The sequence below is a fragment of the Thalia democratica genome, chromosome 4 (genome assembly GCF_965202585.1).
Source record: "Thalia democratica chromosome 4, ktThaDemo2.hap1.1, whole genome shotgun sequence".
Classification (NCBI taxonomy): Eukaryota; Metazoa; Chordata; class Thaliacea; order Salpida; family Salpidae; genus Thalia; species Thalia democratica.
In genome coordinates, this window is record NC_139168.1 from 71,116,002 (window position 1) to 71,188,090 (window position 72,089).

The 72,089-nt window shown below is 24.5% G+C and overlaps 1 protein-coding gene and 2 pseudogenes across 2 annotated transcripts; 2 read left to right on the forward strand and 1 right to left on the reverse strand.

Annotated features, from left to right (window-relative positions):
* Positions 1-220: 220 nt before the first annotated feature.
* On the reverse strand, positions 221-823 carry LOC145833626 (ubiquitin-conjugating enzyme E2 N pseudogene; annotated as a pseudogene).
* An 8,377-nt stretch (positions 824-9,200) lies between these two features.
* LOC145833627 (ubiquitin-conjugating enzyme E2 N pseudogene) lies at positions 9,201-9,826 on the forward strand (annotated as a pseudogene).
* Positions 9,827-28,596: 18,770 nt separating this feature from the next.
* Positions 28,597-51,767, forward strand: LOC145834371 (sodium/hydrogen exchanger 6-like). 2 transcript variants are annotated; one of them, XM_082941785.1, is made up of 14 exons: positions 28,597-28,757; positions 30,023-30,225; positions 33,828-33,905; positions 34,240-34,316; positions 34,887-35,096; positions 35,442-35,548; positions 35,794-35,963; positions 36,295-36,462; positions 39,171-39,282; positions 40,236-40,389; positions 44,103-44,154; positions 46,100-46,144; positions 50,132-50,326; positions 50,624-51,767. In XM_082941785.1, the coding sequence occupies exons 1-14, from the start codon at positions 28,610-28,612 to the stop codon at positions 50,789-50,791; spliced, it is 1,887 nt and encodes a 628-aa protein (XP_082797911.1). In that variant the 5' UTR covers positions 28,597-28,609; the 3' UTR covers positions 50,792-51,767. The 2 variants fall into 2 exon arrangements, with proteins under 2 accessions (XP_082797911.1, XP_082797912.1); XM_082941786.1 differs by lacking the exon at positions 46,100-46,144.
* The last annotated feature ends 20,322 nt before the right edge of the window (positions 51,768-72,089 follow it).

The following is a 72,089-nucleotide window of genomic DNA, read 5'->3' on the forward strand; positions in this document are numbered from 1 at the left end:
CTTTCTTTTTACACAATAAGATTTTGCAGTCGATGGTTCTAAAGTTATCATATTATCTAAATACAAATTATTACTAAATTTTATTGACATTCTAAATAAAACGATAATAACTAAACTAAAACATTATTATAACTAAAATAGAGCACAAGTAAACAGCAGAAACACAAAGTACAGCTTAGCAGAAGTAAAATTATTTTAGAAACATTTTTGTTAACATATTTTACAAAAAAGCATTATCATCGGCCATCATCCTATCCAAACGTTCTACGTCATCGGCTGAGTTGACGTCACGATTCGGGTTGGACAGGAGCGTCTGCACATGTCTGAGAACTGTCCTCATTGTCGCCACCGGAAGCCATTTCTCCTCCAAGACGCCCAGGCTAAATCCACCCTCATCATCAATGTTCGGGTGGTCGATCTCCGTGAGAAACCTTAAAGTTTTGTAATTTAATTTATAAAACCAATGCATTTCGCTTTCTTTCACTGAAACAATAAAATAAAGCTTGTTATTTTAAAACGTTGTTTACATTTTCTAAACAGAGTTGTAAAGTGTCGAAGCAGGTTTCAATCTGTTAACATTAATTTAAAACAATATACATCACCTGACTTTCGGAGGGAAGATCGGGTATTGATCAGGTAGGATCATTTCAAGATCAAAGTTGCCACCTTCGTACTGGGAGCCTTTGGGGCCGGCCATGGTCACGTGGAAGTGACGCGTGTTTGACTCGTCCGCTTTACACTTGACTCCCGGCATCGGGTCGGAAACTAAACTGGCCGTTTCTTTGGCGATTCGATTGTTGTATTGTGAGTCTGGTTGGGACATTTTAAATTAATACGTAACAAACTGAAAACGTTAATTATTCAAAGTTGCGAATGATTCGAGCACTTTTTTAGTTCGTCTTAAATTTTTCTTAACGATTTCAATTAAAATAAAATACTACTAAAATATTTACATTTAGAGGAAAGTTTTGAAAACTCACGCAATTTTTTAAAAACAATTACAGTAACCTCTCGGATCTTTACGCACTCTCGTTTAGTTACGCATTTCAGAATTCTATAAAAATCAGAAAATTATTTTTTTAATTTTTTTTATATTACACAAATTAGGTTTAATGTATATTTTTAAATCAAAATATGCTTTGAATGCTAACACATCTCTCTACATCTTTAGACTTTGTAAACTTATGTTCCTTGACTAATTGATAAACATTTAGTTATACCTCAGTATATCAGAAATTTTGTTAACAATAAGAGATTAAATCAAAATTCTGAAATAAACATGACTGAGTTTATTAATGACAGTATAATGAAATAATGAGAGTTTAAAACACAAAGAAGTAATACAGAGTCTTGCCCTATATATTAATAAACACCATTTTATAATTGTAAAGAAATGCTTAATTATATTTTGAATTTGCTCAGTAGAATAGAATATAAATGTCACATATAAATAAAGATAATTTCTACTTATTATTAAAATAGTAAAATTATTTCGACTCGTATTATTATTATTTTATAAGAATTCAATTCCTTTTTTTTATATATGTATAGTTTTATCTGTTGTTTTCATATTTATAAATGAAGTAAACAAATAGTTAAAAGTGGGAAAGTGCCCAGTCTGCTTTAAACTAGAAGAAATATTAAAAAAACAGCCATTATAGTCAGTATATTTGGTACCTCTCGTTTCTTTACGATCTCTCATATCTTTACGCACTTTTTCTGTGGACACAATGTGCGTAAATAAGCGAGAGGTTACTGTTTTCTTCTTTTTAATTTTGTTTATGAAGTTAAATTTGATTTATTTTATTAAGTTTTAGCTTATAGAGCTGATAATTCACATAAATACCAAAAAATTTCAAAATTTAAAACACATAAGTCAAGCGTAAAGTAAAAAAGTACGTTTATAAGTCCATCTATACACTCTCTTTTATTACTAAAAAAACGAATAATCTTAAAAAAAATCTCGTAATTATTTTGATTTCATATAACAAATTCAAAAAAGCCCACGATTTTCAAGAAAACCCAATATAACTGAAATCAACATTAGCTACCCGGATACTTGAAACTTTTGATTAGCTTAGAACATTCAAGTAAATTGAGACCTCAAACAGCTTCTGTCAAGACTGCTGTTGAGCTAATAACAAAAATACATCCGTCTCAAAAAAAATTGTCAACCATTTTAAAACTGATCCTGTATTTTTATTAATAACAGCTGCTGCATCTGTTAATATTTAGTTAGCTGTTTCGAGACTTGTTGCTCAAGTCAGTGATAGCTAAACACTTTTGAACAGAAATTAATATTTAATTATAAAAACTATTTAGCAGGTACATATATTAGAGTACTGTGGACATAAAATAAACTTTTAAGTACTTTTGAAAACGTACTTTTTATTATTACGGAGTTGCTACCCTTTGAAGCATGAATGCCAAGCTGTGTGATTAAATATGTCTGAGTCAACGTTTTAATTGTTAGTTTATTATGAAATCAAATAAAAGGAGTAATAAATAGAACTAAACATTTTAGTAACAAGCAAACCTAATTAATTAAAAGACTGATAATACAAACATAAGTATTTGATTTCATGGAAAAGTATCTGAATAAAAAAAAAATAATTTAAGTCTTAAAAACTAGCTACTAATAGCAAAAAAAGTATATATATAACCCAGACGTTTTTGATATCCTCAGTAAGTTTAAAAATAAGGTAATTTAGCATGAATTTAACAACCATATAATTTTTATAAATAATTTGTAAAGTATAGTTTTTATTAATATCTATTAAGATACACGGTTTTTCATACTCGGATGCAAATTTAGATTGCAAAGAGTTAAAAAAGCAATTAAAATCTATTAGTTTTAATAACTTTTAATACATTCAAAATTACAAATCTAACAAAAACAGAAGAAGTTAAACTAAAAAAAATGATTACACTTGAATATTTAATATACTGGGATAAAAATTTAGAGAGAATCATATAATTATTTTTTCAAAACAATTTTACATCCCAAGCTGGTATTCTAAGGTTTCATAGCTACAAATACAAATAATAATAAATAATTTTCTTTGACAAAATACAGTTTTATTTCTAAAATAGTACTTATTAAAGTATCAAAATACTACTTACATTTAAGCAGTTTAAAACAATTAATGATTTTTGAAAACTACTAGAATCTTAATAACTTTAAATGGTTTTGTTTATCATAGAATGATTTCAGTAGAATACCCAATTTATTTCTATAATTTAGTTAGAAATACAAATTAATAGATATTGTTTATCAAAATTAAAGCTGGAAACTCAGAAAACTCATGCACAAAATATAAGATTTAACAACTTATACAGTAACTAAGTAATCAAGTAATCATAGAGTAATCAAGATATTAAAAAAAAGACAAAATCAATTAGTAACAGTTTACTTACGTTATAATTGATCTACAGTAAAACTAAACATAAATAAAATGAAAACAACACTTTTGAAGCATTACGAAAATAAAGAAACAGTATAGTCAAAATCTTTTTGATTACATAAAACAGGTTTTCTTAATAAAGAACAAAAAGCTTCTAATTTTATCGAATCAAAACCTTTACTACAAATTTAAATAGTTTTTAATTTATTCAATATGATATATATCTGCTTGTACATGTTGAGTTAGTAACAAAATGTCTGCAATAGATAAACTTTTAGTTGCATTTAAAACCTTGACCGGTATGTCACCTTTCTTACTGAAAATATCTTTCAAAAAACACAAGCATAGACTATTTTAAAAAAAGTAAAAATTATGAGCAATATAGTTGCTTTACTCTTACTTAAGGAGTTTCCAGCAATAGTTACTGGCCTGAAAATATTTTTTTACTATATCATAAACGAATTTCTTAAAGCGTTTTTTTAGATAAATCTATAAGATTTGACTTTTTTTCAATTCATATAAATAAAAAGTTAAATTTAGACAGAAAGCTTAATTAGTATTAACTTCTATTTTATATGAATTAGTTTTAAGAAGTACAAATAAAGCATCTATTTTGATAGCTTAAAACTTAATTTTTTCATTGTAATAATGAACAAAAAATATTATAAGACTAGCTAAAATTCAAATAAAAATTCTTTTACGTACTATCTTGTTGTTAATAGAAATTTACGGTGCATAGGGTTAATTTACAAGTAAAATTTTTTCTATTCAACCATTTATAACTTTTTACATAGACTTTGACATGTTTTAAAAATGATAACTATTATACAGTTTTTTTTTTACAGAGATATTTTAAATCTTAAAGGTAATGTAAAATAATTTAGGTATTGATTAAATTCTGAAAATTGAAAGCAATATATTTTACAGATGTTAAATAAGGTAAGTTTTTAATAAAGAAACAAAAGTGTTTATGGAATTATTTGTTTTTTTTAAATCATAAGTATTGATTACTACTATTCTAAAATTGAATTTGAAAATATCGCTAAAACTGCAAACTAGCGAATGGTTTTTGTTGATTAGATCATTTAATTTTAGTGTAATTGTTACATTGTATCATAATTTTTTTTATATAAATTCCGTTTAAGTATGTTAAGTAGAAATTATTGAATTAAAAGTAACTACATTTAAAAAAAGTTTTCAACTTTAATTTTCTTAGCAAAAATTTGATAAAAGAACTCTTTACAGCAGTGCGAACTCATAACTTGCACATCTAACCGACTGTACGAGCACACAAAATTCTGCATTTAGAAATCATAATTACTTTTATAAACAAAAAATATTAATTTATGAAAGTAGATTTTTAATCACCTAAAAGACAGTATAAGAATTTGTTCTGCTCTGGTGCAAAAGCTATAGTTTAAGTATTTAGTCATAAAAAGTTTACCTTCATAAACTGGAAATTTGTGAGAAAAGCACTATACTATAACTTTTTAACAGTAAGCTAAGCATTCATTGATATTCAAAGAAAATCAATCTTAGCTCTTGAGCGATACCAAACGGTTAAAATATTTTGTATGTTAAATTTTCCTTAAAAATGATATAAGCGCAAAAATCGCTAAAAAATTCTGGCAACTGTGGTACTATTCATATATTTAGAAGTTAAAAATGTTTTTTGTAAAATTAAACTATGTTGATCAAACTAATTTATCTAAGTGAAATTTATAATCAAACTAATAACTCTAAAATATACATTACTTATAGTTTACAAATTTGCTAACAACAGTTATTTTAGAACAAATAAATTTAAAAATTTAACAATATTCATAACTTACTTTACTTTGTTTACTATTTTTTGAATAATTTCTTTTAGAAAAAGTTTTTTTTTTTTTATGTTTTTACGTATTTTCAAAACCAGTTTTAAAAAATATTTAACTTTAACACCTGAAAGTGTTTTCAGTTTTTTTAGAGAAAAAGTTTAGAATACTAAATAACAGTTTGTTTAAACTCAAAATATAATGTTCGAATAGTTTTCAGTTATTTTGTTTAATCACGGTTACTTTGGTTAGTCATGTTCTTCACTAGCTTGAAGAGGTCTAAAAAGTCATATGTAAAAGCTAATTAATAATGTATAATTAAATGTAAGACTGAATGAATTGATATGAAGGATTTTTAAACATTTTAAAAAGTAAAGAAAATATATAATATATATTTATAATTAGTTTTAGGTAAGTGATTTGAGTAAATAAGCTTATTGAAAAATAAAGCTAAGTTTAGTTTGTATTTTTAATTTGACATATTATAAGTAAAAATAATAAATTAAGATAATTAAAATAAAATGATCTTTTTTTAAACTGTAAATTTTTTTTTGCCCTGATAAGACACTTTATTACGACTGTTCTGAACAGTGAATCACAAATTATTTAGTCCTGTTGAATGGGGAACGTTCATTACAGTAATTTTAGTCTACTTTAAGACCTTCTTCTTACATTTGGATTGTGATGGAAAATTACTAACTACTTGAAATATAAATTAACTCACAGTAAAAGTCCTGAGTATTCTTGTTTGTTAAAATCAATATAACATACTGTTGTGTAGATTACAACTACAAATTATTTCCCGTTAATTTTTAAACTATATGTTTACAGTTTGTTAAGAAGAGTAATATTTTTTCAAGTGTTATCAATCCTGTTAAATTTTATATTTAACAAAATTGCTAACAAGCAACTAGTTTAATTCAGATCAAAAGAGATAGTTTGAAAATTTTAAAGATGCATGTTTTATGGTCCATCTATTAAGTTTTCAAAAATTAATAGTTATTAAGTGAATTGTGTTAAAAATTCTAATAATTTTTTTTAAATTGTAAAAAAAACAATACTAAACTACAGTTTTGTGCAGTATAAAAGTATTAAATTATTCAGTTAAATTATAATTATTGTACTGGAATCTTGCTAAACTGGAAAAGTCTGGATAAAGTTTTTTACAGGTAAACACTAAAAAAGTACAATCAAAAAAAAAGGGCAAATGATTTTTTTTCTAGGTCACTTAAAATATTCAAGCTTGTTTTAATTTTTTGGCAAGTTTTAGGTAATTTTGGAAGTTTCATGAATCTAAGGCTAGTTTTATTGTTTTTTTTTTAAATTAATACTTTTATTCCAGTTATTAATAAATACTGTATTTTAGCAAACTAAATTAAATATTATTATTTGTAGTTGTAGCTAAGAGACATAAGAATGACAGCTTAGAATAAATTTTTTCTGAAAAAAATAACAATCCTCCCTAAATTTTTAGTCAAAATATTAAATACTCAAGTTTATTATTTTACTTTTAGTTTTACTCCTTAAATTTTTTTAAACATTTTTTTGTATTGAAATTTATTAAAGATAATAGTTTTTAACTCTTTTCTTAAATTTTCTCACTAAAAACTTTGCATCTAAGGTATGAAAAGTAGTGTGCTTTATAATGATATAAAAATAAAAATTATATTTGACAAATTAGTTTTAAAAAGTAGTTTATGTTTTTTTTTGGATAGTTAGACACAATTGTTTTTGTTTATTTTACAACTATCATTTAAACTTATTTATAAAACTATGTACTAACTAGATAAAGTTTTATTGTAACTAAGTTAGAATTAATAATTAACTACAAGTCAGGCGAGGCCGGTAAAAGTACTTATGTTTCACAACTTACAGGGTTGACTCAATCCTTGATTGGACAACTTAGGCTATAAAAACATTAAAAAACCTAGAAGTGTGCAATTTAAAAATAAAAAACCTGGAAAACCCTGGAATATTGAACGAAAACCACCAAAAAAAAGGAATTTTGAACAATTTTCACGTGTTAGTGGTAAATTATGATCTGACACGAAAAGTCTTTTATAAAGTCAAATTTGTTTTATCATCATCAAAAAAGTTTATATAAAAAAACTAGTGTAAAGTAGCTTCACACAGGGTTTCCAAAAAATTTTGAAACGTGGAAAAACCTAGAATTTGATGAAAAAAAAAAAAACCTTGATATGCCTGGAATTTTGAACAATAAATCATTAAAAAACTTGAAAAATCCTAGAATTTTAAATAATTTTTACATGTTGAGTTGAAAAAATTTGATTTAACACAAAAAAGCTACCATTTTTTGTCATTAACAAAATTTTGTTGAATAAAAAAAACATTTAGAAGGTGTACAGTAACATTTAAATAGGTGTACTTTTTAAGATTTTCAAATATTTAATCTACCTTAACTTTTTTACCTTAACCTAACTTAAAACTAAAAGTAGTACCAAAAATGTGTACTTTTAAAAACCTGGAGGAAATTTTGAAAACCTTGAGAATATTTGCAAAAAACATTTGGCAACCCTGTTTATAATATTACTACCTAACACAGTTTTCAACTTTAAATTTAATTTTCAATTCAAAATAGACCCAAAAACGTGTACTTCCATAGACATGAAAAAATCTAGAACAACTTGAAGAAATTTCTGAGAAACCAAATGGCAACCCTAAACTTAGTAAAAGCTTTGATACAAAAGCTCAACAAGCAAAGTGGCCACACACTAAATAACTAAAAAATTCTAAAATTCATGCTTAATAAGACTAATTTAGAACTTTTTTAGAACATTAAGATGTTTTGTTTTATGTAATATTTTTTTTGTTATTAGTAGCTAGTTTTATTTTAGTTTACAGGCTAGTTTCTTAGATGTTAAAATTACCATTATTTCTTTATATTCAGATTTTTTCATTATATCAAGTACTTTTGTTTGTATTATGAGTTTTTTAATTAGTTAAAGTTGATTACCGCTGATATTTTTAAGTTTTAATTTTTACTCTTTCATTTTAATTATATAATCAATTAATAATTAAAACTTCAACTTAGACTAGTTTTTAACCACACAGATAGGGTTTCTTGGTCCAAAAAGGTAGGAACTCAGTAATATATCAAGTTAAATGGTTATGTTTACAAAAGTGTTTCAAAGTTTATTGAGTTTCTCTATTTTCTTTATTAATATAAGTTATTATTGAAAAAAAATTAATTTTGAAATCACTGACTTTAGAATCAAGTCAAGAAACAGCTAACTAAAGATTAACAAATGTAGCAGCTGTTATTAAAAAAGTATTCCAGTTTATTGTAAAAATGGTTAACAACTTTTTTTTAGATACATATATTTTTTTTGTTATAAGCTCAATAGCAGTCTTGAAAAACTATTTATCAATCACTTAAGCTCTAGGTCCACTTTGGATAATTTAAGCTACTTCAAAAATGTTAAGTATCCAGATAACTAGAGTTGGTTTCAATTATATAGATTTTTTTTGAATATCGTAGGCTATCCCTAAAATTGTTTTCTGAGAAAATCAAACTAGTTCAGAGATTTTTAGTTTTAAGAACAGTCTTTTACTGCATAATTTTATTATAACATTATAAAATATACAAAGTTATGCTTCATAAACAAAAATATTAAAACACTAATTACATTGAAAAAAAATTGTTATTTTTCAGCACGTTTCCTCTAGCTATAAGTATTTTATATCAAGTACTTTTGTTTGTGTTATGAGTTTTTTAAATAATTTTCTTAATTACCTCTGAAATTTTTCAGTTTTGATTTTAACTCCTATTAATAAATTATATCATCAACTTATAACTTTAACTCTAACTTTGACTAAGTTTTAATTATACAGATTAGATTTTATTGTAGTATTTTATTTTTTATTTAAACCGTTTTGAAAAATTTCAGACAAATTAAAAAGTGCTGGATCATTCGCAACCTTGATCACTTAACGTTTACAGGTTGTTACGTATTAGTTAAAAATGGCTCAACCAGACCCACACTACAACAATCGAATCGCCAAAGAAACTGCCGATTTGGTTACCGACCCAATGCCAGGAATTGAGTGCAAGGCGGATGAATCAAACTCGCGCAAATTCCACGTGACCATGACAGGTCCCAAAGACTCCCCGTACGAAGGTACTGAGTTCGATCTCGAGCTGATCCTGCCCGATAGATACCCAATATTCCCTCCGGAAGTCAGGTGATGTATTTTTTTTTAAATATTGTAAACAGATTGAAACCTGCTCGATACTTTATAGTTCTGTTTAGAAAATGTTTTTACAATATTTTTAATATAAACAACGATCTTTAAATTATTGCTCTTTCACTAAATCCCTGAAAAAGGAAGTTAAATACATTTGTTTTACAAAAAAAATTCAAAACTTTTAGGTTTCTCACGGAGATCGACCACCCGAACATTAATGAAGAGGGTAGATTTAGCCTGGGCGTCTTGGAGTGGAAATGGCTTCCGGTGGCGACAATGAGGACAGTTCTCAGACATGTGCAGACGCTCCTGTCCAACCCGAATTGTGACGTTAGTTCAGCCGATGACGTAGAATGTTTGGATGGGTTGATGGCCGATGATAATGCACGGTTTACTAATTGATTATCGTTACTCTGAGAACGTCAATAAAATTTACTCATTTTTGTATTAAGATAATATGATTACTTTAAAACCATCGACTGCAAAAATTTATTATTTAGAAATAGTCACTAAAACTGTTCTTACTTAGTTTAACTATACATCATAAATTGAATAGAAATATTGCTTCTAAAATAATTTTACTTCCATTTTAATATTCCTAAACTAGGTATTTATTTATAATAATAATTAAGGACTCATCAGGCCTATCATTATATCAAAAACTGATCAAAAAACTAAATAGTTTGATTTTTTTAGTCGATCATTAATCAAAGTTTTTTTTTAGCAGTAATTCAGAACATTTAATTTATCAGCTTTAAGAAGTTAAATAATTTGTTTAATCAAGGTACTTTTAAGCTTAAGTAAAATTTAAATATACCGCAAGAGTTGATCTAAAAACAAGTTTATAGGTCATCAAACTAAGAAACATTAAAATTGTTAGATAAAACAATTGAAAAAAAAACAATAACTAAAGTTTTCTTAGAACTATTTTTAGCAGTAGTGTAAAAAAAAAGAGAACTGAATATGAATAAGTGTTGGATTTTTCACCTAAATTTCTTGCACTTGCATTTTATAGCTAAAATATGCCACTGTTCTTACTTGTGAAGAGAGACTTATATCAATTAAAATATGAAGTGTACAAAAAGTGATCAAAAAATTTAGTCTAAGGACATAGTATACGAGAAAATATTTTTGTTATTGAATATACACCATAGCTGATTTTTTATAACTTGTGTTTTTGTTATTTTGTTTTAAGTGTATGAATTATGTGGCTTCTTATATTTCAATTATTGTTATTTAGTATTGACATTAATTGCAGAAAAATTAAAAAAAATAGCTCAACTAGATTTTTAGAAGCTTATTTAATCACGACTCTGCTTTTAAAATAAAGTTTTGCTTTACAAATACAGTAAAATTTCTTGTCCAGAACAAACAAAAAAAATAATTATTTAGTTGTATTATAATAAGTCTATTGACCACAACGTATAAAAACGAAAATGCTCAAAAAATTTTGGTTTAAAGATACATAGTGTTTTTTTGTCATTATCAAAATATTTTTATTAAAAAACACTTTTAAAGGGGTTTTAAGATATCTTTTTAATGTCGTTATACTGTTTAACACATTTTTTATAGATTAAATTTATTTTAAACAAAAAACATACAACTCTATAGTGTATATATAGTTCATTTAACGCTAAAATAAAATGCTCAAAATATTTGGTCCAAGGACGGACTTGGTGCTTGAAAAACTATTTCGGTTATCGCATCCTTGGACACGTCTTGTCTAGGACAAGTTTTTATAACAAACGACATCTCTAGTCATGCACCACATGCTTAAATAAAAAATTTAACAAACTAAAATATACTTTTAAAGTAAACACATAAGCTCTAAAGATAAACTTACTAAAAGTATTAAAAAAAAAGTAAAAATGACAAAACTAATTGCTATATTTATTAAGTAATAAATGCACATGATTAAAACAGTTCTAATAAAAAGTTAGTGGAAAAATAAAAACTAAGTGATATCAGCTTTTAGTAATTTCTGTAAAAAAAGCTAGAACAGCATTTGATAAATATGCACTTAAGAAAAATAAATATTCAAAAATTAATAAGGAAGGTTATTAACAATTTTTTTTTAAACTGTTAAAAAAACAACTTATGGTTCATTAAAGTAAAAAAATAGTTTAACACATTTTGTCCTATAAACTGGTGCACGAAGAACTTATCTTTTGTCGAATACGGATACCATTTAACAAATATTCAGGACAAATGAACATTGATACCATTACCATTAAATTAAGTTATACAAGTTATTAACTTAAAGGATTTTGTTTGATTTAGTTTTGACTAATTTAGCTCAATATTTGTTACAGGACAATATTTGCTACAGCACTTCATTCTAGTTTAAATTTTTTGTTGTTAAGTATATAAAACTGCGAAAATCAATGAAATTGGCTAAAACTAAAACCATGATTTGATATTTTAACATCCATTCTAAACTATTAATAAGTTGAAAAAAAAACACATTTTGTTAAAAAAAATTTAAATTCTACATCCCAATGCTAACTTAGGTGTGCTGTTGGAGCTATAACATTGCTTATGAAGTAGTTATGAGTATCAGATACCATAAATACAATATTAGTTTTGGTTTGTTTAACAAATCTTTTATTTGAGCTTGAATTTTTTAGAAATATAATACACCTTGTTTTGGTTGCAGATTCATTTTGGTTTCTGATTTATTTTGCTTATTCTTTATAAAATAAAGATAGTTAGAATTTTATTACTAACTCACATTTATCACTTTGTTTATAATAATATATATATGTATATTACCTTCAAGCTTTTATCTTTATTATTAGAATTAGTAATTAGTTCTTTTAATTAGTTCAAAGATAGAGTCAAACACTTGCTTTTAAGAAAACTTGCATTAGATGACCAAATTGTATATTGCACATCAATCTACACAAAAATTATGTGGAAACTTTTACTCTTTAATTGTAATGAGTTATTTGTAAATAACTTTATCTTAACTCTTTCAAGATTTTCATAAAACCTGAAGTCCTACAAAACCTTCAATATAACAGTTTAGGCTAATATAATCTGGAATAACCTGGAATTTAAGAAATTAAAAAAAAAACATTGATTTTTTTTACAAAAATCACTAAATAAACCGAGAAAACAAAGAAATTTAAACAATTTTTACATGTTAAGCTGTAAAATTTTGATTTGAAATAAGAAATATATTGTAAAGATAAGTGTTTTTTTGTCATCATCAAAATATTTTTATTAAAAAACACTTTTAAAGGGGTTTTAAGATATCTTTTTAATGTTGTTATACTGTTTAACACATTTGTTCTAGATTAAATTTATTTTAAACAAAAAATATAAAATAAAGCGTATAATTTTAAAAACTTTGAAGAAACTTTGGAAACCTAAAGAAAGTTTGCCAAAAATACTTGGCAGCCTTGTTCTTTGTGTTCTGTTGTATATAAAAAACTTTTAATTTGTTCAAATATTGTTTTAGTTTACAAAAATTCTAAACAAAACCTTTAATAAAAGATAAATATACTAATGTGAGGCATATCATTGCTAATTACTTTTTACTCAGATCAATAGCAAGAAATTTTCAGGCTAATTGAAATGATTTCAATTTTATTATAAGTTTAATTAAAATAACATTAGCAGGTTTTCCAAAACGTAGTTTATTTTATTTGTATTAAGAGTCAGCATTCTGTTTAATTTTTATTTAAAGGATGCCAGTTTTAGAAAGGTTGTATTTTTAACTCATGGTTATAATGTAGTTTAAATTCTAGCATTAGTTTTCATTATTTTCAAGTCATTTTAGTAGTTTATATACTCTCTATCACCAAACTGTTTTGGCTAATCAGAATCTGCATTTAAGCAACTAGTTCAAAGCAGCTGAAACAATTTTTGCAAATATTCAAATCTGCAGTTCAAATTGATATAATTTTCTTACCAACTATTTTTGTATTGATGAGAGATCATTGTACAAAAAGAGAAGAAGTATAGATTACAGATCATTTCTTTAAGGGTTGCCAAAAACATGATATTCTGGAAAAATCTGGAGTTTAAATATTTAAGCCAAAAAAACTGAAATTTTCAAAACTTTAAAAGAAACTTGAGTTTTGAACAAAAATCACTAAAAAGATGGAAAAACCAGTATAAATAATTTTTACATACTAAGTAGTGAAATTTTTATTTGACACCAAATATGTATCATGTAGATAAAGTTTTTTTGTCATCATTAAATTAAAAAAAAAAGGTATACAGTATTTTTTTAATGTTTTCAGACTCCTTAACACAGTTTATGACCTTAAATATAAATTTATACTAAAAATAGACCCTAAAACTTGTACTGTCAAAAACCTTGGAGAATTTCAGAAAGCCTGAAAGAAGTTTCAATAAAAAACTTGGCAACCCAGTATTAGAGAAATACTTTCAAAGGTTAATATATTTATTGAACATGAAGTCCAAAGTAACTAAGTTGATTACATCTAATTGATAAAAGTTCTTATACTTATATAAAACTGTGATAACCTTTGATGTCTTGAATTTTAATAAACTTCAAATCTTTATCAATTTAAAACAAAATATATCTCTTGGTTATCTTAGAGTATGTTTATCTTTATTATCATTACAGAACTATTTGGTGTGTAATGATTTTATACTTTAATATATTAAACTGAAAACATGTATAAACTTTAACATGTTTTTGTGTATACAAGTTTTATTATCCCCTTTCAGATTAGTTTTAAAACTTTTGAGAAAAAAATGTTCTTATTAGTTTTAAATAACTTAAAAACTGGTATTGCATTTTCTTTATGCATTTGAAAAAATAATTTACTTTTAAAGACAATTTTACTCTACTCCATTAATTAGTTCATAAATTTATAGGTCAAAATTTTACCCTTTTTGTCAATCAAAAGCTTCAATTGCAATACACAAAAAGTATAGTTTTACTATAAAACTTAAAACTTTAGTTGTTGTACAAAGTCATCGATAATTTATTTATTTTGATTCTATAACAAAAAACAAGATTAAAACTTGAAATAAAGTTTATTTTTTATATTTAAGTATTGAAATCAAAAAAATTATATTTTTCAGATAAAGTAAATTTAAATAGATAAATTAGAAGTTTTCTTTATTTGATTTATTTTTTTATATAAGTTTATAAAAATTGAAGGAAACTAAAAGTGTATAACATAAAAACTTATTTTTAGCTTAAAAGAAATAAGATAATTAACTGTAGCTTAAATCAATTATTATTTCGGAAGGAAAAACTTTTGCAAAATATATTTCTAAGATTAAATACAATTTTTATAAAACATCTTTTCTAATTAGGATTTATTTGTAACTACACTACTTAAATCCTGTTTAAATAGATTTTAAATTCATATAAATATAACTTTGAATACACAAAATTAGTTTAAAAGTAGTATCACTCTTTATTAAAAATTCTATGCTTAATCAGGATTATTTTTGCACTCTGTAAAAATAATTGTATAATATAGAACAAGACACAAAATGCCTAATTTTAAATAACTTATACAGCAAAAAATAACTTTTTATTTAGTTTTTAATATATACATGTACTTTTTATTTTAGAGTAAGTCTTGAAATTTTCTGAAAAGCTTAAATAGTAAGTTTTTTATTTTAGTTGTATAATTAATTGTTATGTAAGCAAAGCTTCCAACAAAACCCTGTTTAAAAGTATGCTATATTTATTTTTGAATTGTCTTAAATTTAATCTGCAAGTAGGGTAATATGAATTGTAAGAACTAAGGATGGTAACTTAAATAAAGATGTGCTCAAAAAGAAACAAACTATTAGTTTCGTTTTGAAATCAAAAGTAACCTGTAGTGCTATTTAATGGATAAAATCAATTAAATGATTAATTAAACTTAGTGTATTTTCTTATATAAGTTTTGGAAAGATACTAAGTTTATTTGAAAATAACAATTAAAACAAGTAAGTCTAAATACTAGTGTTGTATTAGTTTGTCAATGAAAAACTACTAGAAACTATTTTGTCATTCTAGTATACACGTCTATGTTGATAGCTTAATATTGTGGGTAGGTGTCAGAATTGCACTAGCGGATAGAATTGCTTGAAGACAATTTTGCACGGAGACATTAATGCACGAATTGAGTTTTTTATTTATTTCTAGTTTTTAATTTCTTTATTAACTTTTTTTTTTACTACAACTGTTATCCCAAACCTATACCCTGGGTTGGAAGCTTTTTTTAAATAATTTTTTTTTATCTATTAATTTTTCACGTTTTCTCAATAATAATTTTCATTAGTTATTTTATTTTTTACTATCACTGCTACCCCTTACCCACGGTCAGTAACTTTATTTAATGTTATTATTTTTTTAAATAATTATCTTTTGTTTTTTTTTTCTGTTTTTTTTTTTTGTTTTTTTTTACTCTCGTGCAAAAACTCCCCTCCGTGCAAAATTGACCTCGGGCAATTTGTTTTCTCGTGTAAAAGTATCCTCGTGCAATTTTGACTGTTGCCTAATATTATATTAATAAAAAAAAAGTTTATTATAGAAATTAAATTAAAAATTTTTAGTTTTTGGTAATCTTGTTTAAAACAAACTTTTTATTATGTTTAGTTTGTATTACCTAAATGTTAACTATTGAATCGACTAAATCTGATCCTTTGTACTTTGTTATTAAACACTCAGATAACTCAGCCCACTTATCTTAACTCAGGCTAGTTTAAAATTAAAGTAAAAACTCAGAATCACTCAGGCCACTTTCGTAACTTATGAAAAACTTGGGAAAGTTTTCAAACTGTTTCAAAACTCTGTCTAGCTTTTTTCTAGATCTTGAATGAGTATTAAATTTTCAAGTTTCTGTATTTAGATATTGTAAAACAAATTTTGTCCAAAATATGATTTCCATTGATTAAATTTTTCTTTAATGTTAAAAGATTTTGAATTACTTGGAAAGATTTTATACAACTTTAAGTCTTTCAAAAAATTAAATTAAAACATTTGTAATTTGTGGTATACTTGTTTAATGTAAACATTTTATTATGTTTTAGTTTGTATAGTAAATATTGAAACGACCAAATCTGATCTTTTATACTAAGTTGTCACACACTCAGATAACTCAGTACACTTATTCTAACCCAGGCTAGTTTAAAATAAAAACTCAGAATGATTCAGGCCACTTTGGTAGTTTAAAAAAAAACATTTTTGATCTTTTTTTTTTCATATTGTTTAGCAGATAACTGCATTTTTACTAATGTGTTTATGTTATATAATTATTAATTTTTAGTTACTACCATAATCTCTATCTTAAGCTTTTATTAAGAAATTTTCATTCAAATTCAAATGTTATTTTTTCAGTAATCAAAAGTAAACTTTAATGATATTTTATGAATAAAATCAATCAAATTACTAATTTAACTTTGTATATTTTGTTTTGTTCAAATTTTGAAAGGATATTAAATTCAACTGAAAATGACAATAGAATAAGTAAGTCTAATGTGATATGAGTTTGTAAATAAAAAACTATTAGAAACTTCTTGGTCATTCTATTAAACAATTTTATGTTGATAGCTTAATATTGTATCATTGAAAAAGTCCAAATCAAAATGAAATTAGTAGTATTTATATTCTTAGAATTTAGTAGTGGGGCCCTTGGAGCTTTTCATAGTTCTTGAGCCAGAAATCTCTCTACTTATGTGAATTTATGTAAAACTTGCATAGGTAATATAATAAAGAAATAATTGGAAAAATTATTATTTTCTTAAAATAAAACTTAGTTAAATAAGAATATTGAAAATAAAAGATATTTGAAACATATTATATATTTGCAGTAGAGCTTTGATAAACTTGGATACTTTTGAAAATTTTATTTCGGTATATTTGGGAAAATATTAAGAAAAAAAAGTTAAAAAAATCAATTTCATCATAAATAAGTTTGATAAATAAGTTAAATAAAAATATTTTTATTTTTGGAGAAAAGCTGAAATAATTAAAAAAAAAATAACGATAATTTTTTAAAAGGGCCACACTATTAAATAAAAACCCCAATCCATTGATTTTTTTTAACTAAAAAGCAACTAAAAAGCGTTCTCTAGAAAATAAAATATAATTTAGCTTTAAAGATAATTGAAATAATTGGATCAATAGTTTGGACATTTTTTAAATATTGCGAAAAAAAGCTATTTGAGCCAAAGTAACCCTCGGCCTATTGAATCGACAAAATCTGATCCTTTATAGTGTTGTTTATTAAACGAAAAGAATACTCTCAAAAAGTTTAGTATTAGGACCTAGTGTACGAAAAAACCTTTAAGTTTTCGACTGTACACCAGAACAGTTTTATGTCATGTCCAGGACATTATACCAAATTGTCACACACTCAGATAACCCAGTACACTTATCTTAACTCAGGCTAATTTAAAATTAAAATAAAAACTTAGAATAAATAGGCCACTTTTGTAGTTTATAAAAAAACTCAGGACAGTTATAAAATTTTTTGAAAATTTTAGTTCAGCTTTTTTATAGGTTTTGAATAAGATTTAGTTGTTCAAGTTCTTTTGATACTTTGAAACCAATTTTGTGCAAAAATAGAATTTTTATTAATTTTCAAAATTTTGTTTAGATGTTTCAAAAATATGTTTAACTGTTTCAAACAACCTAGTACGACTTAATAAAGTTTATAGTATTTCAGTATATTATTTTTGATTTAAAGAGAATCAACCCTGCCTATAAGCAAAAAATACACTACTAAGAATTTAAATATTTTGATAAATAATTAACTATCTGATAGCTGAAATTGACATCTTACAAATCACATGTTAAAGAATTAAATAAGGCACATTTGTTATCTTATTTTTATTGACTTATTTTATTTTATTAGAATTTCATATGTGTATATTATTTTTAAATCTTTAACACAAACATTAATTTTCAAAAAAGAAGCGTAATAAAACCTTTTTTTTCGCCTTACTATTTATTATATAAAATATATTGTGTGTTTTGTCAAGAAAAATATATATCTTGTCATAAATTATATTAACTAAGATTGAATATGAAAGGTTTTTGTTACTGATTTTTTTAAGAACAGATATTAAAACTACAGTAAAAGTTTAGTAAATTATTTATTGAGTCCTATTAAAATTATACTTCCTTTAAACAAGGTTTAAGGTTTAAAACTATGATTAAATATTTGTATAAAGAATTTCGAGAGAAAATATATTTCAAACTGACTGTATTATATATAACAGCATTTGAACTAATAAATTCTTGTACAGAAAAAAAATACACCAAACCGGAAATGAATATTCTTTTTAAGTCTCATTTACTTCTAAAATTTGACGAACCTTTTAATTGTTTATACTAAATTTAAGTTTATGATCTGTTTGTGTATTTAATATGTAAAATTTTTTGAACGGTAATAGTTAATTTATGTATAATTAATTTTATAAACTTTATATATTTTAAGTTAATACGTGTAAGTAGAAAAATAATTGTGTTATAAGAAATTTTCAATTTATATAAAAATCTTAGTTAAGTAAAATACTAAAGTTTTATGCACTCCATTTATTTAGATTCCGTGCTATTTTATTAAACTTACAAATTGTTTTCCACAACTTTATTCAAAAAATAAAGTATACAATAATAAGTTAAACGTAATGTATTTATTTACCTTTTAAAATATATGACATTTTTTTAACCAAAATTTAAAATAAGCCAAAAGTCTATCAACATTAAAAGTTCATTCTTGTTATAATGGAACCATGTGGTGTTAATTTGTAAAAAATTGACATTTTTATAATTATAAAACAAAAATAAAGTTTCAAACTCTTTTTGTTTAATTGTGTTTAGACCCTATTATATAGATATATAAGTAAAAAAAATGGAATTTTAGCTTTAGTTTAAGTAGTATTTTATTTGCATATAACAAAACAAAAGATATGCCTGAAAACACCGACTCTACGGTCATTTTCCCAAAGGATTTAGACGATGATGATGATGAAGCTTTTAATACTCAAAGCTATTTCAATGGTCATGAATTTGAGACTGCTATGAATACTGCAATTGAAGGTGTGACTTTAGATGATCACGATGTGTTCGAAGAGTTGATAAATTCAAACAACACGCTCTTAATGGATCAACCTGCGATAAATGTTGAGCAAAACACTCTACAGCAACCAAATGCAAGTTCGCTGACCAGCAACAACCTCGCAAGTCCACAACCGAACTCATCCCCGTTGCCCAGTACAAAGTTCGTTGGTAGGCGACAAAATACATCAACGTTGTCTAGCAACAACTTCACTGGACAACAGCAAGGCTCGTATTTGATCCCAAGCAACAACTATAACAGTACACAGCCAAGTCTACCTTCGTTGCCAAGCAACAACTTTGCCGCTCAGCAACAAGGTTCAAACACATTTTCGTTTCCGAGCGGTAACTTCATTCAGCAGCAGCAAAGTCATTTTTCCTTGTCCAGGAGCGCTACTTATTCCAACCAAGCTACAGGTGAAGTGCTTTCAGTTCAAAGAAGCTCCACAATGGTACACGAGTTGAAAATTGTACCGGGATACGCGCATGGCAGACCTGGTGGCGTAAATGCTTCGCAGCCAGCTCAGCAAAGCAATGCAACGGTTCAACAGCTGAAGATCCAATCCGGAAATGAATCTGGTGACGTAACGCCTCATCAACTCACTCAGCGTAACCACGCCCCTCAAAAACATGCTGATGATGCGAGTGTGGTACCAGCTAACAACGCGTTGACCCTCGCACACGTGAAGAGCGAAACGAAAGTCGTGGCCGTTCGAAAAAGAGGGAGGAAAAGAAGGAAGGAAGTTGTTGACGAAATGCAGTACAGGCTGGACAGGTTTAGATAACAAATTTATTATTTTTATAAATTTACTTGCAAAAAAAAAAAAGAGATTTCACGATATACCTGTATATTTTTAATAATAAAAAATAAAAAACTAGTTTTATAACAATTTTTGTAATCGAATGGTGCAGCTTGGTGACCGAAAGGTCTCATACCTATTTACTGACAACATTTGTTTAAAACTTTTATATCTGTTTTCTCTGCAGCTATTTGCTGACAATATTTGTTTTAAAACTCTTTTTTTCAGAGACCGCAACAACGAGCTGGTGAAAAAGACTCGACAGAAGCAGAAGGAGAAGGAGAGGGCGGTGGCGGAAGCCATCGAAGTGGGAGAGAAAAAGTTGAAGGAGATGGATAAAGAACTCGGGGTGTTGAAAAAGTACATGGCCGTCCACAACGCGTTGCAGGACAAAAATCCGGCGATGTTCGAGTTTTTGAAAGAAAAGCTCCAAGAGAGAAACGTTATTTAAAAAAAAAACTTAAGACTGCAACTGTAAAAGAAAATGTTGAGACTTTAAATATTAGTTTCCATGATCTTAGTTGTAGTATGGTAAACTAGGTAAGCAATTTTAGCTTAATTAGACTATAGGTTTTATTGTTTTGTTAAATGAAAACTTCTAATAGGTAATTTTCCAATTTTAAAGTCCAACTACTTTTAAAATATTTCTTTTGATTAAAGTATAAATATTAATAAAGTTTTTAATTTCGTAAGCTCATAATGAAAAACAGTTGGTTAAAAGTTATTTCCTAAATTGTAGTTTTTATTTTTAGATTGTTTTAATAAATAAATTTGTTCAAATATGAACTTGTTTTATTTAGTTTAATTTTTATAGAAACTTACAATGAAAAAAATACCTCAACTTGTTGAAATTTTTTTAAAGTTTTTTAAATTTATTATGTTTTTTACAATGATAAGTAAATACAAAAGTATTAAAAGTTCAATTTAAAAATAGAGTTTAAATTGAAATCAAAAACTAAGCGTTAAAAATTTGTAACTTTCAAGCACCCTCTTAGGTGTGTTTGTAAAGGAATATACCATAAGCAATATTTTAGCTACACTTAAACTATTGAAATAATTATTATAGAACAAAAAAATCCAAAAGTTTATCTTTAATTGTAATCAGAGCGTTTAAATTGATATAAAGTTGTTTAGATTAGAGAAATACAGTTAAAATCCGCTTTTACCAAGTAAGACCGCTAATTATTTTAAAATATTGATTAAAGTCAGCTTTAAAAAATATATAAATCAGTTAAAGCTCAATTTATAACAAAATATCCGCTATATATAAAACCGTTTTAAAGGAATTATAAGTAAAGTTAGGTATTAAAAACAAGTTTTTGTATATAAACTAAATGTTTTGATCTTTATTTTATTGAGAAATCAGATGAATTATCTTAATGATAAAATTAAAATCAACCAAGTTAAATTAAAACGTACTTTTGGTTTATAACACTTAAGATTAACGTGTTTAAAAATTTAAATTTAAAATTTATCCATTAATTTGTTATTATCATAACAATAATATCTTTCGCAAGCCGGTCTTTAAAAAATTTTCAGCGACCAAAAGTTATAGAAAACTATAAATAACGAAAGTCAAGAATATTCTCAAGAACAATATGAAATAAAAAAATTTTTACGCTAAAAAAAATTAGTTTTTCTAAAAATCAAATTAAAAACATATTTTCATACTTGTAATAGATAATTTTAATTTGTTCTAAATCATTTTTTAAATAAAAGGAACGTGGCGGACTGGATCTGGCATGAGGCCTTTGCTATGGTCAATTTTGTTTTATGAACGCTGTAGTAATCTCGAAGAAGAAAATATGTAGGGGAAAAAAACTGTTGAAGTCGGTTTGCTAGAATTACCAGAAAAATTATATAAGCGCCAGATTTGTTAATTTTTTTTAGCGGAGAGCGGTATCTAAATAGTTTTTGGTAAAAAAAAAATAAACTTAAACAAAAAAAATTAAGCAGCTAATCATCAACTGATTACAACGACTAATGTGAAATAAAAGTTAAAGAAACACTGCAACCGAAACTACAAAAAAAAATTTTTGTTCAGCGGAAGATGTTAAAACTTAACGGTTCTTGTTAGAGATTTCTGTTTGCAGGAGAGCTGGCCTCCCCGGTCGTATTATTCCCAAACATATAATACGATGTCCAACCGTATAATACGATGTCCAACCTTTATAAAAAAAATGACATCGGCTGCAGTTTCAAGATCGCTTCTGATTGGCTAAAATTTTACCTATTTTAATCATAAGATTTTAGTATTGTTATTGTTTATTGAACGACAAAATAATACGCTCAAAAAGTTAAGTCCAAGGACCTGTTGTACAAAAAACCTTTTGGTTATCGAGTCATACACCAGAACAGTTTAACAGTTAATGCCCATAGTAGTAAAACTTTTCTTTAGGTTTAATTTTATTTATCATTTATTTGGGTAATGTGAGTTAGGGATAAATGTAAAAATATTTTTAATTATCTGCTGTGTAATCAATTTACCTCGTTTGCATAAATTAGCACAATTTTATTTATGATAACATTTCCAAAAACTTAAAACTACAGACGACCCAATAAAGTTTTTGAATATAGATAAATCCATATTAGTTGTAAACAACAAATTAGGTTATTTTGTTTCTTAATACAGCCATAATCTCTATTATAGTATCAAATTACAGTATCAAACAAGTAACATATAAATAAAGATAACATCTAATTGTTTTTGTAAAATTTTTCTACAAGTATTATTATTGTAAAATTTTTTTTTTATCATATATATTTATAGGTTTATCTTTTGTTTTAACACTTATAAATGAAGTAAACAAATTGTTAAAAGTGTGAAAGTACCCAGTCTGCTATTAACTTGAAGCAATATCAAAAAACAGACATTATATATTATTATATTACCCCTCGTATCTTTACGATCTCTAGTCGCACTTTTTCTGTGGACACAATGTGTGTAAATAAGCGAGAGGTTACTGTAGTTTAAAAGCACTTTCATTAACATTAATGATTAAGGGCATAGGGGTGTCCACCTTGATTTTTACAAGTTGATCTTATTTTATAGAATTTTATCAGAGCTATCACACATTTTTAACCATTTGAAAAAATTCAAAGTAATTTTTGAGATATGAGTAGTCAAAGTCGGTGACCTCTATAGGTTCCTTATGGAAGGGGCAAACTAAAAAAGACAAAAAAAGACCATTTCACTGAAAATATATCTTCTCCTTCATTTTTTAAGCAATCTTCTTCAAATTTTCACAGAAAGTGTATAATTAAATTTTGGAATATTTTAATTTTGAAAATAAAGTTTTTATTAAAAAAAAACCACCTATTTTTTTTTTGTTTTTTTATCTAAAATTTTTATTTTTAATATTTTTAAAATTCCAATGTTCAAAGTCTTTTTAACTATAAAAGAAACGTTTCCTGAAAATTTGAGGTCTCTATCTCACAAAATGAAGGAGAAGATAGATTTTTAGTGATTTTTTAAATTTCCAAAAAAATTGACCTCAAAAAACTTGCAGTCCATACGTTTGTATCGGAAACTTTTTATAAAAATTACAATATCTCAAAAGTTAAATAATATTTTTTGATTCTATAAAAACTTGCTTGTAGTTTGTACTATAAGCTTTCATATAAGATCCAATGTTATTTTAAGTAAAAAAAAATGTTGAACCCCCCTATGCCCTTAAATAATGATGTAGTTTCTAAATCCTGGAAAAGTTTTAAAAATTTGAAGAAAGTTTTGAAAATCTGGGAAAAAATTGCCAAAAACAGTGGCCACTTTGATAAATGTTATTTGATTATTAGTTGAGTATGTTTGTTCATCATAAAACGATGTAACAAAAACATAACTAGCCTTTTCCAAAAAAAAAATTCATTGCAAAGGGTTTACTGATGTTTGTTTGCAATTAGAAAAAAAACTTATTCAGCAAAATGAAAATAAAGTAGATTATTAAAATGTTTTATTGAATTGAAGTGCAATAACTTGTTTGAATTTTATGGCTTTCAGAAAAGTGCACACAAAGAATTTAAACTTAAATCTGAAACTTATAACTACATATTAATGTAGCATAAATACAATTAAAAATAAAAGTTGAATTATTATTTTTTCATTTACATGTGAAACTTAATTATAACTCAATAAGTATATTTTTCACAAATGCCATTATTTTCTGGTAGTTTGGTCTGATACTGCCGTCTTAATGACAAAGCTTGAAAACTCTGAGAAGACATAACATAATCAAATCCAAGTTGTCAACACATTATAAAAAGGAAGTGCTAAACTTTTTGATAAAAATATCATTTACAAACAGAACACAATGTTTCACAGGTTTGCCAGCAAGTCAGGAAAAACAAAAACAGAAAAAACAAAAGTCAGGAAAAAATGGGGATTTAGAATAAAAATCAAGAAAATTTATTTGAAAGTGATTTTAATATGAAAGCTTATCATTACTTGAAACATCACGTTGCTAAGTTTAATTTCTATAAAAGTTTTTATTGCAATTTATCTTTTGTTCAAGTCTAATTGAGTTCTTTATTTATGTGCTATATAAAATCAGTTTTGATTAAGATCTTTTGTTTAAAATAGTTAGGAACTTTGAATATAACTTAGAAAATAGTTAGAACTCAATCTGTGGCTGTGCTGCTTTAATGACACTGTTTTAAAACTATTTGTACCAAATTACAGAAGTTTGTTTAAAGCCATAGGGGGGGGGGTAAACCATCTTTTTTTACAAGTTAATCTTATTTTATAGAGTTTTTTCTAAGCTTTAAGATTCTTTTTATTGTTTTGAAAAATTCAAACTACTTTTTGACATATGACCAGTCAAAGTCGGGCCGCATAATAATAGGTTCCCTACAGGGAGGGAAAACTAAAACAGCAAAAAAAGACAATTTCATTTAAAATCTATCTCCTCCTACATTTTTCAAGCAATCTTCTTCAAACTTTCACAGTCTAATCTTTATACAATAACAAAAAATCGTTACTTTGGAATTAAAAATTTTTTTTGTCAAGATAATTTTTTAAAAAAAAAAAAACTTTTTTTTAATTTTTTTGATTAAATTTTAATTTTTATAAATTATTAAAATTCTAAAGTAAATTTTTTCCTTATATTATAAAAAAATGTTTCCCGAAAATTTGAAGAAGATTGCTTGAAAATGAAGGAGGAGATAAATTTTTAGTGAATTTCTAAATTTTGGAGAAATTTGACCCCAAAAAATTTGCGGTCCATACGTTTGTATCAGAAACTTTTTACAAAAAATTAAAAATATTTAAAGTTAAATAATATTTTTGAATTCTGTAAAAACTGGCTTGTAGTTTGTACTTAAAGCTTTCATATAAAAGCCAAAGGTAAATTTTGTTAAAAAAATATTGGACGCCCCCTATGGCCTTAATTTGCTCACATTCAGGATACTCAGATAGTTTAAGCTTTTTTAAAGCCTCAGACTATTTCATTTAAAAAAATCTCAGACGAGTTTGTATGAATTTCTTAAATCTTTGTTTAAATTTCTTAAATCTATTTTTTTTAATTAAACATATTCTTTAACTTGCTCATTTGTTGTTATTCTGCTATTAATTTGGTATTTTTAGGTATATAAGTTTATTAACAGTATATTTTAAAGTTTTAGCTTACATCATTGGTTTTTTTTCAATTTCACATAAAATCAGACCAACTCAGGCTAGTTTGATGCTAGTTTTAGGTCACTCGGGCTGAATGTTTTGCCCTAATAGTATACATCCTGATTTAAGCAAATTTTTTTCTTTGAATTTAGCTTGTACTAGTCATATTTTAAACTTTCTGTCAAACTAAGGTTTGTTCTATGTCACTAAAGACTTTTTTGCCTCATGGAACAACAACCCTGTATTAATTGTCAAGTTGAATATATAAAAAATTGTACAAATAATAAAGTCAATGTAACTAATAAACTTATCTGGTGTTTTTGTTAGAGGGTACAGAAATCTTACAAACATTTTTAAATACCCTTAAATTTTTAAGTTCAAAATGAATAGTTCAGTAAGGTAAAATAAATTTTACAATTACAGCACATTATTTCAAACTAAAGTAAAATAAAATGACAGTTATTTGAATAGTTTTATTGTATTAAAGTTTCTAATTAGTCAAAGAATCAGCTCAAATACCCAAGCTCTATAGTAACTATTAAAAACAAGAAAAACTTAACCTCTTAAATAAAAGATATCTTAATTTATTCCAGAAATTGGATTATTTTTGTGGACCAGGTTTATTGAAAAAAGGTAATGGATAGAGTTTGCAGGCTGCATAATTTTTAAAAAATATACCATAAAAAAGTTTTTAAAAACATGCTCACAATGATTTGATCAAACATATTTATTTGAAAAAATTACCAACCTTGAAGTTATATTTTTAATGTATTGTTGTAGACTAGGGGTCGGGAACATTTTTCAATCAACAGGCTGGTTCCGGAAAATTTTAGTCCTCTGCGGGCCAGTATCAGGATCAAGCCAAATAATGACTTTTTAGATCCAAATCCGACCGGAAACTAATTTTAAGTCAAGATACAGATCCGGTCAGATTCTAATGTAAATAAAAGTTTCAGATCTGGCCAGATATAGAAATTTATGGATACAGATGACCACTTTTTTAAATCCTTCAAATTCAAAGAACTTTCTCAAGTCTGCAATTTAAGATGTAGATTGAGACATGTCAGATGTTTAAATAATGTCTATAAATATAATTGACATTATAATTGACAAAGGTATGTATGTAAAATATCGTACTATAAAGAAATAACTTTGCTTGGGGTAATTTGACAAAATGAAATTCTAACTAAGTTAGAACAACACAAAATATTAGGAAAAAATGGTGTATTTATTAATACGCATTAACTTATAAAGGAAAATTTTAGCATGTTGTTGAAGTCAACTTCTTACAGTTTTGTTTTGTAAAATTTTGATACAAAGTTTTGTAAAAATTTTGTAATATGACCCTTTGCGGGCCTGTAAATTTGCTTGCAGGCCGGTCATTTTAATTTGAGGGCCAGATCCCATTAAAGTTTAAAAAACGGTCGGGGCCAGTCATTTTCACTATGTGGGCCGGATCCGGACTGCAAGCCGTACAATGCTTACCTCTATTGTAGACCATTAAGAAAGTCCTATAATAAATCAATTGTTAAGTAATTGTGATGTCTAAGCAAAAATTTTATTTTAGCTAAGAACTTTTTTTGCTAAGCTAGTGTGAATATCTTATCTTTAGATCTTTTGGAGTTTAGCTTATAAACTTCCTATAATATTTGAAAAATATTCTATTTTAAATTAATTTTAAGGCCATAGGGGGGGTAGAAGCCATTTTTTGACCAAAAATAACATATAGTAAATTTTATAATCTTTCAGGTGCTTTTTTTAGATTTTAAAAATATTAAGTAACTTTTTTTTTATGATCGGTTATATAAAGGGTTGTCTTTATAAAGGTTAACTTTAAAGCCGTTTTTCTTGAGTTTTTAAAAACGGGCTTTAAAATCTATCTTCTCCTTCATTTTTCAAGCAATCTTCTTCAAATTTTCAAGAAATGTTCCTTACATTATGAGAAAAAACGTTATTTGTGAATTTTAATAATTTTAAAAATTAAAAATTTTATGACAGAAAAAAAAGGTGATTTTTTGTCAAAAAAAAATTTTTTTTTTCAAAAAAAAGTATTTTTACTTGAAATTTTTTAAAGTCACAAATAACGTTTTTTTTGTTATTGTATAAAGAATAGACTGTGAAAGTTTGAAGAAGATTGCTTAAAAAATGAAGGAGGAGATAGATTTTGAATGCATTAGTCTTTTTTCGCCGTTTTAGTTTTTCCTTCCCCATAAGGAACCTGTTATGCGGCCCGACTTTGGCGGGTCATATCTCAAAAACTAATTCGAATTTTTAAAAACGGTTAAAAGCAACTTGCAGCTTAGTAAAAACTCTATAAAATAAGATCAACTTGTAAAAAACATGGCCTACCCCCTCCCCCCTATTGCCTTAAATGTGTCTAGTAGCTTAGATAAAGTTGTTGATAAATAACATTATGCTGTAAAAAATAGGTTGGACCCTGTAAGGCCCTAATCAAATACAATCTCTATTTTAAACACTTTACAAAAATATATCTTTATATAACTCTATTCATAATAACTACCATAAAAAACAGTTGAAAAAATATATTAAATGAAAAACACAAACAAGTTTCAGAAGGTGCACACAAAATAACACGTATTATTAAAATATCTACAAATAAACTGTGATACCATTTTTTCAACAGAATAATTTAATTTAAAATTGTGCTACAAATGAATAACTTTATATATAATTTTAATTATATTTTTCAAAGGAAATGTATTAAAAAAAGTATGCAAACAGCTGAAGAGGCACACAAAATAGACTCAGCAGATCTTCTGTTGTTCATTGGACTTCTGTTGTTAACAATATTCACAATATGGTTCTTCAAATACCAAAAACTAAGGTTCATTCATGAGACCGGACTTGCTATACTGTATGGTTGGTTTAATCTAGTACATTAAGAATAGATATAATTTATTTTTGTATTTTATGGTTAGCTTTATGAACTTTTTTTTTGACAACTTAACATTTTGTTGTATAAGTTAAACATTTATATTAGCTTTCCTATCAAAATTTAGTATACTTTGAGCATTTGGCTTAGAATTTATAACTGTTTTCTGTACTATGTGTATTGTTTGATAAATGAAAAAATAATTATTCATCACTAATTATACTTGGTAGGATTAAGTTATTAATTATAAAAATATAAAGTGTTGTTTTCAAAACTAACAGTAGTTGCAACTCTGTATAAACTTTGAGCTTTTAACTAAAAGCAAGCATTAACATTGTAAAAATGTGTGATGCCCTATGACCTTTAAACTTTTTTGTTTTAGATTACATTTAGTAAATAAAGAATTTAGTAAATAAGAATATACCTTTCAAAAATGTTCCTGTATGGATAAGTACATTTTTTAGAAAGTTTTAAAAAGACTCAAGAAAGCTATGAGGAAGAAATAAAAAAATTATAGGGATAATAGTTTTTTTGAAAAATTAATGAGAAAAAGTTAAACATTTCTATTAATTAATCGAGTTTAGACCATAAAAGCTTAAAATTTGTTTTAAAGTTGAAAAAATAATAATATACAAAAAAAACTTTTTGTAAATTTAGGTTGCTCCTTTTATAAAAGCCACCTTTTGAATTTTCATATTTTGACTGTTAACACCTAAAAATTTACTGAACAGAAATTAAATGAGTAGATAAAAAAACTGCTTATTAAAACCAAAAAAAAAGTTAATTTTTTATTATTTTGTTTTGTTCTTTACAAACTGAATATTTTACCCTATTTCTAATTTCAAACACTCCCATGGCCTAAATTACATGCTCGAGTTTGTTAAAGTTTAAATACTTACATGTTGCATACTGAGGCTGATAGTATAACTTGTGATTTTAAATTGATTATTCTTCATCCTAAGGTTTAAACAAAATCCTGTAAAAAGTTTATTGTAAAAAGAAACTATTTTAAACACCCAAGTTTTATAACAAAATTTATCCTCAAAATCTAGCATAAATAACTATAAACAAGATTAACAGGTTATAATTTTATAGGCTGCATTGTATGGTTGATGAAGTTTATGTTTTCAAACTTGTTTTTCAAGTTGTTTTGGTTGACAAATAAGTAAGAAATAACTAAGACCATAGATGGGGTCCTACGTATACTTAAATTTAATCACAGAACAATGTTATAAATTATTATTCCTTACAGGATGCATAATAGGGTTGATAGTGAAGTTTATGTTTAAGAAGGAAGAAGCAACAACTTCAACGTACCATATAAAAGAGGATGATAACATGAACCTGACACAGTTGATAAATGTTGAGTATGCTGGGAAGAATTACTCATATGTTTATTCAAGTACGCTAAACGCTTGTCCGGCTAATTTGTTATCCAATGCAGAACTAAGGAAGGTTTGTATTTTTTTTATTATCTTAAAAACCTTGAATTTTAAGCCATTTTTACATGTTAATTAATGAAACTTCGATTGGATATGACAAATCTATCTTATAGATTATTTTTTGTATCATTATTATTTTTTATTAAGAAACAAATTTTAAGTAGCTTTACATTTTGATGTTTTCTAACATTTTTACTGTTTTTTACCTGAAATTTATTATTGAGCTAAAAATTGACCAAAAATCTTGTTCTTTAAAAATCTTGAAGAAACTCAGAAGATATACAAAAATCTTTGGCAACCCTGTGCTTACAAAATTTATTTTTAAAACTTTTAAACAGTTGAATATTTGTTGTTTTTAAAAGACACTGTGACTGAGAAAGTCATCATAATAGAGAAAATTTTTCCTTTAAATCAAAACATGTGGTTTTTCATGCTTTTGTTTTGATTTATATATTTTTAGTAACAGGTTTTAAGAAAAACTTTTTTAGCTTAAAGTTTTTTTTAAAGCTTTTAACAATAAAACGAAATTTGTAATTAACTATAAATTTGAATTTAAACAATCACAGGTACTGTTTTTGTAAAGTAAAATTTCGATGAAAAATTTATTAAACACTGTTAAAGTAACATTATCACATAAAACATTATAAAAAAATTTAAAAGCTACCAGTTTTTCACATTCAAAATAAAAACTAGAAAAATTTCAAAATTTGTGTAAACTAAGTGTAAAATTATATTATTTGTCATGTTTCAACTTCCTATAATTTTTTAGCTTACTATTTGGTTAAATTCACTCAATTCATCTTATGAAACAAAACAAATCAGAAAATGTTAAATGATTAAACACTACAAAAAAATTTTTTTAAACTTATCCAAACTATAGCATATTTATATGTAAAGTACACATTTTAAGTCGTGTTTGTTCATTCCTTATATTTAGTATGCTTTTTCGACGTCAATACATAAACTATTTGTTGAGGTATAAAACAAAGCATTTAAAATTATTAAAAAAAACACAACAATCTGTAAGCTGTTGAACTTAAGTTAAATTGTAATATGTTTATACGAGAATACATATTTTTATGACATGTGTTTTTATTCACTTATATTGAATGCTTTTTCTACAGTGTTGCCACTTTACCTGGAATTTGACAATATAGCAAAAATAACCTGGAAAAACCTATAATTTGAAAACTTTTGAAAAAAACCTGAAAAAAACCTGGAATTTTGAACAAAAAACCTGGAATTTTTAATAATTTTAACATTTTCAGTAGTAAAATTACAGTTTGACAAAAAAATCTGTCATATTAATAAGATTTTTTTGCCATCCTCAGAATTTTTTTTTAAAAAACACATTTAAAGTAACTTTCAGTATTTTTTTATTGTTTTTATACTATTTAACATAGTTTTTTACATTAAACTTAACTTAAAACTAAAATAGACCCAAAAATGTGTACTTTTAAAAACCTGGAAGAAATTTGGAAAACCTGGAAATTTTTTTTGAAAAAACGAGTGGCAACCCTGTTTCTACATCAATACTTCACATCGATTTATTCATAAAAGTGTGAATAATAATAAATCAATTAGAAGTATTTAAGATAGCATGAACCATGATTAAGCTATTGAAAGTTAGTTCATATCTAATATGTTTCATAAAGATAAATGATTACATATATAATGCCATATTTTTGCATTTCTTATATTTTTTCTGCATTTTTCATTACTTGAAATAAAATTTATAAATTGTGAACAATAATTAAATAAACATCAGTTGAATAACAAAGCCATAGAGATAAGCTATTAATATTTAGTTGAAAGCTGATACGTTTAATTAATAAAAGTACATATTTGTATGTCGTATTTATGCACTCCTTGTATTTTCTGTATTTTTGTACGTCATAACTTTATATTAAATTATGCATGAAGGTAACATGAATAGCAAATATGAAAATTCTGTATATCTAGATGAAATCTTAATATTTTTTAGTATTTGTTTAGCTTTTCACGCCGTTTTTGGTGATTTTAGTTTAAAATTTCAATGAAGTTTGAACGCTTATAAATTATAAATTGTCTTAAATTTAGAAAAGTTCAAGCTCACTTTTATTAAAATTATGATTAGTTTCTATGGGCAAAGTTCTCAGTAAGTGTTATGTGAGGTCTAATTTTTAATCAATGCATTTTCTTAAAAAAATCTTAAAATCTGTATAAATTCTTACGCAAAACAAATTAAAGTCTTGTTCATATATAGCAAGTAACTATTTTTTTTTGAAAAGTAGTTTATTTAAATCAAGCTTTACTCAAGCAGTACAAGTTTAAAGTCTATCAAAAAAAATATATTTAAAAATGTATGTTTCATTACAAAGTTTTAAATTAATTTAATAATCTTTTTTTTAAAGTACATTTAAAAATTTTATTAAATACTGTTCTATTAAATTTAGATAAAAAATTATATTAAAATTTTAACATTACAAGAAACTCATTACTGTCACAAATGTAATGTTTGTACCGCTACTCGAGTAATAATCAATTTGTTAAATTTCACTTCTATGCTACTTTTTACAATCGATAATCATTACAGCTTTGCTAGCTAGGTGTTTTCTTTGCTTTTGTTATTGTAAAAAGGTAAAAATAAGGAATTAAAAGTTTTCTTGAAATGCAAAATGCAATTTTTTTCAAAACTTACATTAATTTTAAAATTACAAGTATGTTTTTAAACAAGTTTTTAAAGTTGTATGTAACAATTAAATTTTTTACGTTTCATTTACAATTGTATCATTTTAATTTATATGGTCCACAATTACAAAAGCAAAATGTATCTTGTTTATTAATTATTTTTTCTATATTAAAACATTATTTATTTTACATTGTTCAAAGCTCTTATTCAAAAAAAATTAGCTTTTTCTTGCTGTGTGTTTTTTTCTAAGTTATTTAAATAGTTAAATTTAGTTTTTCATACTGCTGGAATATTGCTTATGCGTTTGCAATTTTTAAGCCTTTCTTTTCCTGAAATCTATAAAACTGATGATTTTAAACTTAGGGTTAAATTATTTTAAAACAACTTACTTTATATATTTTATTTTATTTTTTAGAACTCTATTGTATTTAAAATTGTGCGTCATGTAGTGCTTAATAGCTTTTTTGTTTACAAATAAATATTTTTATAACGATCTTGTAATTTATTTAGGCACAGCTAAATTTTTTAAACGTATATCATTAAAAATAAATTGATTCAATAATTTTGTTATAAAACTCCATATTTGCGGTTTGAAAATTTGATATTACTTAATTGCTTATGGGATTAAATTTGATTATAGTTCGTTATTTTATTACTATTTAATTTATTATAATGAATAACAAATTATTATTTTTTAACAGTTAACATTTAATCAAGAACCTTTCCTAATATTATACTTCTTTGTTTTCTAAGTGTCTATTGTATTTCATTAATGTTTTTTTTTTAAATAACTTGCAACCTCAAATTTGTGTCCAATATATAAATATTTTTTCTATTTAATATATATTTTTCAGTTTACATTTAACCCAGAGTTATTCTTTAACATTTTAATAATATCTAATTAATATTTAATATACTTTATTATTTTTATTTCTTTTCAACAGCTAACATTCAATCCAGAATTATTCTTCAACATTTTACTTCCGCCTATCATATTCCATGCTGGATACAGTCTCAAAAAGGTTTATGTTAATAATTATATTTGTTTAGTTTTAAACTAATAAATTTTCAAACAAATTTGCGTTCAAACTGTTTTTTATTTTAAAACAAAAATACGACTTCTAAAAAGAGAAAAAAACTCTAAAAAAAAGTGTAGTTATTTTAAACTAAACACCGTAAAATTGTATTAAGGTTTGAATTTATCTTTTTATGTGTTAAATAAGTTTGTAAATTTTAAACTTAATATTATATAATATGTTTCCACTTAGAATGTAACTTTCAATACTAATAGGTAATTTTATAACAAAAACTATCAACCGTTGTAAAAATAAAAATAAAAAACTACTCTTTTTTCAGAGGCACTTCTTCAGAAATATTGGCTCGATTCTGACTTTTGCTTTCTTCGGCACTTTAGTTTCTGCAATAGTTGTTGCGTAAGTTTGTAAATGTTTTTAAAAACGTTTTGAAAAATTTTCATAGTTTTTCATTTAGATGAAGCTTTTATAATAAAATTCAATACTTTGTAGTTGTCATTCACATATTTTATGTTTTAAGGGTATAAGGGCAAAACAATTTTTATTTAACTTAGTCTTACATACCTTAAATGTGTCATTCATTGAAAACTTTTATATAAAAAGTAATTTATTCAAGTTTAATGAAATACTATATGTATATCTGTATAAATACATTATATACATTAACAGTGGTACTAAATACTGCTGAGTACTTATTACGAAATCAGATACTTTAAACATGTCATTCATTGATTGCTCAAATATAAAACATATACTATAGATACAAATATGTTTACCTTAACAATTGGTTTTTAATACAGGGGAATTTCATACTGTGGAGTACTAATAATGAAATCAGACACTTTTTACATGTCATTTATTGACTGTTTGTTTAAATACATCTACTATTAGTACTAAGATACAATACTTTCAACATACACTATACATCATTTTAATATCTAGGTTAATTATTATTTTTCTATTTAACAGAGGAATTTCATATTGCGGAGTGCTTATAATGAAATCAGACACTTTAAACATGTCATTCATTGATTGTTTATTGTTCGGAGCAATCATATCAGCCACCGACCCCGTAACAGTGCTTGCTGTGTTCAAGGAACTCAAGGTTGATGTCAACTTAGATGCACTTCTGTTTGGTGAAAGTGTGCTTAATGATGCTGTTGCTATTGTGCTTGTCGGGTGAGATTACTTTTTTTATATAGTTAAGTATATACTAAAATTTCATAATTGAAACCTAAGAGTTTGAATGCTTTTGGTTAAAAAACTATGTTTATTAATTATAAAATAATTTAAATAAAATGTTTATTTAATTTTTCAGTCTATTGATGCTGTATTATTTGAAATATAAGTTGATGTTTTCACAAGAAACTTGTTTTTAAAATAACTAAAAAAACCTATTGATACAACACATATAAACTTTGTTATCAATACAGTATGTATGAATTGTTTTTCATGTACCTTTACAGGGCAATTTTAAAGCTTAACATAACTACAATAATTTTTTTAAAGCGTTCGTTTTTACAGGGCTATTAAGAAATACCAGCTGACCACTGATTCTACTTTCGATTCTGCAGCTTTCTTCTCCGCTTTAGGCTCTTTTGTTGGAGTTTTTCTGGGCAGTTTTGCTATTGGTTAGCTCGATTTTTGCTACAAAAACATTTATTTGTAACGGTTTTTTTAAGACTGGTCACAATAACTCCAATTACAATAACTCCAATAGTTTTGCTATTGGTGAGTGTAATTTTAGCTGCAAAAACATCTTTGATGATTATCGATGAAGTGTTTAGAATATATTTGATAAATTAATAGCATTTGTGGTTGCAACTAAAGTATTTTAATTTATTTTATATGTTTACCAAATGTACTTTCATTAAAGGAGCCTTCTCAGCGATATGCACTGCACTCACCTTCAAATTCACCAAGATAGGGGATTTTCCCGTTCTTGAAAGCAGCATATTCTTCCTCATGAGCTGGGCCTCATTCTTGTTCGCCGAAGCTGTAGGCTTCACCGGAATCGTTGCTGTCCTGTTTTGCGGCATAGCTCAGGTACTGAAATACGTTTTCGAATTTAATTGTTTTAAATTACAGTAGGCAGCTTTCGATTCTATCAAAACTTAAGGTCTGAAAACTTTATCCTGCAAGCGAAACTCAAAGTTTAATGTCAGTTAATGAATGTGACATTGAATTTTTATTTTTACATTTATCTTTTTCAACTAATTTGTCCTATGAAAGACTATTTTCTTGAATATCACGGCTCAAAGTATTCAAGATTATTGATTTTGTAAAATAATTTATTTTATAGGTCCTTATAAGTTTTTAATGTTTTAATTTTTAAAATAAACCCTGTGTATATTTGAACAACATTTAACCATTCCAGGCACATTACACATACCAGAATTTATCTGACGAGTCAAAAACACGCACCAAGGAATTGTTCGAACTGCTGAACTTTCTTGCTGAAAACTTTATATTTTCCTACATGGGTGTTAGCATGTTCGCTTTTGAGCACCACGTGTTTCAACCCGTCTTCATTATTGCTGCTTTGGTGAGTATAATAAGTTATATGATAAGAACTTTTATATAGTAGTTATATATTAACACGTGTAATAAAAAGTAAGTATTAATACTTGTTGTTATTTAAATTCTTGTCCTTATTAGATAGACGTTTACAGTATCGCCATTTAAACTTAATACTTAAATTTGCAAAAATCACATATTTTGAAAACATGTCTTAATTATTTCTATTATTATATTATATTCGAGTACTTTAAAAAGATTTTTTTTTAATTTATATGATCTAAAACGTTTTTAAAGTTTGTTTTTTCTGTATCATGTTAATACCATCTTTTCTAACATCTTTTGATAACTTCTCATTAGCAAGTTTCGATTTATAACGTATAAAGATTAATTAACTACTAGTTTTGCTTTCTTTAAAAGCTGTATATATTATTCTTAAAAGGAATTTTTTAAATTAGTTTTTAAGTTAGGACATCATTTATTTTAGCTTATTATTATAATAAAAAGTATTCTACAGTTTTGAACAATTTTTAATTTAATTTTAAATGATTTAAGGTTTTATAACCAGTTTTTAAACATTTAGTGGCAGTATTTAAACAATAAAAAAGATTTTATGGTATAGTTTTTATTGATATTAATCTTATTGTTTCAGTTGTAAAATTTTTACAAAGCGGCTATTTATTTATTTGCAAAAACTTGATATGTTTTAAATTAATACTAAAAATTCATATTTAAATAACATTAAAGTTATATATCATAGTACTAGTATTTTATTAATAGTCTCTTTTTTTTCTTTGATAAAAATATTACAATTTGATTTGGTTTCTTACTAACGTTGAAAAATTACAGTTAAAGACAGTTGTTTTGTCTAAAAAATTTGATTAGTTATGGAAAATTCAATTGCCGGAAATAGTTAAACTAATTTATTAAACAGCTTACTTGTTTATCAAGTTTGAAAAACTTTTCCAAGATACTTTGGTAGTTATTTTGGGGTCAATTTGAATTTAAGTTTAAAAAGTTAAAGTTATTTAGTGTTATTTTGATTTATTTTTTTTTTGTTTTACAAAAAATAGCTCACCAAATAGGTTTTTCTATTTTTATTATTTAGCAGTTTTGAATATTAGAAAACAAATTGATTAGTTCTGACTTTCTGTTCGTTTGTACATAGAAATTGGTATGCATTTACTTTTTTGATGATGTGTTAAGTTATTAAAATGCAACATCACAAATGTGTCACAATATGTGTCAATTCTTTTCAAATTTGAAACAAAGTTTTCAAATTGTTGTTTTTTCCCATAGTTAATGTTATACAAACTCAATATGAATTGTTTAATGCATTAATATGATGCTATTTATAGTGTGAGTCATTTAGATTAAAATGACTTATTGCGACAACAGTATGAAACAAATTGTAATTATTTTGTGACAATTATTTTACCACCCTTTAGTTTTGTATCATGTTGTTGACTTTAATTTGAATGCTATTGCAATTAAGTTGGTCAACAAATTATAAACACAGAAAACATATTTTTCATAATTTGTATATTTTTACTGAAAATATAATAAATAACGCCTTTAATTATGAATGAGTAATAAATATTCAAATGAGCTATTACAAAAAAGTTGTGAAATAAGTTATATATTACTCTTTCATTAATTTGCGTTGTAATATAATTAAAAAAAAGACATTTTAAAATACATTTGGTTGCCTACTCAGGCACTTACATTTATAAAGCACAAAAAATAATACTAGAAAACGAAGTTTCACTCATAAGATAAGTGACCTTTATCTCTAATGAAACTAATAAATCATTACACGCTAAGTTTTTACTTTAATATTTTGTTTTTATATATCCAGTGAAGTAATACTGAGTTTTAAATTATTTTATTTCTTTTTTTCCTCTCAAATATTATTTTTATATATACTTTTAAGTTTTTAAGGTTTTCCAAGATACTATAATTTTATAAATTACGATACAACATAAAAAGCAATATTGGGACATTTTTGTGTTTATAAATTGTGATCAAAGTATAACAAAACTTATACTAAGTATCAAAAGAATAGCAAAACTTGAAGTGTGTTTTGGTTTTGATTACAAAAATAAAAATATAGTTTTGATAAATTTAAAATTGACGTTTCTTATTTGACCTTTTAATAAGTTTAGTTAATCTAGTTTGTTGGTTGTTTGCTGTTTTGTAGATATAGATTTAAAAAAATTGAAAAAGAAACGTGACTCATTTCAGCACTTTAAGTACTTTGGTTGTCTGCATTTACAATAGTTTAATTTTAACATTAGTTTTGTAAACTAATGATCAAGTTTTATCGTAATTTGTTAAAATTTTTTTCTTTTGTTTTGTACAATAAAATAGTAATAGTTTAAAATCAATATCATCTACACAGCTAATTGTATTACTTTACACAAAATAATTTTTATTCATAAAATGTATTATATTGATATCAAAATAATGTTAATCCAAAATTATGTTCATAATTTCTAATTTTTTTATTGGCGATTTTTTATTTACTGATCTATAATCATTATTTTCACACTTTTTATTAGCTTATTAGTAAAAAAAAGTATTTTAATAAAAAATAACATCAAAAAATTTTCTGTTTTTCATAATTTTTAGTACTAAAACTGATAGATTTGTAATAACTGTTTAAATGTATACAAAGCTGGCCTTCTTTAGAATTTAAATAGTTAATGAATTTTAATGCTTTCTTTATTTTTACAGTTAGCAGTAGTAATATCAAGAGCGATGAACGTTTATCCCTTAGCATTTTTATTGAACCTTGGAAGAAAAAAGAAAATTCCAATAAATATGCAACACATGATGATGTTTGCAGGTATTTTTATAAATTTAAAAATATTGATACCTATATTTCAAGACAATTTAAAATTTTTACTTATCATACTAATTTATTTAGGCATTTTGTTATTGAATACGATTTAACTTAATAAAAATGGCAATCGTTTTTGTTACTTGTTAACTTTTGTATAAACAAGTTAAAAATTATGAACATTGAAACTACGCAATGATAAATTAAACTCTAAAACTGGAATGTAGGTTTACATGTTAGATGCTGTTAGGTAGAGGGGTGAGTTTACTAAAAATAGTGTCACACTTGTTTTAGTTTGTGCACACCAATTTAATATGTTTTGCGCACATTTACTTTTTTGACTACTAAATATTATGGGCGCATATTATTAGTTTTTGATATGTCCGCTGATTTTTAGCAGATTTTTTTTGAATCCACCTGAACACTTTTACACTGTGAATTTCAATTGTGTTAAATTTCTTGCACATGTGGATAATTTTGTCACACACAACATATAAAGTTAAGCCCTATTACCACTTACTTTACAAAATACTGCTATTCATGTGCATACTTGTCTGTACACGTTTAAATGCATTAAAAGCAGATCACAGTGAGCATTACCTTTAACTAAATATTTGCTTGGTTTCAAAGAATATTTTTAAGACATCCTAACGATAAAATATACTGAATTAATATGCCTATAACTAAGGTCCTTTTTTTGAGTTCTGTTAAATATGTTAGTTAGAAAAATAATATTAATTAAGGAAAATGTTTTTAGTAGAGAATACAAAACTTGCTTCTATGTTCAATTTGTATATGTGCACATAACATATTATAATCATGATATTAACAGGCCTTAAAAAATTAATAGCGTTCACACTTGCAACCAGATAAACATATGAACTTATTTGTGCAAATATTTTAAGAAAAATCGCTTGATTACTTAATAAAAGTAAATTTATAAAAACATTATCTCACAGGCTTAAGAGGAGCGATTGCGTTCACACTGGCCATCAGAGAAACGTGCACACCAGTCGAGCACATGGTTTTTTCAACAACTTTATTGATTGTATTTATCACAGTTTGGCTGCTCGGAGGTGGTACAACCGCTATGCTCACTTTTCTTAATATCAGGTTTGTTTTATTATATTAAAGATATTATAATAAATATATAAGTATTTGTTATCATATATTTCATTTAATTAATTATATTAGTTCTCTTGTTTCTTATTAAATAATACTGCTATGCTCACTTTTCTTAATATCAGGTTTGTTTTATTATATTAAATATATTATAATAAATATATAAGTATTTGTTATCATATATTTCATTTAATTAATTATATTAGTTCTCTTGTTTCTTATTAAATAATACTGCTATGCTCACTTTTCTTAATATCAGGTTTGTTCTATTATATTAAATATATTATAATAAATATATAAGTATTTGTTATCATATATTTCATTTAATTAATTATATTAGTTCTCTTGTTTCTTATTAAATAATACTGCCATGCTCACTTTTCTTAATATCAGGTTTGTTTTATTATATTAAATATATTATAATAAATATATAAGTATTTGTTATCATATATTTCATTTAATTAATTATATTAGTTCTCTTGTTTCTTATTAAATAATACTGCCATGCTCACTTTTCTTAATATCAGGTTTGTTTTATTATATAAAATTTAAAATTATAAATATATAAGTATTTGTTATCATATATTTCATTTAATTAATTATATTAGTTCTCTTGTTTCTTATTAAATAATACTGCCATGCTCACTTTTCTTAATATCAGGTTTGTTTTATTTATTTTTTATTTATACATTCGTACTGATTTAATTTATGTAATTTTTGAGTTTTTAATTTTTATATGCAAATTTATATTAAGCATTTATTCCATTTTACTTTTCTCTATATAATTTTTTAACGTTTGTTTATTATATTTAAAGTTGGTCTTGTTTAATTTTTAGTTTGTATATGGTCTAGATTTTTTCCCTTAAATTTCTTAGTATCACCTTTATTTCTCTTTACATATGTTATTATTTTCTTTATTATTATTTTTTAGTCTATCTTAAGGTTAATATTTTTGAAACTTTACTGCTAGCTTACTTTGTTATTATGAAGTTTGTTATTTATTAAACAATTTTATCATAGAAATACCAAGGCTGTGAGATAAATTGTGTAAAAAAAATCTAATATACTGTTTTTATTGAAAACTAACATTGTTTTTCTAAGTTAAATTAATAACATAGTTCCACAGAGTTTTCATAAAATAAATTGTCTTAAAAAATATTAAAGTACTGATGTAGTTTTATATGCATTAAATTATATATTCCTATAAAAAGTTTTATTTCAATGTTACATGAGTTTTCGGGTTAGTTACTTTAAGACTAGTTGTTGATGAAAAAAATTTTTTTTACAAGATAGCTGATTTTAATCAAAACAATCTTGTTATATTTTCTAAAGTGCAACTAAATAACTAAATTGAGACTGTTAAACAACTTTACTCATGAAAGATAAAAACTATAACATAATATTACTAATATGTTACTAATTTTTAACAATTAATTAGTTAAAAGTAGCAACCCCAAATTTTACTATGGTTATAAAAAAAAGCTGTACTAACTTTTTTAGGGTAAAAAATTTAGTAATTAAGCCTACTAAAAAAGTATAATATACTATTTTCAAGTGTAAGCTATAACATATTTTAAAAAATACAAAAATGTTAATGTTTTGTAGGTTTAATTTAACTTATACATGTTTGTTTGAAAAAGTAGTATTTTATTTATTATTTTTTTGAGTAATGTTTACTACTTAATTCAATAAAAACGTTACTTAAATTTGATTAATGAATACAGACATTAAAAGTTTTACTCAATGAATTACATTATGTCATTTATATAGCATTATAGTACTTTATTTAACGATAAACTAATGTTAAAATTTGTATGAGAAAATTTATGAAACGTTTAAACCATTATTTAATTTTTACAATAAACTTAAGTTAATGTTTGTATAAAATTTTAGACGTTTAAACTGTGACTTAATTCCAACAAAAGTTTTGTGTAAATATTTATGATTGTGACAAACAATAAGTAAGTTTAACTTTTTCAGTTTCTTAATAAATATTTGTTTAGTTTATACACTAAACATTTGGAAAGTGTTTAACTTAAAAGTTTATTTTCTCGTTTAAATAATATTTATACGACATTTAAGTTATAAAGTTTAATAATACTAAGTTGTGAAAATAAGTTTAACAGTATCAGTTTTATTTCCTCTACCTCAAATCTATAAAAAATTATTTATAATATAGTAATAAGCTTTTTCTGACATATTTTTGTTAACTTATTATTCATAATTTTCAATTATTAATTTAAAGATGTTATGTGAATGCTTTTTGTATCTGAGTTTAAGTTTAGAAGAAAGTTTACTTTTTAGAAGTTTATGTAAGCTATTAAGTTTGTAGTTTTATCATTTACACTTTACCATGTGATATTACAATACAAGAATGTGGTATAGTAAAAATTACTCAATAGAATTTTAGTTTCTTCTACGTGTAACACAAATCAATAGAAAATAGCTTGCATGAGAAAGTTAACAATTTACTTTGTCATACTTTTCTTGTGTTATGACATTGTTATATGAGTTTTTTTAGTAAAACTTTATTTATTGTGTAAGTATTATTACATATGATGTGTCAGTAAAATAGGTTTAAATTTTTACCTTTGATAATTTGTTTTATTACAGTAACAATAAAACAGTCTGACTAATTCTTAAAGCTTTATGCTTTATATGTGGATCATATTTGATATGTTGTTTTTTAATAAATACAAGTTTCAATTTATATTTTTAAGCATATAGTATGTTTTATAAAACCCAAGTTATTACAAAATTTTAGGTTTAAAAATTTTTTTTTTTGTTCATGTGTATAAAAGAAATATTCCAAGGAAAAATAAAAGATTTTGTCTTGCAATTATGACAAATGTGTATTGTGTAAGTAAATAAAAAAATTATGAATTGTGAATTATGTGTACTATACCATAGTAGATATTTTTTCATAAGTTTAATGTATACCAATTCAATAGTTTTTAATTTAAAAATTGTAAATATTTTTAATAAAAAAATAAGTTTTAAACTGTATTAATAACTGTTGTTTTAAATTTTGACAACATGTAATTTCATCATTTTACAATAGTGTGATTTGTAAGTTATTTTTCTTTATTAATTTATTTTCAACTTTATTCGCGTGTAAATGAAATCTATAAAAAGGGGTTGTCTCTTAAATTTAATTATCATTAATATATGTTTTATTTTTAAAATATTCAAAAAAGAATTATAATAATTCATCTGTGTACGGAAATCAATTCAAAAGTTTCTGTGAAATTTAAAGATTTCTGATAAAGATGTATTTAAATTATTTTAATTTTTATACTAACTAAATAAAAAGTCTAAAAAGTGCTAAAGTTCATCCAATTTAAGTAAATAAGCTATAAACATCGTTTTGTTTATATTACTGTTTCGAAAGTTTACTGTGCGCTCATTGAATTCTAACTTCAATCAAGTTTATTCAAGTTTTCATTTTAAAAATGTGGAGTGTCCTATTAGTTAAACGTTTTTTTGAACAGATATTAAAATGGACATAATATATAATTAGTAAACCTAAAAATTTAATTATTCATTTAAAATGAATAATTAAAACTAAGTCAATCTTTAAAGTATATTAAAAAAGTCAAGTATTTTCTTATATAAACAATTTTGTTTGTATTGCTGTATATAAATTGTAATTATTATAAACTATAATTTTGCATATAAATAATTTTAAATATTTTAACTTACAGAGTTGGTGTTGAGGATGATGATGAAAATGAACAAATTATGGAAGAAAATAATGTTAGTTATTTGTTAATAAAAAAAATATTAATATATTAGTAAAATGAAGAAGTTTTCGAGGAAAATAATGTTAATATTTATTATAATTAAAAAAATTGTGGGGAAACTAATGTTAATGTTTATTAATAGTATAAAGTTATTGTTAAAAAAAGTTAGTTATTTATAATCAAAATAAAATGTGGGGAAATAATAAGAGTTATTTATTATTTGAATTCATATAGGTTAGTTTTTCCTATGCTTTTCTTTTATTTGTTTTCAGTTATGATTATGAGTTAAACAAATTGAACTGATTTTATCTTCTTTACTACAAATAACTTTTTATTTCATTTTTTAAACTAAGTTGTTTGGAATGGTTTTACATTATTTTTTTTGTACTTTTTTTGATCAAAGTTTTTTTTAATCAAAGTCGTGATTACTTAATTAAACGCATTATAGAAAACTTATCTTAATATTTCCATCATAATACCTTTTATTAAACAAGTATTGATGAACCCGTTTAAAATTTCTATCAAGTTTGAATTGCTCTTCAGTTATTTTCTAATTTAATTTTAAATAATAGTATGTATTTAATGTATGAAGTATGAAATAACATGGCATGAATTGTAAATGCTATTTCAGCATGTTTATATTGTGGTGTTACTAAAAACGCTATTAACATCACTACTCGTATCAGGATAGAATATTTTAAATGTTGTTGTCCAAAGGATCATAAGAAAATCAGTTTTGATCACTGAATAGACAAGTTTAGCTAAACTCAAGTCAGATAACAAAAATAAAATTGATGACTAAACAGGAAAAATATTTTTAATGTAATTAAAAAATTCTCAGTTCGGTATTTTTTAGGCTAGATGTTCAAGACTTCTAGACTAAATAAAAAATAAATTAAGTTAAATAAATAAAATAAGTTGTATGCTGATAGTATGGTTTTAATAATGATATTTTGACTGCATCATACATCTTGATAAGAACTTCACTTTAAACTGAGCTGAATGTACTGATTTACCATAAAAAATAGTCAAACTGAAAATGTGATCAATAATAGTGTCTTTTAGTTTTTATTTTTGTATTAGTTTTTTTTTATCACGTCTTATCCTTTAATGTTTTAATTGATACTTAAAAATGAGAAAACTTGATTACTGTGAAATATTTAAAAAGAAATGGTTAATTTTCAAAAGTTATTAACAAAAAAAAGTATCAATTACACTGTTTAAAAAATTTAGTTTTGTGTAATTATTTTGTACTTTAACAGTGTAAAATATATCTTTCATTAAGCAATGTATGTACATTTATAAATCTTTCAAAACTTTTTACCTTTAGAAGGTGATTTTATTAAATAAATGGTAATTTTTTTATTTAGAAATATAGAACAATTAACTGTAATGTAAATTTTGATTTTCATTATTCAAACACTGTAGTTATATATCAGTACTAGAAATAATAACGTACCTATAGTTTCGCAATATTAGTTTAAAACTTGTTTTAAACTTTATATTAACATAAATTTTCAGACTAGATTAGCTTATAACCAAACGTGTTTAAACTGACAGAATAATTTAGTTATAGGTACGCTGACTTAAGTTTTTAAGAAGATTTAAAACAATATGTGGTAGTAGTTTCATATAAAATTATTAGCCAACTTTTTAACAAAAGCTTGATTATGTATTATAAAGTTTTTACTTAATAGACAGATAAAGGTCATAGGGGACAATCCTTTTTTTTTTACATAAATATAATTTTTTTAATTTGGTAGCTTTAAGTTAACACTATAAATACATACAAAATAACAATTCAGTTTAAAGTTTAGATGTAGTTAGTTTTGTAAACTTCATGATTGAAATTTTCAAAATTAGTACTAAAGTACAAAAATTGGGTTTAGGATTTAAACCATATAATTTTGTGTATTAACAATATGATTTTTTATTTTGTAAATTGTTGATTTTAATAGACAACGGAGTACTACATGTTGCAGAGAGATACTGATTCAATAAGTGTAAGTTTACTAATACTTTATATTGCATGTATTTTAACTTTCAAGTAGTAATAGCTTAGCAATGTTAGACTCTATTATTTACTCAGGAGCTTTTAATTTGATTTTTCACTTAAAGGTTATTAAAATTGAATTCAATTTAAATTAAAACTAACTGCTCATATTTTGTTCAAAACCCTTTTTATTTTTCACTAAAAATTTTCATAGCAAACGTTTAGTTTATTCATTTAATTTTCTACAATTAATTATATATTAATTAGTCTAGCTTCATGTAATTGATTTTGCTTCTTTAATTTCAAAACCGTAGTTTTTTTCTTTTTTCAACTTAGTGTATGCTTATCAAAATTTCATAGCTGGCTGAATACATTAATTGCTGGTTTATTTTGCTGCAAACAGTTTAGCAATGCTTATATTTTATCTCAATATATTTTACTTTCGCTAACAGTTTTTAAATACAGATTTTAAGGTTATTTTGCATTTAAAAATTATTTTGTTTACTTTAATTAAAAAAACTTTTTTTTTTTTTTGATATTTGGAGGTCAGATGATTCAACTTAAACTTCTAATTGAACTTTTTTTTAAAATGGTAAAATCAGTAGTATACAGTATTGTACTGTACTTTATACTCAGTATTGCTGACTTATAATTTTATATTGTTCTCTGTAAAAACTTTTATATCAGTTGTAATTTACATATTTATATATTTGTATGCAACTGAAGTCAAAAATCACTATAGAAAGTTTATTGTTTGGAAGTAGTTCATACAAAATAGCTTTTAAAAGATTAGGTTTAGTTTTTTGCGCGATAAATTTAGGGGGTTTACGTTTCTTTTATTTTCTACACACATTATAATTCAACCTAGGTAGTTCTGCAAAATGATTCAAAGTTTAAAAAAATATTAAACTAATCTGATGCATGTGAATTGGTCAAAAGAAAAGAAATATTAAGTTTATTTGTATATGTAAATGATTAGTGGTTAAAAAGTAATTTACACAACTAGTTTCTTACCATTACATAAACTTCTCAATGTTCAAATACTGCAAAGTGTTATGGTTTATGGTGTATATGTTTTAAAAGTTAGTTCAAAAATTACATAAGTACAATTATTAATCATTGAACGATTAAGCCTGGTTAATGATTGTATATAAGGAATACTTAGTGGCTTAAGGGCATAGGGGGGTAAACACCCTTTTTTGGTTTTTGATCTAATTTTATATAGCTTTTACTAAGCTACAAGATGCTTTTTACAGATTTAAAAAATTCAAAATAATTTTTGAGATATAGCCGGTCAAAGTCGGAGGCAACAATAGGATCCTTATGGGAGGCGCAAACTAAAACGGCAAATAACTAGAAATTACTAAAAATCTATCTCCTCCTAGGTTTTTTGAGATAAATACCTCAAACTTTCAGGATATGTTCCTTGCAGTATTTAAAAAATTCTGTCGGAACAGAATTTGAAAAATTAAAAAAAAAAATTTATAACAAAAAAACAAAAAAAAAAACTGTTTTTTTTTTGTTTATTTTTAATATAAAATTTTTATTTTTTATTTTTTTAAAATTTCCTTCCAACAGAATTTTCTAAATATATCAAGGAACATTTCCTGAAAGTTTGAAGTAGTTATCTCAAAAAATGTAGGAGAAGATAGATTTTTAGTGAAATAGATTTTTTGCCGTTTTAGTTTGCGCCTCCCATAAGGATCCTATTGTTGCCTCCGACTTTGACCGGCTATATCTCAAAAATTATTTTGAATTTTTTAAATCTGTAAAAATCATCTTGTAGCTTAGTAAAAACTATATAAATTAAGATAAAAAACCAAAAAAGGGTGTTTACCCCCCTATGCCCTTAAATGATATGTCATATAATGCTTACATTTAAATAAATTATCTTCTTTCAATTATTGCATTGAATTTTGATTTGTAATTTATTGTTACAGATAATTGTTTTTTATGCATGTATGCAATTAAGTTCTTATTATTTTGCATGACTGATAAATTGCTCTTTTGGAAGCTTTTAAACTGTCTGTGTAATAAAAATTGTAATATGAATGTACTCTTACATACTAAGTAATTTTAGTGTTTGATATGTGTAAAATAATGTTTTAATGTTAAATGGTAGTGTATTAAGATTGTTAACTAATATTTTTTAAATGCATGCAGTTTAAGTTTGTTAAGTTCGTTCGTGTCATATTTATATCAAACTTACTTTATTATTTTAACATTTTACAATTACACAAAGAACTTGAAAGTTTATATTTGTGTCAAATTTTGAGTGTTCGAGTTAGCATTATTAGTTTTTGTTCTTTCATGGTTTTACTATTTGTTGATAAAATTACTTATAAAATAAATTTTAAGATTATAATTGAACATAAGGTTTTAGTTTTAACTACAACTTTAATTGTTATATAGGTTTAACACATATTTAAATTAATACTAAAATTTTATTAAAGAATATAATAAACTAAGAGTAGTTAGTTTTTACTTGTGCTTATTGTTTAAAAACCAAAGTGAAAATAAACATTTTAAGGAGTCAGTAAATTTTTGTCATAACTGATTAAAAATATAAACTTTTTTCATATATCAAGTTTTAATATCTTTTAATAAGCGACGATTTCAAATAATTTTTCAAGTTCTCAGTATAAGCTTTACAGATTTTTTTGTATAAAGTAACAACATTTTATTTTATAAAAACTGTGCTACGCATTTACTTTTCAACAGTATCCTACAAAATTGAAGCTTAATCTTTAAAAATCTACTTTTAACAACAAGGTTCAAAAATTTCCCTGATTTTTTCCAATTTTGAAAAGTGAGCAGTAATCAAGGTTGTCACAAAATCTAGAATCCTGGAAAAGCCTGGATTTTGACAATTTATGCTAAAAAAAATGGAAAATCTGGAATTTGAGAAAAAAAAAGTCTAGAAAAAGCTGGAAATTTGAACAAAAATCTCTAAAAAACCTATAATTTTAAACAATTTTTATATGTTAAGTAGTAAAATTTTGACTTGAAACGAAAAATCTATCAAATAGATAAAAAAGAATTATGTTTATAAAAAATATATTTATTAAAAAACGTAACAAAATAGCTCTACAGTACCTTTATTTTGCTGTTATACACAACTTTTACCATAAACTTAACTTTAAACTAAAAATAGTCCCGAAAACGTGTACATTGATAAACCTTGAAGATATTTAGAAAACCTGGAAAAGAAACATCCCAAAAATCAGTTGCAACCCTGAGTAATATAATTACATATTATAGGTCAGTAGCTTTGTTTACTAAATCTTTATACCAATTTGCAATTGAAGTAACAGTGTAATTTAATATTCTTAACAAATCATTAAAAATATATTTTGGTCCAAATGTTTCAGAATTTCTTTAAAATAATATTAAACTAAACGCCTACAGAAAATAGTCGTATACTTTACTTTAGTTTATTACAAATTTTCATTAGCATTATCACGCAAAATATACTTTTTTGAGAAAAAAAAAGAATTTTCATTTTATTCTTAACTTTTTAAATTTTTTGTTTTGTTTCATAGTTTTTTTTTGAATGTTTGATTTAAAAAAATTCCTTCAAGCCTTATACCAAGTATCTTTCTCACTTAAATTTAAGTTCATATTAAAGCTTTTTGCACTTAATTTGTCAAATTTGCAATACAATTAAACTGTAAGTGTAATTTACAAATTACAACCGCTATACCTACAAAAACTTGAATTTTGACAACTCTGGCGGTTTTATGAAATGAATTTATTTAACAGAGCCAACTAAATACTATCAAAACTACCAGAATATTTAATAAGTACAATTTTAAACAATGCTGTTTTTACCACAAGAATTCGAATATTCACAACTAGATAAAGTCCAGTTTTACCCATCAGTAAATATACATTTTTACTTAAGTTATTTTGCCATCAACAGAGCCAACTAGACACTTCACACTATCAAAATCATTAGAAATGTTAATATAAATAAATAAAACATTCTTTTAAACAGAGCCAACTAGACACTTCACACAATCAAAACCACCAGAAATACGCGGATAGTGCTTGGATGTTCAACAAGTGGTACAAATTCGACAAGTTGTTTCTGAAACCACTGCTCACACACAAGGGTCCACCGCTGACGCAAAGCTGCCCCAGATGCTGTCTGCCCGTTGCAAAGTGTTTTACCAGTCCTGAAGCTTATCAGGTTTGAATTATTATTCAAAGGGTCAAAAAACAACAGACAAATTTTGCTTTTTAAAAGTTGGTTTTCTTGAAAGCCTCCACTTGTGGCAACTAGATAAATATATTAACTGAATTTTGTTGAAATTAAAAACTTAATCTTTTCTTTCAACATTAAGATCAAGGATACATCTTAGTAAATTGGTTTTTGACATACAAGAATTTTTGTATTACGAACAGTGTAAATTATTATAAAAAATGTAAATAATATTCGGTTAAAAACTACAATTATCAAACTAATCCTTATTATTACTTTTACCAGCATCAGAACGATAATGAGAGTGATTGCGGGTTCATACTTGAAAGCGAACCTCGATCAAACAACGTGCCAGATACCCGCATATCCGACAGTACAGAACATAATATAACCGGACAATTACAAGTAGTCACTGATGAACCTTCTAATAATAAACAGACTGCTGTTGTTTGAGTAATAATAACTTTTAAATAAGCTTTTTAAAATAAATATCTATTATTAATCTAAAGTTGTAACAAAGCAACTTTTAGATTTTGTTTAAAAATAAGTTTGAATATTTCAAATTAGACACATAAGAAAACATCAACTCAAAGTATAAGTTATTTTGATGTATTTACTTACTAAAAAAAAATGTTTTCTATGATTTTGCCCTAGTAAAAATGTTATATTATTAAAGCTGATACTAAACTGTAAGTATTTCTAAAAACTATATTAGCACTTTTTAGACTCAAGTTTTATTGCATTTATTTTATTTTAAATTAATTTAGCAAATAGTTATATCCAATATAAAATATGCATGCAAAAAAGACTGCAACATATTTCTTCATTACAGAAATGCATAGTTTTATTTTTTTGTCTATAGAATTGATAACATAAGTTTTACTTTTTTTATCGTACTATAACAATATGTTCTTTAAAATTGTTTTTGCTGTTATACAGTAAAGTTTTTTGAAATTTTTTACTAGTTGAAAAACGTATAATAAAAACACAAGGACTAAGAAACCTAAACTAACTACTTATAAGCATTTGCATGAGCATATTTGTCTTATTCTATCGTTTAAATTACAGTTTATAAGTGTCTAAACATTATTTGATATAAACATTTATTATTATGTTCATTATTTGTAAAATTTTATCAAAAGCTCACAATTTAAAACAACTATATTTTAATAGAATTTATGTCTAATTTAGTTACATAATTTTTAAAAGCTGTACACAAAATTATTTTTTCTTTGTTTTTGTTATTTATTTTTGCATTTTAGAAAACTTGCAATATATGTTTTGATTTCGACCGAATTTTTCATTTTGCATTATTTCGTTTTCATCGTCTGTTAAGTTTTCGTAGTACACACTATTCATACACAACTATATTTTTTTTAATCGTTTAAAACATTTGTTTATTTTCTTAAACACAAGACTGAATTTTGATAAGTACACTGATATAAGAGTTATATAGTACTTTTTATATTTATTAACAAAACGACTGTTTATTTATTTTATGTTTTTATCAAGTATTATACCTATAATAACCAATTTAAATAAAAATAGTTTTTTATTACACTATTTACTAGATAGTATAGCTAATCTTTAATTATCTTGTTTTAAGATCAGTTTAAACCTTTATACTATCTAAAATATTTTTATATATGTTTCATTTTTTTCTTTTCATTCTTTTTAAATGTTTTTTCTGTTCATATATCATGTAATAAAAAAATTCTTTACTGATAATAGAATAATAAAATAATGGTAAACAGCAATAAACATAATAAAAATAGTAGGGTTTTAATAAGGAGTGCTCAACTAGGTTGTCATAACTATTATTTTTAGTAAATTGATTTAAAATTTATAGTTTTACATGTTATTTAACGAAATAAAAATCTAAAACTTTAAGCAGAATAATTTCTCAAAGCAAAGTTTAAGATAAATTTTACTAGTTGTTAAAAATTAAGAGACTTGATTTTATTGAATATAAGTAGATTTAAGAAACTCAGTTTAGTTTTTGACTTAAAGATTTTAAATTGGCTGGTTTTTAGTTACATACTTTTAAGTTTTTTTATAGCTTAGTATAATTTATTTACATTTTTTCAAATAATTGGGCATTTCCATGACTTTTGTTGAGTAAAAAAACAACTACTAATAAATTTTTCCCTAAACGACCAGAAACTTCCCTGAGTTTTTTTCAAATCCTTAAAAAAATACAATGTTAATTTTAAGAATATTCAAGACCTAGCCGCAAGGTTAAAAAGTTTCTAAATAAGCACTTATAAACTAATAAAATTAACTTTTTTGAAAAAAATGTTTAAAGTGGATTAACTAAATATCACTCTAGATCAGGGGTCGGCAGGCAGTTGGTGGTCGCAGGCCAAATTTCAAGTTTCCAAAGTCTTCGCGGGCCGCAGTTTTAGTTTTAGTGACATTTGAATTATCTTATGGTTTTAGTTTTAGTCACACTAAAAAGAAGCTTTACTTTTATTCACCTTATTATTTAAAATGACTTTTACCTATACATAGAATGCCTATTCAAATTAATATTCATTAGATTATGATTTACATTGACTAATATACTTTAATAAATATGTACTAAAATTGTTAATAAAATATGTACTTTCATAAGCACTTAATATGTTAAACTTAATACTTTTTTAATTTTACTTACAACCGAACTCTCTATAAAAACCTAACTTGAAAGACAATTTATGGGTTACTTTTATACATTTGTTATATTCTCAACACTTTTTCATAATTCTAAAAATATTTACTTTGAAAAAAGTTTTTGCGAGTTAAATAATTTACACTCATTAAGAAAATTAGTAATTAGTTAACCTAATAAAATCAATACCTGTTTGTATTCCAGAAAGCTTTAACAAATGATTTAACATAATTAATTCTCAAATACTATAATAAAATAGTTTATTAGTAATTAGACTTTTACTTGGTTGCCACTAAAAAGCAAAAATGTCTGAGATGTATCAAACCAGCTTAAATTTATTAAAATTTGAAAAAGCTATTGAATAGTTGTTAATCAAGCTTAAATACTTAGTTGAAATATCATCATTATCAAAAAGTACACAAAGTGTAGGAAAACAAGAAAAAAAATTCAATTAGTAAACTACACAACAGTCATAAAAACTATTCTGAGAATTGGAAGATTTCTTTAAAATGTTTGAAATAAAAGCTTCACACATACCTGAGTTTTCAAGCTTTTAAAATAGCCCGTTTGTGTAGCAATCCAGTTATTATAAAGTTCACTACATAAAGAAATAACAAAGGTTATTAACAGTAAATAAATTACATGCCAAAAACATATAAGTCAGCTGGAATGGACAATTGAGTTTCTTAAACGAGTTTAACAAAAGTATAAAATTTTATTGAGTCATTAGCAAAGTAGATTTTTTTTAATTATGCATGATAGCAATTCTTTATTTGCAATAAGAATATTGCATTTAAAATTATTAATTATAAAATATAAGACGAGCCACAAGAATAGAAAAAGCGTTAATTAGGAGTTATTGCAAGAAACAATAAAAAAAATCACCAAAGTCATTTCCGACGAAGCACATTATTATCTTCAGTAACTACAGAATAATCAGAAAAAATTGTTAAGGCAAGTGATAAAGTAGCAAAGTTTATTACCTAAAAAACGTTATCGTTTATAATTGATAACTTTTATAATTAATTGATGTTGGCGGTAATGAAAAACTTTTGTTTATTTCTTCAATGACAACATGAAGTCGTGTTTAGGAAATGCAATAATGTTATAAAGTCGCATAAATCAAATTAGGACTTTAATCAAACTGTTAACATGAGAGCACTGATAGAAAAACTATTGCTCATCTGAGAATTTTTATTAGAGATGTTTTTACTAACTTTGACATTTTAGTAGAATTTCTTGGTTTAGTTCCAACGCGAAGCACAACAATCGGTGAAATTTTTAAAGTAAAGGTTCAATGTACCAATACGGAGTTTTTGGAAGTATAATTTCTTCTTTTATTTTTAGTATAAAGTTTAATTAAAGTTTTAAAAAATGTCTTAAAACATTTATTAATATTAAAAAATACTGTTAAGCTATTATAATGTATTTTTTAATAAAAAAACATTTATTTGGTAATTTTTTTGAGTCAAATCGAAATTTCATTACTTTAAATGTAAAAATTGTTTGAAATTCTAGGTTTTTTCAAAAATTCTCAAATTAAAGTTTTTTTCTAGAATTTTCAACCGTGAATTCACAAATTCAAAGCTTTTCCGGGATTCAATTTTTTGTCAACACTGATTGTTCAATCTTTAATGTACACAATAATATAAAAAATATTTTGATTTATATCAGCTGCAAGACTTAAAATTTAACATATATTAAAACTCATACTAACACTGTGGATTGAGCAAAACATACATCATAAGTTTAATTTGCCACTCTTTAAAGCAAAAAAGCCAGCCTGAGTCAACAAAAATATTCCTGATATTTTTGGCTTAAAAAATGGCTTAGTTGGCCTGAGATTTGAAGTCTTCAAATAGTTATAGTCTGAGTGTGTGGCAATGTTTAGTTGTTTATTTGCTTGAATTTGAACTATTTTGATTAATAATGTACAAACTTTATAAATTTACCATCCCTATATCTAGTTTATATTAAAACAGCAATTGTGTGTATTGATATGCAAGGCATAAAAATTAACTAAGCGTGAAAAAAACAATGTTTGAAAAATGGAATGTATACCTAACAAAAACTATATTAACTTATGTCATATATATTGTTGTAAATGTGTCTGTACAAATTTAGATATGACATGTATAAATAAAAATGTTAGATAAGTATGCATAAACTAAACTTAAACTAACTAAAGTATTAAAAAAAAGTGGTTTAAAATATGAGCATTTTTTTAAGTTGGTGTGCATAAGAAACTTATAAAAAATTAAAGTGTGTCAAAACAAAAATCAAATGAACCTTATTTCTTATTACTATGTTATTTTAAATGTATTCACACTAAAATATAACATTTACAAATAAAAAATCTGTAAAAGAAACTGAGGTATAAAAAAATATTGAAAAAGAATATCTAAGCTATAAAGAAATGACACTTTAATGAATTACTGTGCATTACTTTTGTACAAAACGGAAAATATTTGCATTAAGTTTAATATAACCAACTATATATTACTATACAACTTATATAACCAACTTATTGAGTTCAAGCACTCTTGACACTCTTTTTTCAGATAATTACTTACTATTGTAAAAAATTACTAACTATTACTATTACATAATTACTAACTATTGTAAAAAAGAAGTAATTATGAAACTGAGAAACATATCCTGTTAGAACGCTAATCTGTATTTTTCACATTTTAAAACTAAAGCAGTTATTACTTGAAATTATTTTTAAGTGTTATAGAGCGACTTAAAACCAAACTAATCGAATTAAGTCGAATTACCGAAAAAAATTAACTTTAAATAAATTTTTGCTCAGCGGGCCACATTTACATGCTCGCGGGCCACAAATTTTTCTTTCGCGGGCCGCATTCCATTTAAAAAAATAACATGCTCGCGGGCCGCAGATTTACCCTTCGCGGGCCGCAGTTTGCCGACCCCTACTCTAGATTTAGGAAATATTCCTTGAGATTTTTTAAAATTTCCCTGAAATTTTTAGAAAAATTCAAAACTGCCTTGAATTTCCCTGAGATTTTCTATAATTTGAAAATTCACTGAGTGTGTGGCAATCGGGTGATGAGTTTTACCGTACTACTACTAAACTAACTCTCTTAATTAAAGTTCTAATACTACCCGTGATAAAATAATATTTTTTTTTTCAATTTATCCTTTATTCATTTATACGGAATGTGTAAATTACTAGATAGTTAGTACAAGTTTGTATACTAAAATGTTTTTTTACTAAGATTTTGTAAAGAACAGACTTAAGATTAGATAAGAACATTATTTTTTTTTTCATAAATGACTCGTACTAGTATATAATGAGTCTAAAAAACAAATGTATGAAAATATAGTTTTACTTTGGTTAATGTTCGCGTATTAATTGCTATAATTTACGGTAAATAACTATACCCATTATTTTTTTTCTCACTAATTTTGAAAACAATCCTTATATTTTACGACGAACTATGACATTAAAACAAAAATTTTATTTAATCAAAATAACTTTGAAGTTTAGAACTATTATAAATATTTCAGGCAAAATTGGTAACAGTGAATAAAATTCCTTTAAACTTAACGGTTCCAATATTTGATTTGCACTAAATTTATCAATACTCGACGCATAATGATTTTTGAATAGGACCTCACAGGTTTACAAATCTGAAAATAACTAAAAATATGGCAACTCCTTTGCATGGTTTGTTTAACATACAATTTCTTTTTGCATTGGAGGTTCTTTCCAAAACAAATTATCTGTTAGGAAATTTTGAATGACTTATTATTGATGTTTCTTTGTTTTGATGAATTTAGTGGGTATATTAATATGTTTTTTTTGTGCAATGTTGGACTCTGGCATCAAAACCTGATCAACTTAAACAGGAAACAGAAGAAGAAAAATAAAATAAGTTTACATTTAACAATTTATGATAAAAAACTAACATAAGCAAAATATTAAACAAAACAAAATTTATAAAGAACTCATGAATAAGTTTAAACTTACTTGCTTAATATAAATAGCAATAACTAAGTACATACAAAAAATAATAGTAAATGCATATCCATAAAAAAGTATGTTTTGTTTTTTAGTTAGAACAATTTGCGCCCTACTAAACAACTTTGGACAAAACTTTCTTTAACGTATGATATTTTTAATGCTAGTTAGGTTTTTATTAAAATTTCGAAGTCTTTGGTTGATACAAATTAAAAACACGTAGTAAACTGATCTAAATTTCTAACACCCTAAACATAATAAGTTTTACTTAAATGAGACATAAAATAGTATCACAAAGAATTTAAATGCACAAAAAGAAGTAACTTAAGATTTTCAAAAGTTTTAAGTATTAATTTAACATTTAACTGACTTTAAAAAATTTACTAACATTACCGAGAAATTTAAAGTTTTCAAAAAAAAAAATCTAACATATACAAGTTTTTTTAAAACTTTAAAACTGTTAGTACATGGCAACTTTAGTAAAATTTTTGAAAAATGTGTTAAAAGGATTGATAAATTAAATTAAAACTGATATGAAAAATTGAATTCTACTTTTTCTAAGCATAACATCAGGCTTATGGTCTGATGGTTGAATCAGTATGATCAATCCTTTTGTTAAATTTGAGCTCTGTTTCACGGCATATGAGAGTCCAGACTTCTGCTTTGAAGATTTTCGCCGATATTTTTGTTGATTATAACTCAGATATTAACATTATATTTCAGTAAATGCAAGAAAGAAAAAATACTTTCAAAAAACATAGAAACTATGTGTAGATAAAAATTAAGTTTTTGGGACAAACAATTTAAAGAAAGAACATTAGAAAATTAAAAAAAAAAATCACAGCAAGTTGAAATCATTAATCAAAAAAATAAATTGATAGTCAGTGCTAACTAAAAAGCAAAGTATAAAAAAATTTTTATTTAGACTTAAACAAATAGAGAATTTTCAAAGGAAGTCAAATCTTGAAAAAAAGAGTATCTTTGTAAGAAAAAACTAAAAATTTAAGTATAGTAAAATTGTTAATGTAAATTCGGTAATATGATCTTTCTAAAAAATTAAGCCCTGGAAATATAACGATCAACACAAAAATTAAAAACTTAATTTTTTCTACAAAGTGAAGAAATATCAGTTTGCATATGATTAGTTGAAATAATACTAACTACTGTACTAGCAGTTTTCTAAATCTTTATGATGAGTTAACAACTTCTTACTTAAAGTATTTGAAAACAAATTTTTTGTTGTAGTTTACTGTAATAAACGAAAAATGGTTACAAGTTTTTGTTGTCAAGTACTTTTTTATTGTTTATGTTTTTGTTGATTATATATTTTCGGTACTATAACATGTATGGTTATATACAATATTTTGAAATTTAAACTTAGTTTTCGGTCATTGGTCTGAATAATTTACAGATTAGTTTGATTTAGCTACAATTATCTCATTTATAGTTTTCAACAATTGAGAGAAATATGTTGTATATAGGTTTACCTAATTGAAAATAAACTAAAAAAGGAGACTAATATTTTAAGCTAATTAAATATTCACTTCCATGATAACCTTCACTAACATTATGTAAAATATTTATTTGACTTTGTAGAGGAATATTGTAAATAGGTTATAATTAATTATAATAAATAAACTATGATGGGCTTACTTAATATTTTGTCTAAATAATTCTGCTAATTTTCCCTTTAGTTATGTGCTAGAATAAATTGTTTCTTCTTTAATAGAAGTATTTAGTTGTAAAGATTGTCAACACAAAAATAAATATTTTTTTTGACAGCAATATTAAATTTCAAAACTTTCTTAGCTTCCTTGAAAAGGGTTATTTCAAATTATAAATGGTCATATCTTGTAACTTATAGTATGTATTCCGGAGCTGATGATGAAGAGCAAAAGCAAAAAAAAGAAGATAAAAGTCTAAGGCATATTCAACATAACATTAGTTTTTTGAGAGGGGAGGGCCATAATATATTTTTACTTTTTTGAAGGGGCATAATTTATTTTTCTTAACTGCTACTGTCGTTTAGCTTTATCTTTTTAGATAGCAAACGGGCGAATATTTGGATCTCCGTACATCGAAATAAACTGGTATAAGCTAGCTAAATAAACCTAGTTAAGCTTTCCAGCTCGTCATACAAAAAAAATTCTTTTTAACAACTCTACTTTTAAAATGAATAAAATCTATATCATAATATCTGTAATCGATTTAAAGAAAATTTATTTTAGTTTAAAACACTCAACCTAGCTTATTTGTTTATGATAAAATTTTTGAATAACTTTTATAAAAATTTAAATTTTTGATAAAAAAAAATGCTTCTAAATTTTGTTCTGGATAAAAACATATCGAAAATAGTATCAGTATACAATTTTATTCTTATACTTTAATTATTGTTTTATTTAAATCAAATAAGTTTCCATTTTGATAATAAATAGAAAACAAAAAAATATTATGTTTAAACCAAATGCTTGATATTACCCCTTTTATAAATTTATATGTTCAATTCAAAAGTTTTCAACTCAATAGAATTTAGTTTTATTGATGTTTTTGTTTAGTTAAAAGTGTAAAAAAATCCATAAACAGTTTTAATGTGTTTTAAATTTATATAAAATTTTTGTCTAAATTAATTAAAAAATAATACTTCATTTGCATTGAAAATACTTTTATTAAATTATTAGTTTGAATTTAAAAAACATTACGGTTACTTTGCAGAAGCAGTTTTCTCTTTCGTTTGGAATAAATTTTCATTCTTTATTCTCTCATTTCGTGACGTCACAGTTTTCAACACAAACTGTTGCTTTACTATTGCTAATATACAAAAAAAATTAAACATATTCAATCACATGGTTTATGTCATCTCTGTTCATTGAAAGTTTTTGCGGTTGCTGTAAAGCAACTCATATAACAAAACTCATACGAAACACACAACTTTAACGAAGGGTTTCAGAATATGTGTGGTGCTGTTATCTTCGGGTAGGTGTCAAATATGCACGAAAACAGTTTTAAACAGATTGACATTGTTGCACCGATTTAAAATTAAAAAATTATTTAATTAGTTTTTTACTATCACTGTTACTCTTAACCTTTGCCCTTATTAAGTTTTTTTTATAAATTTTTTTGTCATCATTATTTATTAAACATTCATTTTTCTGTTTTTACTATTACTGTTACCCAAAACCCTTAGTCTTGGTCCGTAATTATTTTGTTGAACTCTATTTTTAACTTTTGTAGAAAACTGTCCCTTTTTGCATACTTGAATCGACCCCGTTAGTTTATATAAAACAAATATTTTTTTTTAATAACAGACATGAGTTGTGCTAGAACTTCTTGTCGACTTTATTTTTATTTTGCAAAATATTTATAAACAAAATTAAATGACATATAAAGTATCTTAAAACTTTTGAAATTAATTGTGTAAGTTTATAAATTATTTACAATAAAATTATTTTGTTTTCAGTTAATTTCATTAAGTTTTTCTAATGAAAATAATATATAATCACGAATAAGTTTATATTTTTACTCAGTAATGATTTCTATAACCAACATTTAAGTTCAAACTTGTTTCTTCTTTTTGTCTCAAAAATTTAACAGTATTTAAAAAAAAATTCATCGAGATAAATTAAAAGTTTGAACAAGTGATTATGAATTTAAATTTAGTTGCACTAAAAAACTCTGCAATAATTTTCTGAAATAAAAATGTATTTAATTGTTTTAATAAAGATTGCACTGTTAACCAGTAAGCATCAAAACCGTAACATAACTAAAGCTATTTGTTGGCTTGACAAACAGGCAGCTTTAAGTATTTCTACCAATTTATATTATGTTAAATTAGTGATAACAACTATGAAAAAAATTAATAAAATATTTTAGGTACAAGTTTTAGTATTAAACTTAATATTAAATGCAAGCTTTAAAACTTTAAAATGCAAAACGTTTAATACTCGAAAATCAAATTTTTAATGTTAGTTTTAACATTAAGAAAAACTTCCGACAGAAAAAGTTTGATGCTTTTAGTTTAAAAAACACTTCTAGCTTATCTAAAATCATTTACTTTCTTTCATTTTATAAATTTTAATTGCAATTTGATTAGAACTTTAAAATAGTTTATAAAAAACAATTCTTCGTTAAAATAAACTTCATTCGTACCACATATGTACAGAGCGTTAACATAAACACACTTATATTTACCTTGTTACAAATAAATGACGTATACCTTAGAACTATAATGCGTAAAAAAACAAAAAACTTGTTTAATATTTATTTTTATATTGTGTTATCTAAACGTTTTCTTAATTAGAATTAGTCTAAATTTGTTTACTTTTTCCAGTTGTGCTCGTAAACATACGATTAGTTTACAAAATAAACCATATCCTAGGAGTATGTCTTTGTTATTAAGTAAAGCTAAACAGTTTCACAGTTATTCAAAACCTGTATATATTGCTTAAAAAATAAATAAAACATAAAATGTTAATATAAGCTTTTGACCTTAAATAATTAAGATTAGATTAACAAAATTAAAAATCTCTTTTCAATCTGTTGTTCAGTATACTAGTTTTGCGAAAATAATTAGACTATGTTGTTTAACGAGTATAATTTTGCACTTTTATTTGCCGACGTCATAAAAATGCGACATAAAATCACAAAAAATACATATTTCACTAGTATTATTAATTAATAAAACCGTTTTCTTATCATTGCATGTATTTTTAATTCCTTTCAGCTATTTATGAGGTTGCAAGAATTCAACTTGAATAAAATTTATCTTTTAAAAAAAGATGTATTAAGTATTTTTAACTTTTAAAATTTTTAATAAGTTTTGAGCTTTTGTTAAAAAAAATATATAAAAAGATAATAAACGTAATATAGCTTACGTTTGTTAAGACAAAGTACAGAAAAAAACCGTTAAAGTAAAACTTTGGTAACAAGTTTTTATTTTCAAAAATTAAATAACTTTGAGTTAAACTGAGGTTCAATCATACTTCTCTAGTTTAATGATTTCATAACTTGTTGGCAACAAAACAGTTTTCTTAAAAATCACATATAATAAGCTAAACTTTTTTATGTTTAGCCTTTCCGTAAATTCAGCTTCTAAGAAGAATATTTTTAAGTTGCAATTAAGCAGCTTAACATAGAAATTAAAAGTCTGCAAAAGTAACACTAAAGTATTGAATACTTTGTTCAGCTGTTGTATACAGCTGAAATGTAAGACAGTTTGAAAATATATTAATTGATTTTTATTGATAATTTAATTGATAATATATTTTTTGAAACTTTAATTGTAAAAACTTCATGATATTTTATTTTCAACAAGTCTGGCCCGGTCAAAAGATTTCTAAACTTACTGTAGAACAACAGTTTAACAATAAACTACCTTGAAATTTATACGTTTATAAATTCTATTATTACTATTTATGATTTTATTCAGCTGGATAAAAATTTTTGTGGTTTACTGAAAGCAACTTATATATCAAAACTCATAAAAGAACGCAAACTTTGTTATAAGAAAACCATTCAGACAATGTAAAGTTATTTTAATTTATTATAAAAGTTTCAAAAATTACTAATATTTCAAAAGATTAATTAATTAATTTTCAGTCAAAGTGAGTTTTAAAGATATTTGAATTCAAGTGAACGTTATCATTGTCCTGGACAAGACGTTAAAAGGCATTTTTGTGCGACTCGATAACCGAGGGGAATTTTCGTGCACCAGGTCCTACGACAAAATATTTTGAGCGTATATTTTGTCGTTCGATAAACTATATATCATGAAGTTTATATTTTTTATAATTGCAAGGAACATTTTTATAGTATTAATACTGAATTCAAGTTTGTAGGAAACATTCAGAACTAACCAAACGTCTAGTTTAATGCATCAATTCAAAAAAAATTTTTGTTTATTTTACAAAATGTTAATTTACTAAGAAAATTAGCATTAAACAAATACTTTTTAAGATAATTATAATAGTTGTTCATTAAAACAGTTTGCATCTTTAATTTATATTTAGTTTAATATTTTTAATTAGTCCTATTTAATTTCAAAATTTTAAAATTAATTATGTTAATATAAACAGCTAGTAAAGTAGGTATTTTATAGGAATATTAACTTTACTGCTTATAGTTGATCTTTTTTTATTCTTCTTAAACGCTACTGTGATTTAGTTTTATCTTTCTTGATACAAAATGGACAAAAATTCGGATCTCAGTATCTTGGTACAAAGTGGTACAAGCTAGCTAAATAAACTTAGTTAAGCTTACCAGTTCCTCATACAAATAAAACAATCCTTTTAATAACTCTACTTCTAAAATAGTTAAAAATTTGTATGAATTTTAGTTAATCGAGGGTAAATAAATTTACTTTAGTTCAAAACATGTAACCTAGATTATTGGTTTATGATAAAAATTTTGAATATTTTTAGTCAAAATTTAACTTTTGAAAAAAATTTACAAATTTATGCTTTTAAATTTTGTTCTAGATAAAAATAAGTCAAAATTAGTATGCAAAAATTTAATTTTGTGAAAAAGTAGTATGCTTAATTTAAGTTTCATTTTTTAAGTATAGTTTCAATTTAAATTGAATTAAATATCACTTTGATAAAAATATAAAACAAAAATGTTATAAAACAATAAACAGTTTTTTTTGATAAACTACTTAATACTAGCGCATTTACAAATCAATATGTTAAAATCAAAAGTTGTAAACTTAATCCAGATGGGTATTTAGTTTTATTAATATATTTAATTTTATTTTTTAGTTCAAAGCGTAAAAAATCCATTAGTAATTTGAATATGATTTAAACTTATTGAAATAAAATTTTTATACTCATTAAAAACTTATTCTTTATTTGCATTGAATAAATACTTTCATTGGTATTTTAAAATTTAAATTTTTAAAACACTACGGTTACTCTGACAGAAGCAGTTTTCTCTCTCCTTGCTTTCCACTCTTCATTCTCTCGTTTCGTGACATCACAGTTTTTAACACAAACTCTCGCTTCAATATTATTAATATATCAAAACCAACTCAAATAAAGTTAAGTCGTAGATGATTTTGTCAAGAAAATTTTTTGCGGTTGCTGTAAAGCAACTCATATAACAAAACTCATACAAAACACACAATTTTAACGAACGTTTTCAGATTATGTGTGGTGCTGTTATTATCGGGTAGGTGTCAAATATTCACAAAAACTTTTTTGCACAGATTGACATTGTTGCACCGATTTAAAATTTTCAACTTATTTTTACTTAAAGTAATAACTACTATCACTGTTACTCTTAACCTTTGCCCTTGGTAAGTATTTTTTTATTTGTTTTTTTGTTAAATTTTTATAATACATATTTTTTTATTTATTACTATTACTGATACCCAAAACCCTTAGTCTTGGTCGGTAATTGTTTATTTGAATATTATTTTTTAATTTTGTGCAAAATTGTCCCTTCGTGCATACTTGAATCGTCCCCGTTAGTTTATATAAAACAAAAATTTTTTCAATAACAGACATGAATTGTGCTAGAACTTCTTGTCGACTTTATTTTTATTTTGCAAAATATTTATAAACTAAATTAAATGAAATATTTAGTAACCTATGTCAATAACTCAAATAAAACAAAGTATTAATTTTAGTTAAGTGCAAAGAAATAGTACAAAAACATATTTTAGAGCTAAGTATTAAACTCATTTTGAAATAATTCTTAAAAACATATGTTGTTACACACATGAGTTTATAATTATGTTACAACAAACAATTTAAAAACAAAAGGTCAATTTTTCTAACCTTTTTGTAAACAAAGTTGTTTTTTCAATACTCATTAAGTGAGCAAAGTTAATCATGTTCACTTTTTATCACTTCTTACATTGATCTTATGAAAACTTCAGTCCTGGTACTAGTTTACTATATAAATAAAAATCCCATTATACTAGACAAATACATTTTACAAAAAATACTTATCTCTTTCGTTTTATTTCTCATGTTTGATGAAGCCATTTTAAATCAGAATAAAAGTTCGCTCCACCTTAAATGTTTATTTAAAAAAAAGTTTAAAAAAATTACCAAGTCGTACGTAATTTGTTAATAATTTTTGTAGTTGCTTGTAAGCAACTTGTATATCAAAATTGATAAGAGAATACAAACTTTGTTATAAGAAAATTATTCAGACAATGTGAAGTTCTTTTGTTTTTACTATAAAAATTTTGACCATTACTAAAATTAAAAATATTAGTTAAATATTTTCTAGTCAAAGTGAGTTTGAAAGATAGTCGAATCGTAGTGAACGCTATCATTAACCTGGACAAGGCATTTTTGTGCGACTCGATAACCGAGGGGAATTTTCGTGCACCAGGTCCTACGACAAAATATTTTGAGCGTATATTTTGTCGTTCGATAAACTATATATCATGAAGTTTATATTTTTTATAATTGCAAGGAACATTTTTATAGTATTAATACTGAATTCAAGTTTGTAGGAAACATTCAGAACTAACCAAACGTCTAGTTTAATGCATCAATTCAAAAAAAATTTTTGTTTATTTTACAAAATGTTAATTTACTAAGAAATTTAGCATTAAACAAATACTTTTTAAGATAATTATAATAGTTGTTCATTAAAACAGTTTGCATCTTTAATTTATATTTAGTTGTTATTTTTAATTAGTCCTATTTAATTTCAAAATTTTAAAATTAATTATGTTAATATAAACAGCTAGTAAAGTAGGTATTTTATAGGAATATTAACTTTACTGCTTATAGTTGATCTTTTTTTATTTTTCTTAAACGCTACTGTGATTTAGTTTTATCTTTCTTGATACAAAATGGACAAAAATTCGGATCTCAGTATCTTGGTACAAAGTGGTACAAGCTAGCTAAATAAACTTAGTTAAGCTTCTCAGTTCCTCATACAAATAAAACAATCCTTTTAATAACTCTACTTCTAAAATAGTTAAAAATTTGTATGAATTTTAGTTAATCGAGGGTAAATAAATTTACTTTAGTTCAAAACATGTAACCTAGATTATTGGTTTATGATAAAAATTTTGAATATTTTTAGTCAAAATTTAACTTTTGAAAAAAAATTACAAATTTATGCTTTTAAACTTTGTTCTAGATAGAAATAAGTCAAAATTAGTATGCAAAAATTTAATTTTGTGAAAAAAGAGTATGCTTAATTTAAGTTTCATTTTTTAAGTATAGTTTCAATTTAAATTGAATTAAATATCACTTTGATAAAAATATAAAACAAAAATGTTATAAAACAATAAACAGTTTTTTTTGATAAACTACTTAATACTAGCGCATTTACAAATCAATATGTTAAAATCAAAAGTTGTAAACTTAATCCAGATGGGTATTTAGTTTTATTAGTATATTTAATTTTATTTTTTAGTTCAAAGCGTAAAAAAATCCATTAGTAATTTGAATATGATTTAAACTTATTGAAATAAAATTTTATACTCATTAAAAACTTATTCTTTATTTGCATTGAATAAATACTTTAATTGGTATTTTAAAATTTAAATTTTTAAAACACTACGGTTACTCTGACAGAAGCAGTTTTATCTCTCGTTGCTTTCCACTCTTTATTCTCTCGTTTCGTGACATCACAGTTTTCAACACAAACTCTCGCTTCAATATTATTAATATATCAAAACCAACTCAAATAAAGTTAAGTCGTAGATAATTTTGTCGAGAAAAATTTTTGCGGTTGCTGTAAAGCAACTCATATAACAAAACTCATACCAAACACATAAATTTAACGAAGGGTTTCAGTTAATCTGTGGTGCTGTTATTATCGGGTAGGTGTCAAATATGCACAAAAACTTTTTTGCACAGATTGACATTGTTGCACCGATTTAAAATTTCCAATTTGTTTTTACTTAAAGTAGTAACTACTATCACTGTTACTCTTAACCTTTGCCTTAGTAAGTATATTTTTATTTGTTTTTTTGTTTAATTTTTATAATACATATTTTTTTATTTATTACTATTACTGTTACCCAAAACTCTTAGTCTAGATCGGTAATGATTTACTTGAATTTTATTTTTAACTTTTGTGCCAAATTGTCCCTTCGTGCATACTTGAATCGTCCCTGTTAGTTTATATAAAACAAATATTTTTTCAATAACAGACATGAATTGTGCTAGAACTTCTTGTCGACTTTATTTTTATTTTGCAAAATATTTATTAACCTAATTAAAAGACATATAAAGTATCTTAAAACTTTTGAAAATAGTTGTGTAAGTTTATAAATCGTTTACAATAAAATATATTTGTTTTCAGTTAATTTTATTAGTATTTCTAATGAAAAAAAAATTATCACGACTAAGTTTATATTTTTACTCAGTTATGATTTCTATACTCAAATCTTAATTTCAAAGTTGTTTCTTCTTTTAGTTTAAAAATCTTAACAGTATTTAAATCGAAATGTATTAAAAGTTTTTTACAAGTGCTTGCGAATTTGGTTTTAATAGGACTAAACAAACTATGTAATAATTTTTAAAGACCTCGTCATACTTAAATAAATCTTACTCAAAAAAAATTCTTTTATACTACTAACTTTTTTTAACACTCTTTGTAATAACTTATAACTTTAGATGATAATTTTGTTGTTTGAAATATTTCTTTACTTTTTACTTGTAGTCTAATTTTTTAAGCAGTTACAGGGTAAAGTTATTGAATTAAATAGATGATGTTCAAGTTTAAAACTTAAACTTTTATACTATTAAACTAAAGGAAAAACTAAAACTATCATATTTATAAAAAAAAAATCAAACATAGTTAAAATTTAGAAAAATACGTTCACAAAAACTAAAAGTATAATTTAATACGAAACTAAAGTTTTTTAGTAAAATAATGTCTATAGTGCAACAATGATTCAAATCTAAAACTCTAATGCTATCAAAACTAAAACCAAAATTGTTGCACTTATTAAAACAGAAAGTAATTTAAAATAAAAACTGTGACGTAGAAAAAATTAAAACTGAGTCCAAAAAAAAAACTTAAGCTTGGTAAAACTAAAACCGTAAACTTAATGTGGCACTAAAGCTAAACTACACCGTGTATCACGATTTAAGTTAAAATGGTGTTTTTCGGTAAGCAGTAATACAAAATTCTAAAAGTTTAAAGGCACGTTTTTTTTAAGTTGAAATGATGTGTTTCGATATTTTTATCAAATCGCTCTATCTATTTTTATTACTATGCTTTTCACTAAAACTAAAACTGTGAAATTCATTAAAGGTCAAACTAAAACTATAATTTGCTCAAAAATGAAATTTAAAATGTTTACCAAAAGCAAAACTAAATGTGTTATTAGCAAAATAATAAAACTAATAGTATTTTTCTATTCTTAATTTTTTTTTTTAATTTCGGAATTAATAAAAAACTAAAATAATCAAAACTGTTTTGTAACTAGTTTGTAAATAATGTTTTAAAGACAATAAGAGTTGTGTTATACTTTTTGAATACAATACTATAACAACTCGGCAAACAGTTTTAATTTTTAAGCAAGCAACCGTAAGTTTACAATTTTAGTCAGTTGCCCACGATAACTCTTTTTTAACTTGTTTCAGTGCAATATAAATGCTTAAAAAAGACTAATATTATATAACTTAACAATAAACAGTAAAAAAAACAAATCATTGTTAGTATAAAAATGTATATTAGTAATAATAATGTTACTTGTTTTTTATTATTTGTTAAATGCTGTAAAAATTATTTAAAAAGACTAGATTTATTTGTTGTAACGTATAAAATTAGTTTGAGTTAGAAAAAAAAACGAAAATACTAGATTCAATTTTTTGTAATTTTTTTTGTAATAATTAAAATATATTACTGGAAATATTTTAATTGTATGTTGAGATTAATGCTATAATGTGTGAAGTTTTAAGATTAGTTTAAATTTTTAAACTTTATTTATAAACTTAGTTGATTAGCTCATTGTAGGGTATATTATAAAAATTCTTTCTAAATAGTTTGCTGTCTCTTAGAAAAATGCATAAAGTTTATTTTAAACGAATAGTTTTTGATTGGACTTTTTTAACCGTATAAATTCAATAAAATCAAAACTTTAGTTTTACAATTATTGTAAAGCGTTTTAATTGTTGTTGTTTCTAATTTTTATACCTATGCTAAGTCAAACAGAAAAAAAACATTATTAACATAAACACTTTATACTAACTTTAATAAACTTGAACAATACAAGATGAAGTAAGCATGAACAAAAAAACTCATAACTAGTAACTTTTAAAACTTTATAGTTTACTCAATAGAGTTTACCTTTAACAACAATTTTCTCTAGCTTTCTACCTTTCTATTAACTTTGTCTACTCTCGTTTAATGACGTCACACGTTTTCAACGACAAACGTTTACTTCGCCAATAATAAATAATATAAGCAAGTTTCTCATAAATATAAGTATTTGTTCCCGTAGTTCAACAAAAATTTTTGCAGTTGCTGAAAAGCAACTTGTACAACAAAACTCACACTTTGAATTGTCTAACGTTTGTAACTAAAGCAGTAAGGAAAAACTAACTTTATTTTTACTTTTATGCAGTTTATTACTTCTCTAACTCAAGTAGAATAAAATTTTATTAGTATAATTACATATTTCCATGCTAGAAATTTCTAAAAGTATTAAAATTTTAAACGACTAACCGATAACTTGACCAAAGTAAAAGTTTTCAAAATGGTTAATTGGAAAAATTAATCGCATCCAAGTTTTAAACATTATTTACTCAAAAAAATCATACAGGTTCGTCGAAGGTTTTAATTTTTTCAAGTTATTGTTTATAATAAATTAAACTATGAAATTGTTATGGTTATTAAAAAGAAAACACCAACTTAAAACTAAAACAGTTCACCAAAACTAAATTTGCAATTTGCAACAAAGTTTAAACTTGGTGCTTACTAAAATTATAAACTGAACTTTGCATTAAAACTCAAGCTAAACTGTGTCATGCATCACAAACAGAATTTTATTCACGATGCAATATTGATAGAAATAAATGATTCTGAGTAAAAACTAAAGTTTTTTTTAATATACACTAACTTTTTTTTGATTTTTAAAAGTTTAAAATTCATAGATCTAAATGACAATTTGTTAAAAAAATTTTAGTTGCTTTATTTTCTATTTTGCCTTAAATCTTGTATGAAAAATATGATTAGTTTTGAAACCAATTTAAATTTTGATATGCGTAACTTTTTTTTCGTTTCTAAAGGAGTGGTATTGTTTATCTTCCAACAAAAAATGCAGAGGATAAGTAGAGTGACGATTCTCTTTCAACATTGGAAGAAGAGGAAGCGTAACAGGATGTCAAGTTGCACTTGATTTACTGTTACAGCATTACTAAATTTTATGTCTAGTCAATATATAAAATATATATAAATTAAAAGTTGTACGGTTTCTATAAAACTTTATATAAACTCTTTAAGTTATTTAAAAATTTGTTTTTTATTATTTTAAATTATAAACATGAACAAACTGCAAAGTGCAATTCAAATCCACTTTTTTTAAAATAACTCCAATCCTATGTAGTTATCTTTGAAAGAAGTTTTATGCTATCACAACCCTTGATTTTATTTTTCAGAAGTACCAAACAATTGGGCTAAGTAATAAGCTAGATTAATTAACAACTGGGATTTTTAATTTTAGTAGACATGATCTTATTGTTTTACTACATTTAATTTGTGGTCAATAAATTAATATGTATAGTTCAAAAATTTTAATGTGATTAATTTAACCATTTTTACAATTTCATAAATCTATTTTTGATATTTTTTATTACAAATCTAAAACAGTTGTAAATTAAATTTCAGTGTTTAAAAAAAAAACTTACTGTTAACTGTTTTTATTATTAAGTTTAAAGATAAATTGGACGAAAATTGGTCTATACAGAAACTAATAACAGATAAAACAATATTAAATTGCGACAAGAACCTACTTTTTTGTCTTAACAATGAGATAACAAAAGCCACGTAAATATTTCCAACATTAATAATTGAAGATTCAATTTTAATGCAGCATTAATTGCAACTTAAATATAAACTGGTATACAATAAATAAATGAAGTACTTTAAAGCTGCTTATAAGTAGTTTTTTTTTAAATAGTGTTTTAAACAAACGGTCCAGTATAATCATATACATAAAATAATATACTTATGTTTTATAAACTGAAATTTATTTTTTAAAAAAAATTTTCTTTGCTGACGTCACAAAATCCCGACAAAAGCAAGGTTCATTAGTTTTATATATAGAAATTTAAAACTTATATAATTAGTATAGTATATCTTCTGTTTTAACAGTAGAACAAAAACTTTGGAATTGCCTTTAAGCAACTGTTAAAAAGAAAGTTATCAGATAGTACAATATATTAGGTGTTTATAAAATGTTTATGTTTTATTTATTACGTTGTGAACAAACTTGATCGAAAAAGTTCTAACAAACAAACAGCACAAATTATGTTTTTACCAATAGAAATATTTTTATAAGTTTGTTATTTTTTTATTACGCTTGAACTTTTTTACATAATAGTCTACTAATTTTTTTATATTTTTTCTAATTTATTAGTTTTAAATTTAGTTTATACCAAACAAAATTAACCTTTTGAATAATCAAAATTAACAACTGTTCAAATTTTAAAAAGAAATATTTTATGAGTATATGTATAGTAAAAATAAATAAAATTCTTTTTTTTTTAAGAATACAAAAGTTATAGATTATCTGTTTTAATTTTATTTAGTTTTAGACGAAAACTAACCATTTTTATTTTGAGTATACTGTTTGAATTTTTTTAATGTGAATTTTTAACGTTTCAGCAAATGATAAATCATATCGTTCGTTTTATCATCATTTTATCAACAAAAATTTTGAGTTAATGATAAAGTTACACTATTATAAAAATTCTGTTTTTTTATAAGTCGCTAAGAAGCAACCAATTAACCATTATAACTTTTTTTTAGAAATATAAAGAAAAACCACTTTTTAATAGTTCAGTATTGTTTTACATTGCAGTTGTTACTGATTTTTTGTTAGAAGCTCATGTATCTGGAAAGCAATTATTTTGTTGCAAATAACTATTTTGATATGTTAGCGCTTGTTTTATATATATGTAGCTTACTTAATTAAA

Coding starts and splice junctions, on each gene's coding strand:
- LOC145834371 (XM_082941785.1), top strand. CDS start 28,610: ATGCAAACAGCTGAAGAGGCACACAAAATAGACTCAGCAGATCTTCTG. Junction 28,758..30,022: donor CGGACTTGCTATACTGTATG/GTTGGTTTAATC, acceptor TATTCCTTACAG/GATGCATAATAGGGTTGATA. Junction 35,549..35,793: donor TCTGGGCAGTTTTGCTATTG/GTTAGCTCGATT, acceptor CTTTCATTAAAG/GAGCCTTCTCAGCGATATGC.